The following is a 70,765-nucleotide window of genomic DNA, read 5'->3' on the forward strand; positions in this document are numbered from 1 at the left end:
CCCCCTCCACATTGTTCTGCTTGTATTAATTGTTTAGTTTTTCAACCTCAACATCATTCACAAAACTCTCTTGAGCTTCTTAACCATTTGGGCACAGAGCTTCCTTAAAACTAGACACGGTCGTCCTGGCACTCAAGCATCTCGGTAGCACAGGAAGACAAATGATTGAGGGCCCTGCTGACAGTCCCTTTGCAAACACCTCCTCTTCCCTTGGAGTATCTTGTGCACAGCAGGTGACATATGTCCACCTGAGACATGACCCGAAGTTGGGTACCAGCCTCGAGCTATACCTGAAATACTAGTAAAGCTACATTTTAAATTGTATAAATTAAGTTAAAATATGAATGAAAGTTTTGTTATTTTCTTGTCTCACCCCAAAGGATTTTTTTGCGAACTGAATAGAGACTAGTTTGAATGGAGAAGGACTAGATGTAGTAAGTGCAGCGCTAGCGGCAGGTATGGGAAAGCTAATTTCCATTCAATAAGCATGGTAGTTTCAAAACAGGGGGGCAAACCTTTTTACACCTCTTCCACTGAGGGGCAGAATTTACCTCCCGTCCCCTGGAACCTGGGTGGGCCTCAGATGACCTCCACAAATAGGATACCATGGCAGGGGCATTATGTGACTTCCAGGGGGTCATAAAAGGCCATGCGGCTTTCACCTTCATCCCCGGAATACTCATTTCTGGAGCGCTGAGCTTTCGTGCAAGAAGCCCAGTTTCCGTGGGGCCACGTGCTGGAGCACACAGGGAGGTTCTAGTGGACAGACCTGACGCAGCCGTCCAGCCATCCTGCCAAGGAGTCAGACATGCAAGAGCAGCTGCCCTGGACCCCCCAGACCTGCCCGTCAGCCAGCTAAAAGCCCCCACAGGACCTCTGACAATGCCACATGGAGCAGAAGAATCAACCAGGCAAGTGACTGCTGAGTTCCTGACATACAAGCTGGTGAAACAGAAGGAGACAGTTGTTGTTTGAAGTCACTAAATTTGGGGGTAGTTGTTACGCAGCAGAGGATAACCAGACAATGAGGAAAGGATTTCCCACAAATCAGAGCTCCCAAACAGTGGAACAGACTGCCTTGGGAGGGAGCGGTTGTGGGCAGTACTCGGTAAGGGGTACAAGCCGGACAAACGTGGCCAAGGGTGAACGGGAGAAGCTGTGTTGTCAGGGAAAAGTGCTGAGCCTAAAGTCAGATGGCACTAGTAGGTTCGGCCGCTGAGGATCTGTACATCCTTGGGCAAGTCCCTGCACCTACATCTCTCATGAGGTTTAGTCAGCTTTGAAAGAGCTGTGAATACCATCTGCAACCTGGAAAGGGACTCAGCTTCCATCCGGTTGTCAAAGTGCAAACATGCGTTGGGTGAGCAGCTGACTTAGGTGAATTAACTCTGAGAATCTATGAAGGGAGAGGAGTCTGACTTCAAAGTAAGGCATAAACGTGTGTAAAAATGTGTGCTCCCGCGTAGGACTTCTTGGTCAGGGTTGCATCTTTCCAAAGACTGCTCAGAGTTCAACCCAGGGCGTGTTCTCCTTGCTGCTCCCCCAGCCTCTGAGACGTGAGGGTGTCAGCCAGGCAAGCGGTCTCATTATTGGGTTAAAAATACAAGTAGATTTTGGAAGCTCTACATCTGGATGGCAGATCTCTCTACAATGAGACCTGTAGACAAGACAAGGGTGTGTCTGGGGAAAAGCCCCAGAATTTGAGGGTGTTGGAGCACATAGGGATGACTTGCCCAAATTCCTCCTGAGGGCTCCAGGAGGTCTAAGACAATAGCTATTATTGACACGTTTGTTTATGGAGCTCAGATAAAGAATCAGAAATGCTGCGGGAACTGGGAGGAGAGTGATATGGAGAGGGTTAGTTGGAGGTAGTTTGCTATCCTAAGGGATATCAAAGCCCCAAATACTGAGAAGGGGAGTCCCAGGTGGAGACTTTCATTCCTGGTCTGCAAACTCTAAGCAAACTTCCCTGGCGGTGGAGGCGCCGAAGATTAAGTTATGGTGCCACCTGCTGGAGAAATGTAGGCTTAATTCCCTTTGCTTGCAGGTTCTGTTCCTCCCTGTATTTCACCCTTAAAGCTCAGCCCTACAGAGACCCAAGACCTCCAAGGGAGCCACATCCCAACCAGGTGAAAAGCTACTGTTCTGCTTATCAGTACGCCTTCAGCTTTTCAAAGCGTATGCTCATGGGGCTGGAGAATTGGGATCCACTCCTTCCCTAAGGAGATGGGGAGGGATGGACATGCCCACGTCCCTTAAAAAGGTAGGGCTGGAGGAGAGATGGGTCCCCTGAGGTTGCCCCAGCCGCAGATCGGCAGCCCTCCCTGCCAGCCCACCACAGCAAGGGCCCTCTTCCCAGAGTTTGCAGGAAGGGTGCCACCGTGGCTCTGAGGGAAGAGACACCAGCTGGTGAGAGATGAAATGCCTTTACCAGCACAGGATCCAAAACCAGTGTTACCAACACTGACAAATTCGCAAGTGCCCCGTTCTGTGTGGACTGAGTCTAAAAGGCTTCATAATGACCCAGTAATGGCCAGGAGATGCCTTGAAAACGTCTCCCTCCTCCAGGGATGATGAGAAAGCTATTGAGGGTGTCTGATTATTTCCTAGTGCTAATAAAAGTGCTAAGAAGCCAAGCAAGTGTTCTCACTTTTACGGAGGTAATTAGAAGGCCGATTATTTTTTACACACATAAAGAAGTGACACCTTAGGCGCTGTCCCTGCAGCTGTATTTTATCCTGCACTTGTGACAGAAGCTGCTTTGTAGCACTGCATTATGCATTCACAAGAATCCTGGGGGTTTAAACTCCACACCACCAGTCCCCCTCAGGTTAAGGGTTGGTCTGGAGGAAGCAGAGAGAGAACACAGAGGGTGACTGATCATGGCTTAGGGGCCACTGGCCCTGCAGTCCACTTCAGAAATTGTGTCTCACCTTGCTCAAAGACAGGAGTTCTCAAACTTGAGCACACAGCAGAACCACCTGAAGGCTGGCTCCAACTCAGACTGACGGACGCCACCCCGGAGTTTCTGATTCACTAAATGTTCAGGGGGGCAGGGTGGGGGGACTTACATCTCCAATAGGTCCCCAGATGAAAAGCACTGATCTAAAATGAGCGTTTCAAGCTTGGAATCCACAGATACCCACACTCCCTCCCTCCTTCCCCACCAAGAGATTAAGGGGTCTTTGACTTTGGGGGGAAAAAAATGACATCTTTATCTTCATTAACTTCTAACTGAAATTTAGCTTTTTCTTCAATTAGGAAAATAGGCACCCAACCGCAGGAGAGCCAGCAATGATAGCTGATACCTTCAACCCCATCACAGGCGGAGCAAGTATCATCCGTGCACATCCCTGCCTCAAACGCCAGTAGTTGTTAGTCCTGCCAGTAGATCTTATTATTTAATCCATTAATGGAGACGTACATATATTACTACATTGCTACTTTTTAAAAAATATTTTGATAACTGTATTTCAAGATGATTGGTTTCCTTTGCAGTCCCCTGTATTTTCTTTTGGGCATTTGAAACGTTGTTCCGGCTGCTGAGGGAGGAGGGGGGAAGGGAGGTGAGATGTATAGCGCGCGCGCACACACACACACACACACACACAGTGAAAACCTTGTTCTTAGGGGGCGAAATTCATTCTCAAGAATTCAGAGCTTCCTTCCAGGGGAAAGTCTGAGAGGAGTGAGGTCAGTGCTTGGAAGGGCAAGGAGGCAGGCGGACCGGGAGGCAGCGTTCAGACAGGATGGCCAGGTTGTTTGCACCACGGTACTGAGGGCAGAGCTGGAAAAGTCCATTTGTGCTATGCTGTTCACACTCCGGTTAGATCGGGCCTCTTAGCACATCACCAGCTCAGGGTGGAACAAGCAGTGGCAGTAGCAGTAATGATGTAAATCATCATCTATCAGGAGCCATATGGTTTCTTAAGGACTTAAATGTGTGATATATGTGCTTTCTCTGGGAGATATGACAGTGGTCATAATCTGATGAAGTGCACAGATGGGGAGGCCATCCACTCAGTAACTGGAGGAGATGAAGCTGGTGTCCGACTCCAGTCCTGCACTTTGTAGCCAGTTGCAGGAACAGGCCTAAGTGTGTGTGTTTACAGAGGTGGCAGTTGGGGAATTTATCCTCATTGTGAAATAACTTCTTTATCCCTCCTGTCACTGTGGTCCCCAGATCCAGACCCAAAGTTTCTCTGTATGTGGCATCAAGGAAGGAACCTGGGGTCTTGAGTCACATAGACTTGAGTTCCATGCTGATTATGTCACTGTGAACTTCGGTGGGTGATTCACTTGGCCTCTCTGACCCTCAGTCTCTTCATCTGTGAAATGAGTATATCTACTTCGCATGGCTGTTGGCACACACTAGGTGCTTAAAAAACACCAGCCTTCATCGCTATTTACACCTACCCCTGCTCCAGTGGCCACACACCATCCCCCTCCCGCGGCTCCCCTGTCAATCCTTGTCATTTCTGCCTGGTCACGCCTCTTCCCTCCTCTTCCTCTTCACCCCAGCCTGCTCAGTCTCCTTCCGTGCAAAGCCCAGTTCTGTGCATTTGTGAGCAGCTTTGCAAAAGAGGGCCTGGCTGTGCCTCCTTTGAAGCTCATGAGGGGCAGAGTGGTTGCTACGGTTGCCTGAGCAGAGGAGTCAGTGCCTCGTCAGAGGAAAGAGAAGGTTTCATACCGTCTTCCCCAGAATAGTTCTTTCCAGCATATTTCTTAGCCAAAAATGGCCTGGGAATTGCTTTGATTTCATTTTTTCCCCTCTTCTGTGTGTGTTGAGACAAGTTTTCCAAACCCATGGCTTTGAGTACAGCCCCTCCACCTCCACGTCACCCCCTCCTCAACCCACCCACTCTTGTCGGCTCCAGAGAAACACACTGAAGCTTTGTTGAAGAACTGGGAGGAACTGGCAACATCAAGCCCTCAATGTCCTGCATTCCAACGTTTTAATCCTCTTACTTGCTCTCTGTCCTTAGGCAAGTCCCCTGTCCTTTCTGGGCCTGGAATCAACCCATCCCATGGAGGCGAGAGACGGCCGCTCCATTTCCCTGAGTGCTCTAGAGGGGTGATGGAGGGCTGAGTTAAAGTTTAGAGAGAAAGAAGGCTCCATTGCTAAACTCAAGGGTCACAGTGCTTTCCCACAGCCTCTTTCCCATCCATCCAACCACACTCGACGCCTGCCCTAGAAAGAAACGGAGGACGTGACCCTTAGGTCCTTGGTACGGGAGAGACAGACTTATGAACAGAAATTACAGCACGTTGTGCTAGGACTTACCTGTCCAGGATTCATGTCAAAACACTCCAGGTGCTGGGGGGAGGGTATAGCTCAGTGGTAGAGCACATGCTTAGCATGCACAAGGTCCTGGGTTCAACCCCTAGTACCGCCATTAAATAAATAAACAAATAAACTTAATTATGCCCCCCTCCCCCACAAAAAAAAATTTTTTAAATAAAACCCTGGAGTGGGGTAGCTGGGCTGAGAAGTGGGTCGCACGCTGGCTGAACATGGTGGGTGGAGAGAAAGGGAAACCATGGGGCTGACTCCACATATTGGGGGATAATGTGCCACTTACCAAACTGGCAGATTTGGGAGGAGAAGCAGGTTTGCAACAAAAGAAGAGGGAAAAAATCCACGTGGAGGTAGATGCGCCAGGTATTAGGAGTAGGAAGTTAGAGCTAGAAGCCTGTAACACAAGTGCACCGGAACCCAGGGCCTCCCAAGGCCTTCCTGAGGGAAGAATGTGCCTGAGGATAATTATAGACAAGGCAAAGGTAATAGCTGGAAGAATCATAATAATCACCGTTTATTGAGCATCTGCTAAGCTCTGAGAACTTGCTCAGGATTTCGCTTTGTTATTTAATCCTTGTAACAAACCCACAAGGTGGGAAGGAAGAGCTCTTCAGGAGGGAGTCCAGAGGCGCTGCGGGCTGGCTTTGGTGGTGGTTGCTCCTCAGGCATCGGGGGTGTTCAGACAGAGACTGGTAAGGTCAAGAGGATTTGGGACTGGAAGAGGGAATGGAGAAAATGACCTTATACCTCCTCTAATCTGGAGCTTCTGATTCTGTCAAATGGGTGTCAAAATAAGAGACATGATTTGAGAAAGACACGTCACCCCAAATCTCTCCTGTCCATTGCTAGTGCCTGAAATTCTTTCATTGCAGGGTCGTTGCTTTGGGTTAAGGCACTGTCCCTTGCAAAATGCCGGATGCCCTAGTTGGTGTTTCACAGAGTCATCAGAGCCCTTGTGAAGGTTCTGATGGCAGAAGGTAGGAAGATGAGGATGGGGCCATTTGCATTACGTCACCACTTTCTAGGGAGTGAAAAAGCCCTAATGTGTTTTTAAAGAAAGCCAAGTATACGCTCAGTACTGGAGTGGATATACAAATTGCATGTTTGGGGTTTTTTTTTCCATTTTAGTCATTTTTATTGATTTGTTCTTTCAGTTCTCACTCAGTTAAAAACAAGACACATCAAATATATCCTCTTACTGTTCTATGAAGGCACGCAGCTCAGCTCGTATATCAAAAGTAATGAATACGGTGATAAAATACCAAGACGATTTTAAATGTGACAGCCCAGCCTCAAACACAGTACGTAACAGTCCCATCTAGGACAATAACCCACCGCAATGCATAAAGTTGCCTCATATGACAACAGGTTGCACGTATATCCACTCCGGCACCGGGCTTGTGCTTGATATTCTTTAAAAACACTGTAGAGCTTTTTAATTCCCTAAAAAGAATTGACATAATGCAAAACAGTGCAAGTTATAGTGTCAGTGAAGAACGAGGTTCCCGCCCTGCCCAATTCTCCACTTGAGAGGAACATAGTGTGTATTATAGGGGAAGCGGGAAGAGCCCTTTGGACAGCATGTAAAATACGCACTCTGGACTCGAACAGATACATGTTCGAGGAATGTTCGTAGCAGCATTATTCATAAAAACCAAAAGGTGGAAACAACCCAGGTGTCGGTCAATGGATGAATGGGTCAACAAAATGTGATGTATCCATGCAATGGAGACAATGAATGTTGTAATCCAGACTTAAGGAGGAATGAAATTCTGATACACGTTACAACATAGATGGCCTTGAGACATGATGCTAAGCGAAATAAGCCAGTCACAAAAGCACAAATACTGTATGATCCCACTTATAGGAAGGACCTACAGTATTCAAATTCACAGAGACACAAAGTAGAATCGTGGTTGCCAGGGAATGCACTGAAGGAGGAATGGGGAGTTATTGTTTAATGGATACAGAGATTCAGTTGGGGAAGATGACAAAGCTCTGGAGATGGATGGCAGTGATGGCTAACACAACATTGTGAGTGTACTTACTGTCCCTGAACTGTACACCTAAAAATGATTAAAATGGTGAAGTTTATGTTATGCATATTTTACCACAATAAAAAATACGCACTCTGCAGTTTGGGGTTCAGACAGGCTCAGTGAGGAAAGCTGTGGGTTCTGTTTCCAAGACACAGCCTCCTAACCCTTTGCCATGGACACCTGTCCACTGCCCGCTCAATGGCTGGGCTGGGGGCTGGGACCCAGGACTTGCATTGATGAGAAAAGAGGTAATAGGGCTTAGGGGAACCCAGCAAGGAGTTCCAGGACAAGCACTTGGTGGGTGAGAGGTTCCAAGTGCCAGGGGCTGGGAGGAGACCCCTGGAAGCCTCGCTCAGCTCTGTGCACAAGGCCTGGGGTGATATCAACCTGGCCGGAGTGTGGCTGAATGGAACATGGAGTTGACAGGTGCCTGAGGGAGCAGCAGGGCCCGCTGGAGGAGGGGCAGGAAGCTCACTGAGGACAACAGTCCTGAATCTCTCGTTAGGGAGGGTGGTATCCTGTGGACAGCAGGAGTTCCAGAGTTCCTGTGGAGGAGGGGCTTGGAGCAAGCGCTCTTTTGGTACCTTGATAGTAGCATTATTCAGTGCCCTGCTGTCACTGGACGGGGCCGCAGGCTTTGGCCCATGACCCACGGAGGAGACAGCAGGGAGACCGCTTCTGAGCCAGTGCAAGGAAGCGCTGTCTAGGACAACTAGAGATTGATTCGGCTACCTTGGGAGGTGGTGAGTTCCCCGTCACCAGGGCTGTTCTCAGATAAGCTGTCCTCTGCAGGCTGAGGCCCGAATTCCTTGTACACTGGGCTGCTTGGTTAGGGGAGGGGGCCAGAGATCCCCAAAAGAGGAGGTATTGTCTAAGAGAGTGACTGCGGCTTTTTCAGAGGAAGCCACTAATCCTCACAGGGAGCCTTTCTGGCCCAGGGCACTAGATAATCCCAACTGCCATCCTGGGGTTTCCTTTCATCCCAGTGACTGGCGCAAGGGGCAGGGCGGCAGAGCTGTTCCTGACACTTCCTGGCAACAGTGCTGGGCGGGGGCAGACAGTCTGGCTCCCTGGGCCTTTGCCCTAAATCCTGGGTCGGGAGAGACTGGCAGGAGGATGGCGGAGAGAGAGAGAGGAAATGTCACCCTGGCCCTCTCGAAGGACCGCCTCAGAACGTAAGAGCCAGTGGCCCCAGGCTGGCCTGTGGGGGAGGAGAGGACCCGGCTCCCGGGATGTGGCTGGGACGGGGGTGCAGCCTATTTCACGGGCAGTATGGGTCTTGAACCAAATGAAATTAAATGGTTTTGCTTTCAGCAGCTTCCAACCTTTGGACTCTACAGAAAGAGCCGCATTTTTAGGAGTTTTTGGTGAAAACATGTTGTCCAAAGACTTAGATGCTACTCCGTGGTGGAGCTGGCTGGTTCAGCAAGGGAAGCCTTTGGGTCAGAGGGAAGTTTCTGGCACTTTTCCACCTCTTCCCTCTGCCTGTCCCACCTGGGAGCCCATTTGGCCTACAGAACAGACACTGGACTGCCAGCCAGCACTTCCCAGGGAGGAAGGTGTGTGTACACTTGAGGGTCCCAAATTGAGCTGTGCATCAACTCCGAGGTGGGTTCAAAATACTGACTCTTGTCTGTCGAGATCCCTTGTCTCTGAGGCTCACCTCTAGTAAAAACACAGCGTTCCACAGCGAATGGGTAGACCTAGGAACCAGAGCTGGGAAGGCTGATCACCTTCCCTGCTGGAGATTTTGCTCTGCAGGGTTAAGGATCAGGTGGTCCTCAGAGGACCTGAGAGTGCCTGGGCTCTCGAGCATCCCACACTGACAGTTACGTGCGCTGTGCCAGCTCCTGAGGGTGTGGAGATGGGAGAGACAGAGCACACGGCTTCATGGGGCAGCCAGCGAACTGTCTGATGACTTACCCAATTGAGCCACCACTCCTGGGCCCAGCATACAACCACACACCAGCCAAGCTCCAGGGCAGTCTCAGTGGGGAATCAGTGACTCTTCAGCGACCCTCCTCCATCCTCCCCCAGAAACTTCGCCCTGCGTTCTTTCAGCAGCTCCTCTGGGTCTGCAACAGTCTGAGCCTCTGTGGTTGGGTCACCTTCCAAACTAATGAGTGTTTAGAGAACTCAGAAGGAGCTGTTTTCTCCAAGTAGCAGAAAGACATCGAGGATACACAGGTCTGCCTCATTCATAACTCTGGTGGGCATGCCAGAGGACTTGCTCCCCAGGTCAGAGGTGAAGGTCAAAGGTGGCCCATTTTGAGAGCCTTAGCATGACTAGGGTTGCGTCCTGACTGCATGTTCCCCACAGTAGGGAAGGGCAGGGAGTTAGAAAGGATCAAAGGGCCCCCGTCCCTAAACTTGGGCCCATTTCTTGGGGCTGATGAGAAGGGCAGCATTGCTTGAATCTGGTGGTTGCAAATCAAAGATCTGTCTCCATCAAATTCTGATTGATTACAGATTCTTATTAATGGTGATTTGATTCACCAAGAGCCCATTTCCCAACGTGGTCTTCCACCTCCCTCCTCTCCCGGAATGCTGACCTAATGCCGCTCATACCACGATCCAGATAGCTACCATTTGCTGAGTTCTTCACATGTGCCAAGCTCTGCAAAACCCTGCACCCACAATGCTTGGTGTTCATCACAGCAGTCTCCTTCTTTGGTGCACTTCTTTGATTTCCAGGACAAGTCTCTCTTGGTTTTGCTTTCCGATGTCTCCAGTCACTCCTTCTCAGTCTGTCTTTCTTTCTTTCTTTCTTTCTTTCTTTCTTTCTTTCTTTCTTTCTTTCTTTCTTTCTTTCTTTCTTTCTTTCTTTCTTTCTTTCTTTCTTTCTTTCTTTTGCTGGTTCTCTCTTCTCCCTGACCCATAAGAATTGGAGTGTTCAGGACATCTTACTCCTTTCTTTCCTTCCATCGACTCTTTTCCTTGATGAGGTCGTCCCACCCTATAGCTTTAAACACCATCTATATATAATATGCCAACAACTCCAACCCCACCCCCACCCCAGCTTCCCTTGAACTACTCATATATCCAACTGCCTGCTCCACTTCTTTACCTGGAAGGTTCATAGACCCTCCAACTCAGCGTGTCCAAACTGAACTCCTGATTGCCCCCCTCTCCACCCCAAACAGGCTCCACCTGCAGCCTTCCCAGTCCCTGTGAATGGCACCTTTCACCCTCCAGGTATTCGGGAACTTCCTAGGGTTCCCATTTCCCTCGAGCACAAGCCAAGTCTTCACAGTGGCTGTACGGCCTCACCCAGCATCACTTCTCTCCACATGCTCCCCCCTCGAGTCCCACTGGCCTCCTGGCTGTCCCTTCAACACAGCAGGCAGGCCTTTCAGCCTCAACATAGCTGTGCTCTCTTCTTGGAACTCATTTCTTCCCCATGATGACTTGGCTCCCCTCCTTCAAGTTGGCTCACACCTCACTTTATCACTGAGGCTTAAGCTGACAACCCTGCTTTTTGGCCACAACTTGCCCCCACCCCACCCTTTCTGGTTTCCTTCCTTTCTCCTACATTTTGTTGTTCCGATAGCCTTTGTTACCTTCAAACACACTATATGTTTTTCTTATTTGTTATATTTCCTTTTTATTGTCCATCTCCCCCGACCTGAGGACATAGATCCTTGACTCTTTTGTGCACAGATACAGCCCAAGCTCCTGGAACAATGCCTGGTGCGCAGGAGACGCGCAGTGAGCACTGTTGAAGAGCCAACACAAGCTGAATCTCCTTCAGGCCAATGTGAAGAACTTCATAAGCTGCATATCAAACAAATGAAAATGTTACTGTACCCACATTAAAGTCCTGCTTAAGATTTTAGGTCTGAAGAATCTTTGCACATTTAATTAATGATTGGCTTGGGGGTCATGTCTCAGTCCTGGAGCATGCTTGGGAAATCTGGGGATGTGGGAGACTCTAAATGTGGTTTCAAGCTTTTATGACTATTAAATGAATGAACTTTGAATCTATTAATAAAATCTGTGTTTGTGACTTTTGCAGTTTTCTTTTCATATTTCGAAGCCAGCAGGTTTTTCCTAAGATCTGAAACACTGTCACAGGTGCCAGACTGTGCAACCCTGGTGCCTACAGAAAAAAATGGTCTGGTGATGGTGATGGAGCTGAAGAGTGGACCAGTCCTGCTGCTGAGGTGGCAGTCATATAACTGATTGGTGAGATGCCTGCCATCCTGAGGAGCCTTCTGATTTCTGAATAACTCACTCTCAAGCCTCCAGGAGGCCCTCCAGGCAGCTTTCCCCAGGTTCTCAGAAGTCCAGCCTCATAATCAAGCCTCTTCTCACATTTATTTCCACATGCGTCTATACTGGGAATGCTGGTTTCTTTGTTTGTTTGTTTGTTTGTTTGTTTTTGGAAGGGGAGGTAATTGGGTTTATTTATTTATTTATTTATTTACTCATTTATTTATTTTAACGGAGATACTGGGGATTGAACCGAGGACCTCGTGCACACTAAGCACGCACTCTGCCACTGTGAATGCTGGTTTCTGATGAGCGCTCCCTACTCTAAGCCCAAGAACCCCCACCAACCCTTTCTCCAAATCCCAGTTCCTATTTTCTCTGTCATTTCTGCAGCCAGGGTTGCTGGGTGAACACTGAACTTCCTTCTTAACTTCGGGGGACCTGCGATCCTTCAGTCCTAGGACAGACACAGGATGGGCAGAGAGCACAAAAATGGGTTCTCCTACAGCCGTTCCGAGGCTCCGCAAAGTCACAGGTTAAAGAATCTTTGTGCTTGTTCAGTCTCCTGGCAGTAAACAGCTTGGCACCTAACAGCCTTAGCCTGTCTCCTGAAGTAAGGAAACAGCTTCCCCCGCCCTCATCACGTGTTCTCATCCCGTCAGTGCCACCTACACACACTCACGCTGAACTCCAGCAGTGCCAGCTGCCTGCTTGTCCCCCATCTGGGTTCTGTATGGTGGTCTTTTGGTTTGGGCTCTGAGCTTGCACCTCTAATGTCAGAATGACCTGCACCCACTCTGTAGTTGTCCTCACCCTCTTGGGAATGCCCTGTTTTCTGGCCATTTCTTCTGCACATCCAGACTCACAAGGCTGTGGACCAACTACATCTCAGTAACCCTGCAAGCACACTTTTCCTCCACCACGATGCCCCCTTCCTTCTGGCCTCTGGGGAGCCCCATCTTGCCTTCTGTCTGCTCCCTTTCCCCACCCCTAGCCCTTGACACTGGAGCCACATGCAACATGTAGTATAAAAAGAACATGAGCCTTGCAGGTGTACAAATTTGGATTCCAATTCCAAATGTGCCACTTGCTGTCTCAGTGACCTTGAATGTGTCATTTGGCATGTCACTTAATCTCTCTGACCTTTGGGGTTTTTTTTTTTTGTTAGTGAAAGAGATTTAATCATATGTATATCTCTAAGACTCTGTGAGAAATAATTCAAAGGTAAAAGTACCTTAAACAGTGCCCAGAGCAAAGTAAGTGCTCACTTAAGCACTCTCCCTGGCCTGTCCTTTCCGTACTCAGTCTAATATTTGCAAGTGCTGTTTTTGAGAGGGTGGGTATTAGCTTCAATTTTTTTTTTGGGGGGGGGGCTAAACTTCCCTTTATCGTTCCAATTTTAGAATGTATGCTGCCGAATCGAGGACTTGGCGTCAATCTTATTTCATGCTATTTTCCAACTGAGGCTCATATATGTCATCTGCAACCAGTGCGCCGATTCCCTCTGCTTTCTCTTTTACTAGTCCTTCTTGGAGTTCTGCCTAGTTCCTTAGTGGGACAATGTGTATGGGGATGCTGGGTTGGCCCCTCCTAGACCAGGGCTCACTGTGGCCCTGTTTTGGGCTTGTTTCACAAGTCTTCCAAAGTGCCTTCTTTTCGCTCCCCCTTACTGGCCACATCTATGATCAAGGGAAGGAGAGGTTTAGAGGCTGTGTCTTTCCAACATTTTTTAATATTAAAACAGCTTTCTTTAATTGAGATAACATACACACAATAAAACATATTCAGTGTGCTACTTAAAGCACAGCTCAGTAATTTTGACATCCATGATTTATGTGTCCATATATGACACTGCGTGTGTATAAATTTGTATCTCGTATCTATGTAACTGCAACTGAGATTAAGACAGAAGAATTCTTGTATTCCATAAAGGCCCCTCTCCCATCCCCGTTCCCCTTCTCAGCCTAGTATTACACGGCAATTAAAAAGAAGCTGAATTTAACAGAGAAAATACTTTGACGATTACTCACATGAGGAACTGCATTTAACCATGAGGAACAGAGCCCATAAAACAGTGCTTTAAACAAATTGTTGCTTCTCTCTTCTCTCCTGTGAAAAATGCATCCAGGTAGTAGGGAGGCTTCACAAAGAAGCTAGCTTTCTCCCCTCTGTTCAGCTACCCTTCTCCAACATTTTGACATTAATCCTGACTCTTAAGAGACAGTGAGGTTAAAAAGCACTCTTCCTTGTTAGAAGTAACCACATTACATTTTTGAATTTACAAATAGGTCCTCATTTTTACATCACTTGGGCAACCTCCCTAGATTCCTGTGGGGCTGGGCACCCTGTTGCTTCCTCGCCAGCCTCACCCCAGCACAAATGCCTGCAAAGAGCTTTCTCCTCCAGGAGCATCAGCAGCGGCCTTGACCTGTGATTTACTGGGTGTCAGACCACAGAGATGACCGTGTATGGTGGCACGTAGCACTTGCGTATGTGGGCAGATGCTATCAGCTATCTCTCCTCCTCTGCCCCCCGTCCTGACCGAGGAAGAGGACCGATTTCTGAAGATGTTGGAAGCCACCCTTTCTCCAGCTAGCTGGGGACGTGGGCGGCCTTCTCTGCAAGCAGAGGAATGAATGAAACCAGTGAGAGTCTGGCTTTTGCAGCCCATAATCTCCTATGACAGACATGGGCCTTCATTCTCGGCTGCTGCTGCCACAGTGGAAGCCCCTTTCCCACCAGGCAAGTTGCCACCAGCCTGGCTACCAGCATGGGAGCCAGGGAGAATTAAATACTGAGACAAAAGTATATACCACAAGCCCTAAGTTGTGAGACCAGCCCACAGCCCATCATTAGCAGAGTGAGTCCTGGGGGCTGCAGGCTCTGGACCCACCTCTTGCCACATGTCCTTCCCCAGCCCATTCCTACTTCTCTGTAAATGAATACAACTAAACAGAACAGCCTGAAAGGGAAGATGCTTTAAAGAGATTGTCAGAGGGAAAAAAGGAGGAAGCAGTCCCTCATTCTGCTTTAGCACTGGGGACAAAAAGAGAGAGGGTTCTGTATTCATTGAATCCTGTGAATCTCAGGCCTCTTGGGGGCCCAGCTGGTTGGAGCTACCCCAGAGGTTCTCTCTAGAGGGAACATTAAGTCATCTGAGATGTCCCGGTCTCAGGGCCCATGACAGCCACCCCTGCTTTCCACACCCTAGGAGCTTCTCAGATCCTTCAAGACAATTGAACATCGATATTTCTCAAGGTTCTTTCCTGCCAGTAAATTTCATTTTATTCCAGGGAAAATGGGAGTAAAATAAAAAGGCTTTATTTGTGTCCAGTGTTTATGCAAGGTTATGCACCTGCTTATGGTCTGCACATTCCTTTTCTTTTCATTTTTTTTTGATGGAGGTACTGAGGACTGAACCCAGGATCCTGTGCGTGCTAAGCATGTGCTCTACCACTGAGCTATACCCTCCCCCCAGTGCATTCCTTTTCATATCTAACTACCCATCCTTGGGACAAGATGGACACTCTGCAGGCACAGAACCAGGCCAGTGCAATGGGTGGAGATGGTGTCCCCTGATCCCAGAGGGGGCAGATTACATTGGACCCCACTTTTCCCTGTTGCTGGATGGGTGAGGCACATTTTAACAAGAGGGGGATCGCTCTCGGATTCTTTGCAGTGACACCATCCCTGTTCTTCCAACAAACCCAACATCAAGCTCCTTAAACTTTGTCCCAAAGGTATGAACGCTGGGGACCAAGTGAGAAGGGAGGTGAAGGAGAAACTGAGGAGGGGCAGAGGCCGGGCCAGTGGGTATCAGTGCTTCCCAGGCAGCTGGGGAGGAGGTATTCCATTTCCTGAGCTGTGCTTGTCCCCTTTCAGCTTGAACAGATGGAAATATAGTTCAATGTTTCAACATCATTTGCCTTTCTCGTGCTAAAATATTGATAAGTGCTGGCCAGGCGGACGCCCCTGCGGTTCCGAGCAGTAACTGGAGCATGATGTGTACTGAAGTGAGACACGGCAAAGCCTTTAACGAGTGTTTAAAATTCCTGGAATAATGCTCATTGCTGGCTTAGCTCATTCGGCTCCTGAACACCCCCCGCCCCCCGGCCGCCTCCTAAGCGGCAGGAGGAGTGTGAGAGCGGCCCCGGACCCCCTGCTGGTGGCAATTAGTGCGGCAGCTGCTCGTCTTCAGGATGGGAAACAAAGCAGGAGGTGCCCGCATCTGCGCTGCGCGGGCAGGGAGGCAAACGCGCTCAGGGGGCGGAGGCAAACGCGCTCAGGGGGCGGAGGGCGCGGGGCGCCGGTTCTCCTGCCTGCAGGGGCCTGGCACTGGGAACTCGGGCCCCAGAAAGAGGGGGCCCTGGGCAGGGGAGGGGAGGGCCAGAAAAGAAGGGAGAGGAAGTGGGAGAGGGTGGGGATTTGGGAGAGGAAAGAGGAAGAAGCAAAGGAAAAGAGGATTTTGCCAGGATCAGCAAATCCCCTGGGACGAGCTTGCCAGGCCCGAATGGAGTATCCAACTAGGATGGCCTCTAGGAAATGAGAAAGCCCCTTATGAGGAAGCTGAGGACCCTGGGCCTCAGCCAGTGGTGCCTCAATCGCAGGACACCCCTCTTCAAATTCCAGCCATGACAAAGGACCCCGGACTAGGGCGTAAAGGACAGCCACAAATGCACCTGGGATGTCACCCCAAGGCTTGGAACAGTACAGGTTGCTGAGGGAGGGATCTCTCTGGAGCTCAGTATCCCCACGTGGAGATCGGCTGGTTGAACTGGGGAGGTCCCTGCCATGTTAACGTTCTCACACTTCAAGATTCTGGGCTTCAGATTCAAGACTTTTTAAAACTCCTAATAGATCTTTGTGGAGTTGTTCAGAAGAATGTTCTCCAAGAGGCCTTCTTGAATCAGATCCCCGGAGAAGATGTCTGCCTTTTCCAGGAGTGACCCTGTTCAAAAACCCACATGGGAGAAAGCAAGTCTGTGTCCCAGAAAGCTGAGAGTGTCCCCCAGGAAGGAATTCTGAACTGGTGGGTTGGATGTGACTTAAAACAGTATAACTTGATGCCACTGGCTGAAGACTTACAGAGCTAATGATTGTCTCCCGAATAACATTTGCAGTTGGAGAGACAGAATAGGAAATCTACAGAGAGCTGGGATACAGGGTCTGATAATTATGGCCTTCCTATGCCTTCTATAAAATCAAACTCAATGAAGTCATCTTATTTTCTGAGACAAAAACAGTTTACAGGGGGACACGTGAGCTGACACACAGGAGGACATTTGTGGGACAAAAACAGATGGACTATAAAATTAAAAGTGAGGAGACAGGAAAATCTAAGACACATAGCTATCATGAATAGAGGGGGCAGACCAAGGGGCCCCAGGACCCACCTGGGGCAACTATGTTGGAAAAATCTTAACAGAGGAGGAATTCTCTGGAGGCAACGAATGCTGTGGGCCCTGGGGAGGCTGGCAGCAGCCTCGTCTTCTCCATCAAAAGTCTGTCCAGCTGAGTAAGGAAGACCTTGCCTGGTGGCACAACCATACTTCTCGTCACACACATCTTCTATTCCATCTTCTGTTCCAGGCACCTTTCCTCACTCCTGTGTTGTTCCAGCTGCTGGCCCCAGTCCAGCCACCCTCCAGCCCCAAGCATCCTCAAAACTCCTGCCCGTCACCCAAAACAGTTTCTATGTGGACTGTTGCTGAGACCAGCCCGGTCATTTTGGGCTGAGGCCCTGGCAGTGGGTCTGTCCCTCTGGCAATGGGGCTCTGTCTGTGGTCATTCTCCCAGTTCTCCTGTTAAGGAGTCTGTCCATTGAGTGATGGGGACATCTGGTTTCCATGGCCAGATGTGGGAGGGGGAGGGAGGGGATGGTGGGTGTGGCCCAGGTGATGACCCACCTGATGCTGACCACCTCCTCTAGCAGTTTATGTGCAGGAGGTGAGGAGCACAGCCTTCGGGGGGTCAGCCTGGGCACTGCAGCACTGGGGGGAAGCCCAGCCCCTGGGAGAAAACAGATGATGGGGAGTCCAGTGGGGGCCAGGGTGAAAGGAGCAACAGCAAGGGCCGGGGCCAGATGGCAGGAACTGTCATTGTTTCTAAAGTTTGTGAAATATTTCCAGCTTGGCATCCAATCTGATCATCTCAGCCCTGGCAGGCATTATTACCACCGATTTCTAAAGGAGAAAGGCAAGAGCTCAGGCTGGTGAAATGACGTGACTAATTGGCCTGATTTTTCCCCCTACACAATGTCACCTCCTGCAGGAACTGCAAACCCAGGGAGGCCCCTGTACATGGAAATCACCTGGGGGGTCTTGTTAAATGCTTATCAGGGTGGGACCTAAGAGTCTGCATGCCAAGGCATCCCAAGGTGATGTCAATGCTGCTGGGACCGCCCCTTCACACACACACACACACACACACACACACACACACACACACTGACTGTGAAGGAGCTACAGCAGTGTCTTGCATCTCCTTGTTCACAAGTCACCTGGAGCACCTGGAGATTCCAATTCAATAAGGACTCAGGATTGTGATTGTTTGACAAGAGCTGCAAGTGCCCCCACGGAAATTGGGGAAATCCTGCCCAATCCTGCCCAAGGGGGGGGGGGATGTGGCCGCAGCTGGGAGGCTGCAGCAGGGACCCAGAGGCTGGTCCTCCTTCATTGGTCTCCTGGGTTTACCAGGCGCCCTTTCCTCCAGCAGGAGAATGCAGGCCTCAGCCCTGACATTTCTTTGGTGTTCAGCCTTGGGCAGCCATCCTCTCACATTTGTCCCTCCCCTTTCTCATCTGTAATATGGGAACTAACAGCCAAACCCCAGGGCATGCAGAGGACACAATGGAGTGTGGCTCTAGAGAAAGGGTGCTGGAGAAGCAGCCAGTGATGAGTCAGAGTCCATCCTGCAGGCAGGAGGAAGAGGAAAGGCAGCAAAAAGCAGGGAAGGAGAGAAAGCCATGATCGTGCTGGGGTGCCAAAGAGCAAAGGTGGTGCGGTGGGCGTGGGGAGGTACCACCCCCTGCCCCAACCCGTGGCGTTAGCAAACATGGAGCCGAAAGACCAAAGAGACTTAAAAAAGCAGGGATGAGGGGATTTTGGAGACCTGGACCATGTTCCAGCACGAGGTTGCAAAGCCTATCACTTTGGTCCTCCACATCACAGAGGAGCAGAGAAAACAGAGCTAGGGGGCATTGGGATGGGGGTGGAGGAGAAGAGAGCAGAATTGGCCCAGAATCAGGAGAAGCCCATGGGCTGGACACAGACCCTCCCAGCTTCCCACTCAGTGGCTCAACCCCAGTCCCAGGCACCATCACACCCTTCCATAGCTGCCACCACCACATCTGGGTCCTCTCTGTAGGCAGATCCTGAGCACTCACTGTATACCAGTTGCTGGAAATGTACATTATCTCATTAATATTCCATCCACTCTGCTATTGTACCCATTTTACAGATGAAGAAAGCAGACAGAATGCTCAAGTTTGCAGAGTTATTACATGGAAGCACTGAGGTTCAAAGCCAGGCCTCTGGCTCTAACATTTCTGACTTCTGCAGTTCAGCATCTTTCTGAAAAGGGGGTTTGCACATGAGCTCAGGGAGCCGGGGGTATCCTAATCCTACCCCTCAAATCAAATTAAATGCCTATTAGAGTGGAGATGTGGGCTTTGGCACATCTGTGGGGACCTTTTGCAGAGAGATATTGACCTACAAAAACTACTGGTGCCAATTCTAGTTTCCTTTGTTGAGAATGGGCTTGCTGAGCGTGTGGGCATGTAGTGGTTTTGCCCTAATGCATACCAAACACAGCTAGTTCTTCTTTTTCTTGTTTTCATGAAGCCCAGGCCCCCACCTGGTATTTGGGCACACTCATTGACTAGAAATTACCGTGCAAAGGCAGCTCAGCTCACACATCCACATGGAAAAGATGGGGATGTCCATTCGAGCATACAGGCGTTTCCTATTTTTACAGTAAGATAAACTGGCATGAAGATTTGTGTCTAAATGGATGACTTTCTTTTATTATTGACATATAGTCAGTTTACAATGTTGGGTCAATTTCTGGTGTACAGCATAATGTTTCAGTCATACATACATACATACATACATTCGTTTTCATATTCTTTCTCATTATAGGTTACTACAAGATATTGAATATAGTTCCTTGTGCTACACAGTAGGACCTTGTTTTTTACCTATTTTATATATAGTAGTTAGTATCTACAAGTCTCCAACCTGTGGGGTAAGGTGTGTTTGGGAATCCAGACATTAGAAGATTTCAGGAAGGTACATATAATGGTGTCTGTATTACAGAGTCCATAGAGGGTACAGAGCTATACCTGTACCCAGACACATTAATATTCCCACAGTGAAACATCTGATATCCGTGTCAAGTGGGATAAATAAAGACTATTAAATAACTTCTCATCAATTTAGGTCAAATTTTGCTGCCAAATATTTTGGCAGCAAACATACCAAACAAACAAAGCAGAAACAAAGCCTTCTGAGTTAGAGATTTTGTAGAGAAGAGATTGAGGGTCAGTATGTCCTTTTTTTTAATTTATTTTTTATTTTTTAATTGAAGTTTAGTCAATTTACAATGTTGTGTTAATTTCTGATGTACAGCATATTCATTTATACATATATGTATTCCTTTTCATATTCTTTTTAAAAAAATTTTTTTGATGGAGGCAAACTGGGTATTGAACCCAGGACTTTATGTGTGCTAAGCAAGTACTCTACCGCTGAGCGATATCCACCCCCTTCTTTTTCATATTCTTTTTCGTTATTTCTGCTGCTTAAGAGAGAACCAGGCAAACAAAACCACCCTTGTAAAAGGAGAAGAGCCTATGATGGCTCCTCCAGCCTCCTCCCTACCAGCAGCCTCCCCTCTGAGATCCCAGCACTGGAGCCCAGCCCTCCAAAGCACGGTTTGGGACTCTACAGAGTTATGGGTCACCTTACTGTGTGCTTAGGGCCAAAGACTGAGCCATCCTGTCTCCTGATCTCTTTAAACAAGGAAGGAAGTCATTCCACAGACTCCCTTGACCACTGACTTTTTATGATCTTACTTCATACATTAGCCAAAGCTGGCTGCACAGGTCAGAGGATGCAGCGTCTTCACTATGAGATGGAGGAGCACCCCAAGAAAACATCTGCCCGTCTCTGCACTCAATGACCCTTCCCAGACGATGTGTCTTTGGATGTGCCTCTGGATGTGCTTCCCAGTCCCTGGATGGTTCTTTTCTCCTCATCAGCCTGGAAAACTTGTACTTAAGGATAAGATCTTCAGATGCCCTCCTCTGGGATCCCTCTTCATTCACGGTTCCAAATGGGCGTTTAAATTATAATTTGTGTGGCATTTCTCTGCTTCTGGTAAACTGACTTTGCAGCCAGGGTCTGCATGGTCGTCGCTGTTCCCGACGTGTAACGTAGCGCCTGGCACAGGGCAAGCGCTCAGCAAGCGGTTGTGGAGGGGATGAGTGGGTGTCAGGTCCCTGTGGCTTCTAGCCAGATGGACCAGCATGGTGGATGCAGAGCCTAGGCTCCATCTGAATGAGAGGAGGAGAGGAGGAGGCATCTGCGGGATAGGAAGTGAATATACAGAAGAAAGGAAGACTTGCCATGAGACAGGTATATCCAAGTCCAGGTAGGCAGTTCCAGGATCAAAGAGTAAAGAAGGGGAAGGAGCTGGAAAGGTGGTCCCACATCCTACAGGCCAAGGTGGAGGGTCCTGCAGACGCAACACTGTGGACTTTGATATAAGACGGAATATGGCCCAACGCAGACCCCTTTAAGAATAGAAAGAGGCGAACCTGAGGAAGAGATCCTGGGAAACACCAAGCGGAAAAGGAAAGACCGAAGGGCCAGGCCCTCTGCGACCCACCTGCACAGCCAAAGCCCGCTGCACCGAGAACTGGGGCGCTGCGCGCCGCCGCCGCGAGGTGGCAGCAAAAACCCGTCAATAGCCCAGAAAGCGCGCCGCCTTGCTACCTCGGACCTGTTTTGCTTTTGGCCTGGGCGCTCTCAGCCAGAAAGGAAGGGCATCCCGCCACGTTAACGCGGGGACGAGGCTGATCACCCCGGCCAGATTCTCCGGGTCCCCGGAGGCGGAAGAGGAGTCTTCCTCGGGTGTCCAGCTCATTAAAGGTCCTAAACTGGTGTCTTGATGCTGCTCGAGGGACTCATGGAAACTAGATACCCTGTCCCGCTCCTCTCTTCTGTAACCGCCCCCCACCCCGGTGGAATGGATTCCTTCTCCTTCCTCCCCGATCGCTCCGCAGGCAGACTCACGTCCTGGACTCTTCTGCGGATCAGAGTTGTGGTCCGCATTCATCCTTTCGCGTTCCCACTCACAGCTAAGGTTAGGACCCGAGAGAGAGTCTGGAGACTGCAACGTCCCTGTCCTGCTCCCTGGGACCTGTCACACCCACGCACACTCCGTAGACATATGCGAGCGCATAGTCACACAAAGGCCACACACCAGATACCCACTCGCGCAGGATCGCCAGGGTCACCCATACACGCCGGCTGGCACGAGGCAGATGCGAGAGGCTGCGAGGATCGCAGGACTCAGGGCCCAGACACTTGAGTTTGACTATGACTCACTCCTTTTCTCTGGTCGCTGAACCCCCGTTCCTCCAATAACGAGATGGCCAAGCTGCCTGGCGGCTCAGAAGCTGACACCTTCGCGTCGAAGTGCTTGCTGCAGCCTGGGAAGCCTTCTTTAGTGTCCCAATGACTCAGACGGCAGATTCCTGCCCTGGGCCGTCTGGGTCTCCGGAGCCCACGACCCGGACGATGCGCGGAAACGGTTTTCATAAGACGGGAGCGCCCAGAAGTTGCGCGGAGCCTGGCGCTCTAAGACGAAGACTCTCCAGGGGCGCGTGTCTTCGGTCCCCTGCTCCATTTCTGATCCTTGGGACCCTTGGCGCAGGCCACACTCCCATTCACCTAGTGTGCTGACCTCCTCGGGTCACTCCAGCTACTCCTCGTGAACCCGCCAGGCCTCAGGCCTGAGGCTCAAACTTTGGCTATCCTCCCTCACCCAAGTGCCCTCGGAGAGAATATTGCTGCGCGTGGAACTAAAGTGGACAGTGGTGGACATGGGAGGAGACATGGCCACTAACATCTTGGGTAGGGGAAGGGCTTCCGAAAAAGGTGCCCCGGTCTGACTGGCTCGCGGGATCCACCGACAGAGCCCTCGAAGGAGCACGTGTGAGCCCCTTGAGAGGCTGAAGGGCATGATGCTTCTGGAGGAACCGAGGTCAGAGGGTGAGATCTGAGACCAAATCACAGATCCATGAAAAGGGGACAAAGATTGAAATCACGACATCAGGGATCCCATAGGTCTCCAACTGGTCCTCATTCCTCCTCAGGAAGGTCTTTAACCAGCCCTGCAGCCTTAGCTTATGTCCCCTTCACTTCCTGCCTGCCTATGGGAATAACCTCCTAACCCACCTTCCTGTCTACAGCCTCACTTCCTCAGAGTCTTGAAGCAGAGCTATAGGTATGGTCACCAAAGCTCTCCATAAAACATTATGTAGCTCCCCAGTGCCCATGGGTCAAGGCCGCACAACTTACCTGAACTTATAGCTGGACCCAGACTCCCTCTTCTCTCAGATTCAATTACCAGCTTCCTTAAGCACTGGGGCACCAGCCACACCACACAGCTCTGTGGGGGAACCCAATCTCCTCCATGCCTTTGCTTCTGCCATTCCTACCTGGAATCTCCTCCATAAAATCCAGTTCATCTTTCTAGTCAAAGCCATCTCTTCTGTTCCTCTCCTTTTTCCACCCCGAAAGTTGTAATTAACCTCCAAGTTGCCACTCCCCAAAACACTCTGTCCACAACTTCCTGGGGTTCACTTGCTTGTTTTGTAGTGATGACCTCAACTGTCCACTGAACTGTGAGTAACGTGAAGGCAAGGCTTAACTGTGCTTGTCCCTCCCCACTCAGTTATTTTTGGACTAAGTTGGTTGCATTAGTACCACAAGCATACATCACTCTCGACACTGTCCCCTCCCCCTCAGGGAGGAAGAAACGTCACAAGGGCATGAGATGAATATTTGTCTTGCGTCTCATGGGAATGTGCATAGTCTCACTGCACACTCAACAAGGCTCACATGCACATACACACTTCACACTTAGACACACACCATGGACTCCTATGCCACTGACAGCGCTGGTGGTTCTAGTGAGCCCAGTCCAATCTGGGAGAGGGGCCGGCTGAAACCCCCACTCATCTAAGCTTCATAGGGATGCGGTAGCCCTTTGCCCCACACCTGTCTTCCATCCCGTCCCTGTAGGAGGCACGTTTTGGTTGGGGCTACCTCCCTGCAAGGGCCAAGTTCAGGAGTATGAGAGAAGGTGCCTCTAGACCAGCAGTTTGGGGTTGCTGCTCGCAGCACTTTCCCACTTCCTTCTCTCCCATTTTCCAAATCTTTTGTGCTCAAATAAGGCTCTTAGGAAAGTATTTCTTCAACTAAGGGAGGGCACGGACAAGGAAGAAGAGACTAGGGCAGGGCACCCGATGCACAGATGTGGGGGGTATGAAGGTACAGGGTGGCTGTGTGACAGTAGCCAAGTCAAGACCCTCCCTGAGTTTCAGTTTCCTCTTCCCGTGTAATCAGAGCCACTTCCAGCTCAGAGACGTCAGGAAAAGGCCGTGGTGGCCGGGGCCTGGATTTCAAACGCCCGCAGGTGTACGTTGGTCCACTCTTACCCCCGGTCGGGCAGGTCCCAGACCAAGGAAGGCAGGCAGGCAGGAGGCAGCGGCGGCGGCGGTCCCGTGTTGCGGAGCCAGAGGCGCGCACGCCCCGCCCGTAATTAGCAGCGCGTTCAGTCATTAAGGGGCCCTGAGAAGAATTTCTGTTTAATAAAGGTGGCGAATTAGTTATGATGATAAATAGTCATCTCAAAATCCAACAAACTAAAGCCATTGCCGGCCTGGCAGGGCTCCAGGCCGCCCCCAGTCACGGGCCCGACCATCGCTCAGGGCGGCCCAGCGCCGCGGGGATCCCAGGGTCAGTGGGAGAGGCGGCGTGGCGGGAGGAGCAGGTAGTCTGGCCCCAAGAGGCTGGGGCTTCGGCCACAGCGCCTCTCAGCGGCCTGAAAGGAGAAAGACGGAGTCCCAGCCAGAGAAGCGGGGACAAAAGCCGAGCGCCAGAGAGCGCCGCGGAGGCCCGGAGGCGGAGCGGGCCGAGGGGAGCGGAGCGCACACCCGTGGAGCCCAGGCGGCGTCCTCCCAGACCCCGGGGGACTGTCTCCCCAGCGCACGGCCGGACTCCCCCTCACCTCTGTGCCTTGCCTCGTCCCCTAGACCTTCTGCGTAGGTTCCTGGGCCGAACACACTCTCCTGCCGTCACCTCCTGGGGTCCAAGAATTCATCCCAGGCCCCAAGCCCCACCCATTCCAAGGGGAGGGAAACCCCTGCGCTTTCCTGGGCCATTTGCATTCTTCCGCAGAGAAGTTCTCCCCGCTGGGCCCGGCAGTCAGCAGCCTGAGGAGATACAGCCACGTGTATGTGACTTTTCCTGTGCCTTCCTTTTTTGCCAGCACATTCTGTAAAGTCCCCAGCGTCTGAAGGGTTAGACTCTTGCAGGTTAAGGCCCTTCCCTTTTCCGAAAATGGTGTGCATATAAATCTGGGAGAGTCAGGGGCTTCTTTGTAAAAAGTGAGGAGTTAGTGCTGGGAGTGGAGATGTGCTTCTGTTCTGGGCAGGAGGCAGTGTATGGATGTGTGTGTGCTCTCATGCGGGCAGGGGGTGCGGATGGCTATGAGTGCCGCTGGAATGAAGTCATAGGTGGGGGTCTCTGAGACTGCGGTGTGAGGGCGGAGGCTGCTGCTGAGTGAGGGGAGGAGTGGCATGTGAGGAGAGCGCTTTCGTGGGCGGGCCTCTCCTGAGCTGACGAAGCTTCCTGAACTCCCAGCCCACAGGGGAATGGGCACTCCAGGGCCCCAGGCCGCCTTGCACACTTGCAGCACTCAGTTCACTTCCCAGGCCCAACCAGCCACACGTCAGTGTGCACCTCCAGGCGCTTGATCAGAGTTGGAATTGTTCCGGGGCTGACAGTGGCACACTCTCCCCTAGGGCTTGACCTGCCCCACCCGAGCCCGGGAAATATCCACTCCCCACTTCCCTCGGGTCTGCCTGTTCCTGTCCCACCCCAACTTTAGTCTCAATTCCCCCCTCCTTTCTCTCCCTTCCTCCCCCTTTTGCTTTTACTCCCTCCCTAGAATTATCTCCCTCTTCTTTATTCTCCCTTCCCTTCTTGCTCTGGACTAAAATGGAGACCCCTGTTCACTTGACCACTCCCAAGATTAGGCGTATTTCTCTGCATGTGCTTATCTAGTTCTCTGCCTAGCCTGGTACGTGTGTGTATGCACATGTGTGTGTGTGCTGGGAGCGGTTGAGGTTTGGTAAATGGGTGATGTATGAGTGCCTGGAGCTGGGCTATGTGATTGGGGGTTGAAGTGCCTCTGGGTGGCATTTCTATTATGTCTTTGGTTTGGCTCATATGTATGTTGTGTGACTGAAGGCTTCTTCTGCGCGCTTGTTTTGGTGGATGTGTGGTGTCTGTGTTGTTCCCTGACTGTCTTTATTGCTCATCTGCTCCTTCTCCTGTGTGGGAACTTTTGGTGAGCCCCGGCTCCCTGTATATCAGGCGATGCACAAAACATTTGTGGTGCTAAAGCTGCTGTATACAGATGTGTGTTTCTTTTGCAGTGCAAATAGCTCTGGATAGCACAATAGGAGGGTGAGGCTGTGAGATTGGGCATGTTTGTGTGTGCATCTGTGCGGTTTGGAGTGTGTGCGCCCTGGAGAGTGTGCCTGCAGGGGAGAATGAGAAGGAAAGATTCTTGTGTTTGTATCTGAGGACTGTTGTGGAATCTGTAAAGAGGAAATCAGAAAGGCAGGCCCTATGTTGTGTTGGGACGGACATCTACAGATGCTGGGAAACTGCTCTAGGGGCAGGTGGGTGTCTGCGGGAAAGGGCTCTACTGGGTTTGTGATGACATGGCTTGGGGTTGAGGTGTGTGCATAACATGGGGAGTATATTTATGTCGATAATTGAGTGTGTGTGTGTGTGTGTGTGTGTGTGTGGTGTAGCCTCTGTCAGCCTGGCTGTGCCTGCCCGCTCCTATGGAGCCCCACCCGACACAGCAGAGTTCAATCAGCCACTGCATGAATACACTCGAATGGAAAGTTGTGCTCAGCTGACCGGAGAAATCGGAGCCCAGCTAGCACTGCTCCCCTCCTCCCTGGCTCCCTCCTGCCCTCCCTCAGGCCAGACGCCTGCTCCAGCCCACGCACTGGGGCAAAGGAGGCTCAACTCAGCTGGGGCCGGAAGGGGCCCGGTGGTGGGAAGTTGAGTGGGCCTAGCCCAAGGACTCGGGAGCCGTGCATCCTGTTAGGCTGGGCATCTCAGCCCCAGCCCTTAGGGGTGGAGGGTAAGGGAGGACGCAGGAAAGTCCCTGAGGTGGCAGCCCATGCTTCAGGTGACAGCCACACAAAGACCTAGGCGGGGACAGAGATGGCCACAGAGGCAAAGAAAGACAGGGAGCAGGGGAAGAGGCCAAGCACACCCAGCGCGCCCCAGGCCTGGGACTAGGCTGAGGCTCCAGCGACCTGTGACGAGCTGGCCTGTTCTCCTTTCAGAAGAAGCTGAGGGAGCCACTCCACTGCAACAGCCCACACTAGGGTTTCAATTCCACCCCTACTCCGCCAGCCTAGGCAAGGGGCCTGGCCCTCCCAGCCCCTCACTGGAGCCCTCTCTGCATCCAAAACCCAACCATCCCTTGTTGGTCTCAGGGTCCGAAGTCCTGGTGCCTGCAACCCCAGTCCCAGACAGGCCAGGCTCCTGTGCCTCCAGTCCCACTATTGATCAGCATCCCCACCCTGCGCTGTGGCAGCTTCCAGGCCATTTCATTTTAATCAGCTGTACGTCTTGCCAGGGGTAATCAACTGTGCTGGCGCTGGGCAGTGGATTCTGCAGGATTCGGGCAGGGCCAGAAGAGAGGCCTGGTCGGGGCTCGGACCGGAGCTGGGGTGGGGGCTAAGGAGGCATAGGTGAGCAGGCCGGAAAAGGGGTAGATTGACATATCTTCCCTCGGGCAGGCGGCTTCTAGGGGTCAATGACTTTGATACAGATTTTCCCGGTTTTGCATCCCATTCTGTCAGTTCAGGTTTCCGGTGCAAATCCCGGATCGCCATTGTTTTTCGTTGAGGGAGGCAGGAATGAAGAAAATATTCCTAAATTGGCTGTTCCTCTTCAAGCCCCTTACACCCTAGAGTTGGCGACCCAGGTACAAGTACAGAGAGGTCTACGCACACAGGGAAGGTTCTGAGCCCAAGGGCGCCAGCTGGGGCGCCAGGCAGAAGTGCGCAGCGCACAGGCAGGGATGCGCCACAGCTCTAACACGCCAGGAGAGGGGCTGGCCCATGGATTGTCGCGGGGCCCGACGGAGGGGGCGAATGAACGTTGAGGTCTGCGTACCCAGTCTGACAAGGCCCACTCAAGAGCACACATCAGTGCACACACTTCCCCTCTCTGAGGCACAATCAGCAACAGTGCCAGGTGGTGGGGCTGAGTACAGCGACAGCAATGGCTCCCCCCCCCGCCCCCCCCCCCCCGCCGCAGGGCTTCAGTCAGGCCTTGCCCTAGAGCTCTGCCCTGGTGGCTCCTGGGACATTGACTGCCTTGGCCGTGGCTTTGAGGGATCCAAAAAGAGAATGGGCAGGCAGCCTATTAAAGGAGAGATCTGGCCAGAAAGGGGCCTCTTTCCCCTTGCTCTGATGTTTAAAGGGGCAGGGGCCAAATCCAGTGTAACATGCGCAGTGTATCAAGGTAAAGAGTGGACTAGGGAAGAAGCCAAAGAGCCCAGCTCCTCTCTGCCCTCTGGTCAAAGAAGACTCATTGTGACTGAGCATTCCTTAAAGGTGGACGAAGGTGGGTTAGGGGTTGGTAGCCTGGCGGACATGTCTCTGTGGACTAACTAGAAAAAGGGAACCTACACATGTCTACACGAAATTCCAGACCCACAAGACACATGTCCACTGCACAGAAAATCCTGCACAGACAGCACCCTGTGGGTGTACTGAAGTTACTCCTTGCAGAACTGGGTACACAAAAACTGCCCATGCCACCCACAAATACCTACACTATAGGTGACAGACATGAAAACACACACTGGGCACACGCTGACACAATGTACACACTTTTATGTCAAATACACACACACACACACACACACACACACACACACACACACAAAAACACACACCCCTTTATATGCAGACCCTGAATGCATGGTGGAAGTCAGCATTCAGAATTGCACACATCCACACCACTTGTAATCTGGACTCATGCCTCTCCTGCAGGTGATCTGTAGGTAAGTCAGAAAGTGGATCACTGGTATTTGCACAGACCTGGGTAGAACTATAGGAGATGAGAGTGGCAGATGAGAGATAGGAGGATGGAAAGACAGCTGACTGGTGACATCCAACAGGGCCTAGGCCCCTGAAGCCAAAGTGGAGAAGGAGGAATGGGCACCGGATGCCCCAGACACACTTTCTCTGTTGGTTATGTTGAGAGAAGGAAGCATTTTAATTCCACTGGTTTGTCCCCTGTCCCTAGACAAAAAGGCATCTGCTGCCTAGTGTCTGTCACCAGTCAAGGCCCTTCCAGGGGTCACCCTCCAGCAGTGCCATGCCTTTTCTTCCACCTATCAGTTCTGGTCAGTCAGTTGGGTAGGGTCTATCCAGACCCTCCACGCTGTCTGAGGCAGCCACTTCTTGGGTTTCCAGGCCCAAGGTCTGGGTCAAATATGTGACAGGCCATTTGAAAACAAGGGTAGGAGACAGCCCCTCACCCCAGACATCATTCTGTGCACCAGAACAGAGGCCCAAGCTGAGTGGAACCCAGAAGGCCCCTTCCCCACTATTGCCTGAAATGTGGCTCCCTGAGGATCGTTTCCCCAGCAGTGAACACACCCAGAGATTCTGACACTGCGTGCCGGGCCACAGAACTTGGGAGCTCTGGAGATGGTCTGAATGCCCTGATTCTAAGTAAGCACCCGCGCGGGAACCTTCCCCTCCACGCAAGTGCGTGCCCTGGGCGCGCCAGGCCACACACGCGCCCAGGGCGCCTCCCCGTCGTGGCGTCCTTTCTGCCCAGCCTGGCCTGCGTAAACCTCATGGTGCTGCTGGAGATGCGGACAAAAGGAAATAATCGGAAATCAAAATTAGTTTGGAAACGGGCGCGAAATTCCAAGCACGTTTCTCCTTAATCCTCCTCGCTTTGGAAATTGGACTTTCAAGTGAAGGCAAGTTTTCTGAAATTACCTCTCTGGCTCGTCCTCGGGCACAGGCCGGCCTGGCCTAGAGCGGCGGAGGCACCGCCAGTCACTCCAGCACAGGGAACAGTGCCCCCCCAACCCCCGCGCAGGGCAGGGAAGCCTAGGGCCAGCGGGATCCCGATTGGCAAAAGGCAGTGATTTGAGGGGTTTCGTTTTAAAGTATAACCTAACTGTAAAATGTCTTAGGGGCTCGAGAGACCCCAGTTGATATCAAAAGATGGAAAGAAATTTCAAGGAGACAGATCGAGAGCCATAAGGCAAGTCATAATCACACAGAAGCACACATGCAGGTGGTGAGGAGGGGGTCTATCCTGATTCTAGGCCCTAAACTCCTCAAACTACCTCCTCCCTCTCTCTCTATCCTCCCCACCCGGCCTACAGTTGTCCCCCTCCAACCAACTCCACCCAAAGAAGACAAAACCTGTCTGCTCCGCTCTAGATTTATGCTTGCATTTGGCGACCCCCGTGTGTTTCCCCTTTAAAAAAAAAAAAAAAGGGCAGTAACAACCGAAAGACGCCAAAGACCCACCAGAGCCGAACCAGCTACAGTTCCTGGAGATCTGGGCCTGGCCTCTCCCGCTGAAGAAACTGGCCGCAGTCCCCTCTCTCTGCGCCCTCTCTGCCTTTTTGCAGGGGATTCGGCTTTGGTTCTTTTCTGAAGGGCCTGTTCCCAACCACCACCACCACCACCATTCCCCCTTCTCCTGGAAAAAGCTCAGACCCAGCCTGAAAATTCTGCCCCAGCTTGGGTGGCGCAGCTGGAGAGGAAACGAAGGGCGGGCCACTGCACCCCGGGGCTGCGGCACAGGGACGGACAAAAACACCAGTCTCTGGGAGTGATAAGAAAATGGAGAATACTGTATTTGCTTTAGAAAGTCTTTACATATAGATAAACACGCAGTTAAGATAACAGTAAAAGCGCCCTACGGGGAGTGAGAGATATCTCCAAAGCAGCTAAGAAATACTTGAAATAGCTTTTGCATAAGAATACTACGGTCTCACTCTCCGCTCTCGCTAGCGACGGGGTCCCTCTTCCTAACCCAGCCCGCCACGCTGCGCCTTGACTGCCAAGTCGACGCCTGGAACACCGAGTGGGACGGGAACCCCGAAAAGGAAACAGAGAGGTGAGCGGGGAGGGAGGAATAAGATGGGAGAGAAAGAAAGAGAAAGGGAGACGAGAAAAAGCAATATCATATACAAGCAATTTCTACACATATATTACAAACTGGGAAAATGACCGATCATTAAGATATACATAATTCATATAAAATTTTGAAATAAAAATAAAAATCTGTTACAGTCATAACTATTCTTTTTCCACATTTATAACCAGTACCCACACAGGCAGTGACAGAGTGGAGAGAAAAAGGTGCTTAACAAGAAAATGATTGTCTGCTGAACAAAAAACAGAAGATTGCATCTTGTTTGACCAATACTTGGACTTAAAAACAGAGAGAAAGAGAGTGAGAGAGAAAAAAAGAAAGAGCAACAAAAGGCGAGAAACATTTGCTATTTCCCTCCCAAAGAGTTCTTTTTTTTTTTTTTAACAAATTCTGAACGGAGATGGCGGGTTTTTTTTTTTTTTCCTTTTTGTCTGTTTTGCTTTTGTTATCTTGTCATCGTGGTGGTGGTCGGTTTTTGTATAGTCGACTCTTTTTTAACCATTTTAAACTAGAGAGAATATTTTCCCAGATACAAATAAATCGTCATGCAGGTGGGGTGCCGGGTCCATGGGAACTGAAAGGAGAAGCCGTGCTTGTCCTAGAAAGTATACAATTGTCACCTGTTTTATGTTTTCTGCCCACAGCATCAGCGTCTGTGACTGTCTGTTGGCGTTGCAGTCCTTTGGGGTGGCCGTGGTGGTAGATGGTGGTTGGGAGTTGTTGGTTTGCGTTTCATTTGTTATTTTTCTTTTTTATATTTTTTGGCTGGAGTGGATGTGTGTGTGTACTTGGGTGTGTGGATGATTGTGTATCCTGATTTCGGTTTATTCTGGGGATGGAAGAGGAAGAGGAGGAGGGCGAGGAGGAGGAGGGGAAGAAAGAGGGAGAGGAGGGGCAGGAGGGCGGCCTTGGGTATCATACATCACATTCCGAGTCGCTGGAGGTTACCGAGAGGATGGAGGTGCCGGTGTCCGCGCGCTCCGTCAGGCTGGACACGCTGGTGGTGGGGCTGGCCGCCGTGGACGGCGACTCTGCCGAGCCGTGCGTGGGGCATCCGGGCTCGGCCAGCGAGCGCATGCCGCTCGGTCCGATGGCCTGGTGCTGGAGCCTGCGGGAGACAGAGAGCAGCGCCCGCCGTGACACAGCAGCCCCGCTACCCGGCTCCGCCAAGCCTCCTCCCTGAGCCCGCGCCTCCGGGAGTCGGGTCTGCCGCCGCCCGTGCTCCTCGGCCTCCCGAACCCCGCGCCCTTCACCGTCAACCCCGACTCTACTCTCTACACTCATCTCCCTCCTCCAGGCACCCGGGGGCTCTCTGAGCGCCGCAGAGCCTCCCCAGCGCGGTCTTGGCTCTCATCCCCGCCTCCCCGGGGCTCTCTGGAGCCTCCTAAAGCTTCCCAGGTCGGGGCGGGCCTCAGGGGAGAGGTAGAACCCAAGGCCGGCCGGCTGGGGAGGCCCGGGTGCATGCTGCGAAGGACGCCGAGCCCCGAAGGAGCAGAAGTCTGGGAGAGGCAGAGTATTTCTTCTTCCCCTGCCCCTGGGACTCTTCAGACTCTGCCAGCTGCTCCTGAAGCAGACCGGTCCCCTCAAGGCCTCCTGCCTCAGCTCCCCCAAACACAAATCCAGAGCTGCGGGTTGTTCACCCGCTGCTTCTCCCGGATAGGACCGTTTGGCTTTGCTCTCTGGATCCCTGAGCAGAGGGCTGGATGGGGGAAGAGAAAATGGGGAAGATGGGAGCAGAAAAGTGAGGGAAGAGGAGGGAGAGACAAGGGGGATATGGAAAAGACAGGAAGGGAGCGCAAAGCAGTCTCCCGCTGCCGGTTTCCCATGCCTGGCAGAGGCTGCCTGAACCTAGTGTCTTGAGTTCTCCCCACAAGGAGGCTTTCTCCTGGACCTCAGCGCTCCCCCCATTGGGCGAAAAGTTGGCCCCACAGGCAAGAGTGAGAGGGTCAAATGCTCAGGCCTGGGCCACCTACACCTTAACACACTCACTCCCTCCAGGAACTCACACCCAGCCCCCAGCCCGGGCAGCTGTCAGTAGCTGGGGCCCTGACACCAGGCCCAGTGTCTTTCCAAGCAGGGCTGGGACACAGGCTGCCCATCGGGGCTTTCACTCAACTTCCTCTCTTCCCCTTTCCCTCCCCTCTTCTTTCTTCTTTCCCTGATTCCCCTCTAGTTATTTTCCTCCCTACTTCCCCCAGGCCTAGCTCTGCTGACAGGTCAAGCCCAGTACAATTTTGTGACTTTTTGGCCAACTTCCGGCAGCAAGGTAGCTTCTACTTCTGCCCACTTCCCGATTTAGTGGACCAAAGAGATGCTCCTTGGTTGGATCAGGAGAGCTATCGGGATCTTGCGAGCGAGCGCGCGCGCGCCACACACACACACACACACACACACACACACACAGCCTCTCCACTCCCAGCCCTGCTCATCTGCTCCTGGTCAGACAACTTGCAATGCTTTGGGGAGGAGGCCCGCTGCATGATAGCCACTGGCCGCTCCCCTTTGTGGCAGGGACCCGGTTCAGTTTCCTCTCCCAGAAGTTCGTGGATTCCTCCCTGGATTTTTGCAATACATGGAAATAAGAACCAGGTGGCAAGGAGCACTTTCCTTCCTTTCCTGTCTATAGACTCCAGAGGAGCCCGACACTGCATCCTGGAATGAGGAGGCGGGCGCCAGTGCAGTGCAGAGCTAAGGCTCCCAGGGCCCTGGCCCGGGGACTATGGGCCCTCAGTGCCTCACACACTCTCTCCACCTGACGAAAGCCCCTTTCAGGCAAAGTAATCAATACACCCACCACCCGCCCCTCTTCCCCGCGCCTGGGCAAGCGGAAACTTTCTCCAACTGACCAGGAGGTCTTGGCTTCTCGAGAGCAGCCACTCGCCTCTTGTCCGCTCGCCCTCTTTTCAACCCCTCTTTCCCTCCTCGGCCACGGAGACCGCAGCCCAGGCCGCGGGTCCCGCCACTGACCTGTTCTTGGCCGCCGCGGCCCGGTCGCGCTGCCTCCGGTTCTTAAACCAGTTGCCTACTTGTGTGGGAGTGAGGCCGGTGGCCTGCGCCAGTTCGCGTTTCTTGCTGGGGTTGGGATAGGGGTCCTGCAGGTACCACTCCCGCAGCAGGCTCCGAGTCCGCTCCTTGAAGCAATGCGTCTTCTGCTCGCCGTCCCAGATGGTGCGCGGCAGCGGGAACTTCTTGCGCACGCGGTACTTGTCCACAGGGCCGAGTGGGCGGCCGCGCAGCTTCTCGGCCTCCTGGTAGTGAGCCTCCAGCCACATGGCCTGCAGCTTGCCGTGAGACTCCTTGGTGAACTTGTGGTTCTCCAGGATGTGGTAGAGGTCGCGGAAGTTGCCCGTGTGGAAGGCGACCACGGCGCGCGCGCGCAGGATCGACTCGTGCTTGTTGATGGCCTCGCACGCCCCGGGGGCCACGGGCAGCGACCAGAGGAAGCGGCCCAGCCGCTCGATGTCGCCCGTCTCCTCCAGCGTCTCGCAGACGCTGGCCACCTGCTCCGGCGAGAAGTTGAGGGTGGGCAGCTGGAACATGGACAACTCTTCCGGGGGGGCCCTGGAGCCGCCGCCGCTGCCGCCGCCGCCTGCTCCGCCAGCACCGCCGCCTCCCGCACAGTTCCCGCCGCCGCCGCCTCCTCCCGCGCCGCCGCCGCCTCCCGCACCGTTCCCGCTGCCGCTACTCGCCAGAAGTAGGGAGCGGTGGTGAGAATCGGCGAAGTTTGGCAACAAGAAGTGGGAGGAATAGAGGTCTAGGGGGGAGCGGAATACCATGGACTGACCTGAGAGGAGAGGAGAAAATTCAGGGAGAGGAAGAGAGAGGGGAGGAAGAGGAGGAGAGGGGCGATGAGGACCAGGAGGAGGGAGAGGAGAGGGGGGAGGAGGAGAAGGAAAGGAGGGGGGAGCAGGAGGAGGAGGAGGGGGAGGAGGAAGGGCGTAAGGGACACCCACACCCCACACACATCCACACACACACACACCCGCGCAGCCACATAGAGAGGGAGGAAGGAGAGCGGCCCGGTGCGCGCGCGCAGAGAGAGAACCCGAGACAGAGAGAGCGAGAGGGAGAGCGAGCGAGCGAGAGCCAACCACCGCCGAGTCAAGATTCAGCGATTCCACAGCAATCGCCCTAATGACAACAGCCTCATAATATCTCCCCTAAATCCACAGTGAGTGCAGCATTGAAACATTTTGTTTCGCTTTTCTATTGGTCTGCGGAGTGTCGTTGTGGCGTTGCCACGGCAACCACTGCCAATCACTGTCAGCCCTGCCAATCAATACCGAGAACGTAAGGACGGTTTTACCACTTAGCCAGAGTGGGAGGGGGGAGGGGGAGAGGAGGGAAAGAGGGAGAAGGGGGAGAAAAAGAATTTTTAAAAAATCTTTGCAACTCTTAATCTCACTAGTTTCTCTCTGTCTCTCCTTTCTCCCCCCACCCTTCTTTTTTCCTCGCTGTCTCTGAGCTCTCTCTTCTCCAAAGAAGTTGATCCAGAAATTCAAAAAGCCATGGGCATAAGTTGTTGAATGGGATGAGCAATTAAAGGGGGGATTTTGTTGGGAAGTGAGAGGCTCCCCACGCTGCATGAAGGCCGAGGGCCAGCCCCCTAGGAGAGGCCTAGGGCCGGAGAAGCCGGCAAGGTTTGCACATGGTGTGCACGTCGGGCCGTCTCTTTCTGCCTATGTGAGCACTAATAGTGGCGAGGAAGAAAGGAGAGTGAGATCATGGGGCCCACCAGGCGCCGACCCTGGCCTGGCAGGCCGCTGCGCCCCAGATCTCGGATTTGGGGGGCAGCTGGAGCCTGGGAGCCAGAGTCCAGGACCCAGGGTGCTGGAAGTCTCTATGGCCTCCCTGGTCTACAATCCTCCACCACATTTACCCTAACATCCTCTGCATTGGATCCAGCTTCTCTTTAACTCTGCCCCCAGTCAAGGAGCCTTGATTTCCCTTATAGCCTTCTATTTTTAAATAGCAGTAGAAATACAGTACATTTTCCAACTTAAAAAGCAATCCGCCTCTTTGTTTCCACCCAGATTTCACCTGCCTACCTAGGAGCTGTGGAGAAGGTTCAGCTGGGAAGCCTGGAAGCCCCCTGCCCCTCTCCCAAGATGCCGGCTACCCTGTCACCCTCCAAGGAGCTTGGGTCTGCCTACTAGCCCTGGAAGGGCACTCAAACTTCGGAGGCTGCCCTAAAGAAGTGGATAGGCCTGAATATTGCTTGTTCGCTCATATTGTAAAGAAAAAAATAATAAAACTTACTCCTCTAAGGAAAGTAATATCACAAACCTAAAACAAACCCCAAAAAGGCCCATAGCATGGAGAGAGCCCTCCCTCCCTCCAGCCACTGCAGCCCCCAGGTCAGGCATGGGTATTTATTTCTAAGGTATGTTGCTTTTAAGAAGATGTAATCAGCATCTTGAGCCAGGCCTCCCTTTGTGAGGCTTCTGTAACTATGGAAGTGTGATTTGCGCAGATTTGTCAGGGTCAGAGACGTCTTCCCCCTGAGCACTGTGTATATTTAGACAGGATTCGGTTTGGTGTTAAAAAGTGTATATTTTGAATGAGTTCACACACAGTAGCCAACAATGCCCACATTGTCGGCCCATGTACAACGTGTATTGAAACGCAGCGTCCAGACTTCAACTAATCTGCCCTCAATAAAGCTGAAATAATTATCCTAAGCTGCCTTTCCAGAAGAAAAATCATTGAGGAATTCAAAACTTTTTTTTTTTCAAAAAAGATCTTTTCTACATTCCGATGCAGATCTGGGGGTGAGGCGCCCAGTCCACACCACTGTGGAGATCTCAAAGAGGGAGGCGAGAAAGAGATGTGAGAGAATTTAAGTGGGAAAGCTAACACGACTGGGGCTGCAAGTGTCCCATCCACTAAACCTCAAGTTCTGGCCCTCCTTAGGCCTTGACTCCCCCAAAGCCAGATCTCCTGGGCAGAGAAATGAAGCTGTTTCAGAAGTTCCACTGCAGCGAAGAGGCTGTGACACCGGCCCACTCAGCCCCAGGGAGCCAGGGTTGCTGGTCCTAAACCCGCTGACTGAGGCAGAAAAATATTTGCCCAAAGGGAAGACTGGCCAAGACCCACTTCGTAGGGATCCGTATCTCTCTCCCCTCGGTGTATCTTCCTCCCGGCCGTGGGCCTTTTCTGCTCATCTGCGAAGCTCTGGGCGGTCGTTTACTGCGGGACCAGAAAGAGCCCTAAGATTGGGACACAAAAACAGACACTTCATCTTTTCTTCCCGATCCCTTTCTCTCGTAGGGGAAGGATTATAGGCTGAAGGGTGGGAGGGGGAAGGGGCAGGAGGAGGAAGCGGGGGAGGAAGGAATGAAAAAGGGGAGGGGAGTGGGTATTGTGCCGCGTGTGGGGGGAGAATTCCTACGGGTGGGTTTCCGAATATTGTGTTCAACTTTTTGAAAACAGCTCGTGACCCCGAAACTGCATCCCTTGGAGCCGAGGACCCAAGGCGCCGGGCGGGCGGGTGAACCCAGCCAGTCCCCTCCCAGTCCCCGCAACCCCCGCCTCCGGGTTGGGGCGACCCGGCCTCTCCCCGCCGCTACGGGGCCAGCCCCGGAGGGAGGCTGGACAGGTGCTGCGGGCTCTGCCGAGAGCGCTGAAATAGAAAACCGTCGCCACTCATGGAGAATTGAGGCAAGTGGGACTGAGGCTCAATTCGGCGACACCCTCCTGCCCCCGGCGCGGCCCGGGCTCCTGCCGACCCGCCGCACCCCTCCAGCTTGGGCGGCGGCGGTGGCTTGGGGGTGCACGGCCGGGCGGAGGGCGGCGGCGGCAAGGCGCGCAGCTTTGTGCGCCGGGCCAGGGCCGGGGCCGGGGACGGGCGCAGCGGGGCGGGCGCCCAGTCCCGGGCTGTCAGAGCCTCCCCGCAGAGCTGAGCTCCGCGCCGCCCACCGAGCCCACCTCGCAGCCCCGCAGCTGCTAGCGCCTCTCCGCTTCGGCCCGAAGCACCACGCCCGCCTCCCGGAGCCGGTAAGTTGAGAGTCCAGAGGGCTGGAGAGGGAGGCGGGGCGGCCTGTCCGCGGCGCGGATGGCTGGACTGGCTCTGGGCCGAGCTGGGAGAGCAGACTCCTCAGGGTGTCGGTCTAGCGGTGCTGATGGGGGGCGAGGGGGCTATGGGGCACCAGAGATTCCCCTCTTAAATTCCCAGGCGCTGGGAGTTGGGGAGAAGGTTTGGGAGCAGCAGGACCTTGGGTTCTGGGGCCCAGGCCGCCTTCCCTACTGCTCTGGGGACCCGAACTGTTGGGCAGCAAGAGGGCCGAGGGCCCGGAGGTGAGTCTGGAATGGGTGGCGCTCAGGGGGGTCCTGCACCCTGGGTCTCTCAGAGAAGGGAGATCTGGATGGATAGATCAGCCCGAGGGGCATCTAAATCTCTCCTGCCCTCTGGCCGCTCAGACTCTGGGATCTGGGATTTGGCGCTCATACAGGCCAAGGTCACAAAATTGCTACCATCGTCCCTGCTTTAATTCTGGCCCAGGCGACAGGAAGGACAGCAGTACAGGTGATGGGGGGAGAAAGGGCATTTGGGCTGGAAGATGTCCTCTTACCAGGACCTGCTAGACATTTGTTTACAAATGCCAGCCCGAACCCCAGCAGTCTCAGCTCCACCAGGAGAGGTACCTAAGAGAGTCCTACTCCTTGTCTGGGGTTCCAGGAAATCCAAGAGGTCTGCAAGCCTCCAAGAGAGGAAGACCCGAGGGCTGGGGCACATGCACCCACTCGGCCTTGCTCAACTCCATAAGGCCAGTTTGTCCTGGGGGGCAACGCCCTTCCGGTCCCCAAGACATCGGGAGGCGGGAGCTGGCGCGGTGGCCCGCGGTCTGGGCCTCCCCGCAAGCTACAAAGCGAGGCGCTTGGCGCCGGCGGCCAAGGAGGGCGCAGGGGAGCGCAGTACGCAGGCGGGGGAGGCCGCGAAGCCCTTCAAGGACCCCGATTACTTTCCTTTGAATGAAAAACAACAACAACAACAACAACTGCTCCCTTCCCGCGCCCCCGCCCCCCTTAGCCTCCGGGGACCCGCGCTCTGAGCAATTGTCGACCGGGACAGTAAACACAGCTCAGTTGCCTCAACTTTCTCCGCACATAAAAGTTCCCGGCGTGCGGGGAAATTTGAATATTTGATCAGCCCCTTTGAGTGACCCTCATTAGCCTGGCGCCCTGCTAAGGCCTCGGCATTGCAAAAAAAAAGCTGCTGGGCCCGGCATTTGTATGCCTTGTTAGCGCTGCTTAATGAAGCCGCCCCGACCGCTCAAAGGCGGCCTCCGAGCCGGCAGCGCGCACCTCTCGGCACCCCGCTCTGCCTAATGAGCCCCACCGCCCGCCGAAGGCCCCTCTGCCTCCCACATCCTCAAACAAGAGAAGCTTGGCTCTGTCTTAGGCCACCGCACCTCCCACTGCCAGACCCAGGAGAGTGGGCACAAATCCGGCCTAGCTGGCTGTGGTGACCCAGCCCTAAGAGAGAGCAGTGGCAGACTTAGGGGATGTGAGCCATATGGGCTGGGGGGGGGGGTGGCCTCAGGTTGTAGCCCAGGAAGCACACTGTCAACCTTTCCCATGAAGGCCAATTTCAAATCAGTCACCCCAGTTCCTTAAAGAACTGCACCTGGACTCATGTTGGGGTGGCAGAGGGCAGACGCCCAGGGGAGGGTCAGCTTTTCATCTTCCCCCCTCTCAGATTTCCTTTGGTCTCCACTGCCCAGGAGGCTGCCTGCTTTTTTATGGATCCCCTTATGATATCCAGAACTGGTGTGTTAGGGCTGGGATTTGAGGAGCAGGCACACTCGGTCTCTCAAACTATCACTGGCCCCACCATCCACAGACCTCAAGCACAGTCCAATGTTATGACAGTTGGCACTAGAGAAGGCAAGGTACCAAGGTATCACAGCCTACCCTGTGCCTGCTCCCACCCCCAGTCATGCCCTCTTGGTCTCTCTTTAATCTCTCTTTAATCACTCATCCAGTCTTCAGGAGGCCAGAAGAAAGTGCTCTAGGCAAGGGGCCACTTCGTATAGCAAAAACTGGCTGCGAGGATGAGACTGAGACTAAAACAGGCCTGAAGGAGAGAAAGAGAGGGCTTGCTCTGGAAGGAAGGGGATCCAAAACCACCATCTACTTCCTCTTGGCTGGACAGGTGACATTGTAGACCAGCAAATGTCAGAAATCCCATTAGCAGTTGCACTTCAGTCCTCTGAAAGAGTAGACTTCTCCTCCCTCTCCTCTGATGCCCTTTTCCCTGGACAGTTGTCACTCAAGGTCCCTCATTGCTCACCCAGCCTTTGGGTTTTTAAGGGTTACTTGGGGGGGGGGGTTAATACAGTGAGCTTGGGAAGTAGGATGCTCTCAAATCTATACTCTGGGCCTTCTGGAGGTGCCCCCCCCCCACAGGGCCCACAATCCCTCAGACACACCTAGGCTGGCCAGGTTGGCAACCTCCAAACCCCATTCCAGGGTGGCCACCTCTAGGAATGAATGGCACCTAGCCAACCCTCATCCTTTGCCAAAAGGCTATGTAGGCCCTGGGGTAGCAGAGCCTGATAAGTTCAACTGGTCTGCTCCTCTTCTCTTTCTCTCCCCCAATTCAACTGCATGCCCCACCCCATTTTCGTCCCACAACCCCGGAACTCAACCCCAGACTGATCATTTTTAGGAATCATCTCTGCTCTGGGCAAGGCAGTGCCCAGGCCTTGATCCATGCAAAGGACAAAGGTAGGAGCCGGGAAGTGAGGAGTGGACGCTGTTGGAGAGAAAGGGGACCTGAGGCGGAGGGTACAACTCAGCTCTGTGGCCCCGAGGCCAGGCCCACCAACTGCTCGGGGGAGGAGGCAAGAGGAGGGGGCTAAGAGTCCGCGGGCATCGGTCGGGGCAGGAGGGACCTAAGGCGATGGCGTGGGGGGCTAGATCCAGAGGAGAGGGGCGGGGAGGCGGGGGTCGGGGGAGCGCGCAGGGTGGAGGAGGGGGGTGCGCTCTTTAAGAGCCACACGGCTGGCAGAAGCGCGCGGCCCGGTGCTGGTAGCGCATTGACCCCGAAGGGGATTTAGCGGGAAGGGAGCGGCCGGGCTTCGGGGGCTTTGTGCGGGGGCGACCAGAGAGGCCGAGGCACAAGAATAAGGAGCGACTGCATCTTGAAAGGCCGCGCTGAGGCAGCGGCGCTGCCGCTCTTGACTTCTTAGCACAGCTTAGAAAGCCTGTCCCGGCTTAAGCCGAACTGCCGGTACTGGGCCCTGAGCGCCTAGTCCCAGGACTAGGAGCTCCTGGCCTCGGGATAAGGGGGGCACAAGGGGCGGCGTGGGACCTGGCAAAGTTGCTTTTGGCTCTGCAGCCGCCAGACCCTAGCGCAGGACTGCGAGCCTGACAGGCCACGCTGGGCATGGCCAAAGAAAAATTTTCTTTCTCCAACTTCGGCGTTTGGTTTTGCGTGTTCACCTTGCGCAGCTGCGGAGCCGACCGACCCCAGTGGACTCTCAACAGGTGGCCAAGTAAGTCCATTTAAGAATTCTGGTTATATCATCAGCCCCTTCCCGGCCTCCTTCCCCTTCCCTTCCCAGCTGCCCCCCTGGCCGCTCCGAGTTCCCCGTGCTTTCCCGTGGGCGAAGGCGAGAGGAGGAAGTAGGGGAAAGGGGTGGCGGCGCTCTCTCCCTGGGGGTCCTCGGGCTCCCAGCTGCAGCCCAGGACAGCTCCACCCAATACCCCCGTGGCCCGATCACCCTTAGCTCCGTTGTGGGCCCTGGTGCCCCAAGGTATGTCTGCTGCGGGTGGGGACCGCGCCGCAGCACCTCAAGAGCAAAGCGGTCAGGAAGGGGGTCGGGGGAACCGGTGGCCGCGAGGCTTTTTTGTGGGGGCTTGTGACAGAGACTCAACTACACACCCTCTTTTATGAGAGACTGGGATCCGGCCCGGGGAGCCCGCGCCAGCTGTACAATAGCTCGCAGAAGAGCGGCTCAGTTGTTGGGTTGGGGAGGTGGGAGAGGTAGATAGAGCAGAAGAGGGAGGAGGGGGAAGCAGAGAAAGGCAAAGGCAAGAAATCCCGGGCGTCCGAGTGAAAAGTCGGAAAATGTCCTCAGAGCGCGCGGGAAACAGAGGCGCGCGCTCTCACGGGCGCACATCCTCTCCCTCTCACACACACACTCTTCCACAGCACTCACACCCACTCCACACACGCGGCCTTGCCAGTGCGGGGTCTTCAGCCCCGACGCCCAATCCCAGTCGGGACAAAGTCTCCCTCCTACTCTCCCTCCCCTGCTGCCAAAAGCCCTTCCACCCTGCCACCGTTGCCCCGAGAATGACTGGAGGGGCTGGGAGGACCCTCCAGGGCTGGGGCGCTGGGAGGATCTTACCTGCGGAAAGGTAAGGGAAGCCGGGAGCAGGAAGCAGCGGCGGATAAATATTCATTAGGAAGTGTAAGTGTCTCCTTTTAAACCGCGCGGTGCGCGCTCTGGCTCCTAGCTCTCTCTCCCTCCCTCTGTCCTCTTGTGAGGCTCTCTCCCCCTCTCGCTCAGTCTCCCCCCACCCCCCACCCTTTCCTGCGAAATGCCGGGTGGATCCCTGTCTAGCTAACCTGTTGGGAAGCCTGAGCCTCGGGCAGCGCCTCCACAGCTGTTTGCCTTCGCTCTTGGGGAGCGCGTTCCCCATCCTTCCTCCCTCCTTTCGCCCAGCCCCTTACCCCCTCCTAAATTACTACATCATTAGCTTTATTTTCCGGTGGAGGGGGGGTGTGGTAACGGCGCAGCCGTTAAAGCATCTCCCCAAAGCAGAGCTAAAAGCTGGCGCTATCAGAAGCTGCCCCAACTCCATCTCCACCTCCACATCCCCAGTCTAGTTTCTATTCTCCCCTCTTTCCATCCCCACTTCCATCCTGTACCAGCACAACTCCACCATCCCTCCCTCCCCCGCCGTCAATCCGGATCCCCGGCTGGGTCCGCAGTGAGATGTCAGGTCTGCAGGTCCAGGGAGCCGAGGTTTGGACTTCACCCTGCACTCGGTGTGGGGGTAGCTCTCCGAGTCCGCCTTTCCCACGTAGGTTTTCTAGGCTGACCCTGAGTGGGCACCTGGGCAGCTTGGACCTTACGGTCAGAACACCAGAGGCTCATATCAAGGGCCTCACCTCGCAAGGCCTCAGGGCCCCCGGGCCTTGGCCCTTTGGCCGGGCCTGGGAGGTTGCATAGAGGGCGGGGGAGAAGTGGCCTCACTTTGTGCGAATGCGCAGGACAGACCGACGGACTGACTACCGCCTTATACGAACTGACCTGAAGTTAGCCGCGAGTACGCGTCTTTCTCTCTCTCACTCACGAGGAAACACATCTACAGAGTTCCAGGAAAGCACCGGTTCCCTCACGATCCATGCGAGAACCGCTTCCAGTTGCAGGCGAGCCACCCCATCCCCATCCCCGCATGCCGGAGGCCAGCACTCCCGCCGCCGGCTTCGGAGACTAGAAGACGGGCGGGCTCGCAAGGCGGCTCCCGGCGGAGGGATACATCGCAAGATGGCCGCAGCACGACCCCGACCACTCTCCTTGGTACCCTTCCTTCCCGCTCGAGGCCCCTAGGCCTCTCCAAGGGCTCTAAGGGATGGCGTGGCCCCAAGGTGCTTAGGGGTGGCCGGGGCGCACGCTCCGGCAGCGGGCTGAGCTCGGCGCGCCGAGGTGGGGGCGGTAGGAGGGGCTGAGGGGGCGGGCCCAGGACAGTTCCCAGTTACAAATACAGCAGCTCCCGGGAGGCCACAGAGGAGAGTTTCGCCCCCAAACACGTAGTTCACTCACCCCGAGGCGCCTTGACTTCCACTGTTGGGTCCTGCAACTTCTCCCGGATCCCAGGGCGCCCTGCGCCAGTTGGTGGCCTGCGTGGAGAGTACGGTCGTGAGACTCAAGGCGACCTCGTGGATCCCCCCTCCCATTTGCCCCGGCCTGGCCAAAATCCACCAGCAGAGATGCTAAAAGCTGCTTCGACCCTTCTGGAAGGGAGCGAGGCGCAGGATCTTCGGAGGATCTCCCTATTCCTGGAAAGTTAGGAAGATGGGGAGATGAAGGATGAAGATGAAAGATGAAGATGGGAGAGAGGTCTGAAAGCCTTATTAACCTTGCGCCCCACCTAAATTCCTGAGTTTACACTCGCACACTTCTTCCTCCCCATACAGACTCAGGAGGTTGTATACATCCAAGCTCAGGCTTAAACTGAGTCACCTGACTGTACACGGAACATACATGCAGTTGTACCCTAGTGCACACGGGAGAATTAGAGGAAAGCCAACAGCAGAATTTGAGGGAAAAAGAATTGTCCCCAGATAATTATTCGAATGCATGGGTGCACATCTAGTTGTGCAGATGCAGACAAAAGCCACAGTGCCCGCGCGGAGTGACCCCAGCCACAGGCAGATTTGCAGGAAGCCACACACAAGGAGAGTGGCCCCAGCGAGGATGCAGAACTCGAGGCCAAGGGCTTCCAGGTAGAGGGACCTTGGCTCCCAAGGAACTTTGTTGAGCCGACTTGGTGAAAGGTTTCAGGTCAGGTCGTGAAGACTAGAAAGCGCACCACATCCACCCCAAAGCGGACTCTCGGCCTTCCGCTAAGCTGGGCTGGAGACACACAGAGGAGGGCAGTCCAGGAAAGATTCATTTTGACTCAGATTACTTATCATTCTTGGTTTAGGAGATTGTGTTCTGAAGAAAGATAGGGTGGAGAGCATAGATGCCCTCACTCAATGCTGGGAGATTCCTAATTCTTAATGGGGCTGGTCAGCTCTAATTAGGGCCTGAATGAAGTTGGAGAGCCCTTATTTTGCCCCTTTCTTTCCCTTTTATGCTAAGTTTAGTAGTTAAAAAGAAACAGCTCAGCTCCACACCTTCCTGCTCTCACTTCCACCCCAATCTCCTTTACATCAAGTAAGTCCACAAAAGAACACTCCAAAGCAGACTGAATTATTTGGTTTATTAAACTATTTGTGTGTGTGAGAGAGATATTGGGATGTTCTCACTCTTCTGCTCAGTTCCAAACAGAGCCCACTGTCCTGGTCCTGGTCGAGCTACAGGGTTTGGAAGAGGGATTCCTAGAGTGGCTCTCCCCAAAGGCTCGCGCAAGTAGGCAGGCTTGATTCCAGTTTCAGCTCCTTTTGCCTGCCCAATCCCAGCAGACCTTCCAGAAAGTCACCACCATGGTCTTCTTGCAGAAGAGGCAGGCACCCTGGATGCAATGATGCTCTCCTTCCTCTTCACTTCCCTCCCCACTCTCTAAAAGTAGAGGGTAAGTTTGGAAAGATTCTTTTAGATGGGGGCGGGGAGGCGAAGGGGATGACTTTCTGGGCTAGCAAGTGGATGGCCACCCTCCAAGGGTCAGAGGAAGGTCCCTCCCGTGAAGAAGAGATGAACCACCCAGAAAACACGGCAAGAGGACACGTTGAGGCAGATGGAGTTGCCCTAGAAATGTAGGGCATGGGGTTTAGGGTATGAGTATAGAAGAATTTCTTCCCTTTTGGGGACAAACACTGCTTTTCCTCCCCTTCCCTACTTTTAAGTTCTGGAAATTTTAACAAGTTGTTCTCATAGATGTTTTGAACAATAAAGAGTGGAAATCACTTTAGAGTCAATGTTCCTCAGTAGGACAGTTTCTTCCAAGACGTTTCTCTTTCCTCAGGTCTGTTTTTTTTTTTTAAATTCTCTAATAAGAGTCCACCTGCCGTCACACCTCAGAAAAGAGAGAGAGAGACAAATAAGGAGACCATTACTCCCCAAGCTGAAGTGTAACTTCCATTCCCTGTAGCTGAGATTCAGGATGCATGGAGGCAAACTCATTTCCCTTGGGGCATTTCTCCCCTCTTTTGGCAGTTACAGAATTTCTAATAAATAGCAATCGGCATTTTAGAGGTGGAAATGTTGGCTATTACCACTGAATTCTACAAGATTCTTCAAATTCTGCTGGTCTGATTTATAAAACTGCAAGTACATAGCTAAGCTCATTGCAATATTTATCACTCAAGCAGAAAAGCAGCTCGTTTTCTCTTGGCCCCAAATGCCCCATGTACAGTCACTAGAGAGAGTTTATTTTTCTGTCTCCTAAACGCCCTTGTCACCTCTGCCCGAGCCACTAGGCTCGGGGTAGAACTACTACGGAGGTTTGTGACCTCTAGAATGGGGTGCTCTGTGGTGGTAGCTTTCTGTTGTAATGAATTCTTAGTGATTGTGAGTTCTCGCTCTTTTTCCACCCCAAATGAGCTTTCTAGAGTTGCCTGAGTCTTCCCCGCCAGAAACCGGCCGCCCAGATAGAAGCTATCCATTTCCGCTGCCCAGGGCAAAGGGCTGAACTTTGATGTCAGGTCCAGGGCTAGGGCGGGAAAGTGAGGGGGCTATGCGGGTGGGGGAGAGGGTAAGCGTAGCTTTCAACAGTAAACTTAAAATAACCAGATACCCCTCTAATCCCTTCCATTAACAGTGTCAATGCACTAGAGAGGCCGTCTCACCTCCAAAGGCGTCTTCACCCCCGGAGGGCCCAGGCTTCCAGCCACAGCCCAACACCACTGGGCCCGCGCGCCCGAGAGGAGGTGTTCCGACGGCAAAAATCCCATACATTTTTAACTACAGTGATTACTAAATTAATAGCAGGCAGTAAGACAGATGTCAAAACGTCTTGAAAATGTTTATCTGTGAATAATTGAGAAGGTGGTGGGACGCATTATCTGATTGTGTAATGAAATATGTATGAGGAACAGCTGTTTGCAACAGTCCCCTCCCGCCGCCTCCTCAGCCGGGTCCTTCTCTTGGAAGCAGGATTCGGCGAAGTTGGTCGGCCGCTTCTGTCCACTTGGGAGCCCGCTTGGCCCCTCCGGGGCTGCTGGCAGAGCTGTGGTTCTAGAGCGCCCCGGGGTCACCCCCATTTCCTGGCGGAGGACATCATCGTGGAGTCACGCCTCCGCCTCGCTCTTCTGGCTTTGGTGGTGGGTGAGACTGCACCACCGGCGGAGCTGGCCTTCGCGCCTTCGGGCCGGGCCCCGGGCTTGGCCTGTGCAGCCCAAGGAAAGCACGGGCTCGGGCGGCGGCGGAGGCCCTGGCTCCCTGGCGTGCGCCACCCCCCCCCCCCCAGTGGAGCGGCCTGCTCTGAGTAGAGGGCCCGGGGTCACCGTGGGGTGACAGAGCTCCCGAGGGGGCTTTGTTCTGCTCTGAGGCCACACTGAGCACTTCCTTCCAGCCCAGGGCGGGTCCCCACCCCAGGCCTGTGCGCCGGCCCTGTTTGTTTTACCAGCCCCCCCCCCCGCCCTCCAGATGGACACGCAAACGGCCATCGGGGCGGTGTCAGCTTGCCCGAGACCGTGGCCCGAGGCAAGTCCGAGGCCCGCTGGGCCCGGAGCGGTGAGCTCTGGCCCCGCAGGAAGCGAAATGCGGGAAGAAAGAGTGCTGGGCTTTTCTGGATTTCTGGGGCAGGGGTCAACCGGGCCGAGGAGGTGGCCAAATGGGGCGCATGGCCTCGGCGGGTGGCCAAGTCCCAAGTCCCGGTCTCCGAAGTGGGTGGGCGGCCTGTGCCGCCTTCCACCCCACTGCCGCCGGCCCTGGTCCCCCGGCCCCCGCCTGGCAGAGTGGCTGCGGCGCGGGTACTTCACGAGGACCAGCCCCCACTTAGGCCTGGACCTTGAATTTGGTGTCAGCCACACCGCTAGACCCGGTGACCCCCGTGTGTCCTCTTCGCCGCGTTCCGGGCGCCGCTCACAGCGGTGGAACCGAGACCCGGGCGCGGCGCTACTCGCGGCCCCCGGCCGGGCCATAGGCCTCTGCCTCTGCGGCCTCCCGGGCCCTCGCCCTCCCCAGCTCGCAGCCTCGGGTGCCGGGGGCTCCTGGCCACGCCGGGGCCGAGAGCAGAGGAGCCTGGTCCAGCTCACCGAGGAGCCGTAGCGCCGGGACAGCGAGCGTCTACGCGGCTTCCACCGGCTGCCTAGCAATCGAGATGCGCTCGGGCGTTATTTCTCGAGCGTCCCTCCTTTTACCTAATCCCTTATGCTTTTATTCTAATCCCACACATTACAGTTAATCTGTAATGATACCGCTTCGGAGGAACCTGTTGCATAGGAGGCCCGGTAATTTGTAACCTTGGAAACAGTTTGAAATAAAAATTATAACAGTGATGTCAACTGTGTTTATTCCTGGCGCGGGGGGTAGGCTGGGGGCCCGGCAGGCCCTGGGTGGAGAGGACGGAGTCTGGGAGAGAAGGGAGTCAGGCGCGTGCGGCTGAGGCGAACGGGCAGGGGTCCGGGAGGCCGAAGAGCATCAGACCTGCTCCAGTTGCTCCCGTCCGGCGCCTGGTATCTTTTGAGTTTCTCCCTTTGGGAAATCGCGTGATCTTAAACCGCGAGGCTCGGAGAGACAGGAACGGTTGGCAAAATTGAGGAAAACTTGGTGAACTTGAACCACTGAGTATTGCGAATTAGCATTCAGCCCGGCCCTGCGCCCCTGAGAGGGACGCCGAAGCTGCTGAGAGCAGAGAAAGGGCGGCTTGCAGGACCCTTCGGCTGCGGGAAGGCAGAGCCGCGTCTGTACCGATCGCTCTGCGCTCCGAGCTTCCTCCTCTAATAAACACACCAGCAATTTCAGCAACAACAACCGAAAACTGTTCACACACCGAAAGCAAAATTAAACATAATTGCTTTTATTTATCTATTGCTTTTATATCATTAAAATATTTTTAGGTACATTGTATCAAATAGCATCCACTCTGATTATTACCTGCCATATCTGTTGATCCGCTTTTTGAGTAGTCAGCCCAGAAATATTAACAATTAAGAAAAAAAGCACATCTTATATATTGTATCTGTCAAGATATGTTACAATTTCCATTAACAAAAAAACATTATTCTTGCTGAAGAAGCTATGAAGCATATCTTTCATGAACACTTTATTAATAATCATAGTTGTCAAAAAGAATTAGATATGCACAGATTGTAGATGCAAAGGAAATATTAGATGCACAGAATAAAATATACAGTGGGATTGAGGCATAACTATTTTTCTTTTTAAAATAAATTTTTACCCAGGTGGAAAAAAAAAACTGAGCTATTAAGCTTACTTAAAAGATGGCTTTGTTGGTTTAATTATACTGTAGTTATTTTATAAATATGTTTCAAAGGAAGCTTGCCATATTGCATGTCAATGAGGACTGTAAAGAAAAGCTCACAAAAGCTAATGCATACCAAATACCAAATTTTAGTCATTAGCATTCCTATTTATTACAAACTAAAGAAACCTATTAACAGACAAGAATTTCTATTTAGCTAGCATTACAATGTTTGGCCATTAAAATAAAAAGGGCAAAGTATATACGTATTTTTTCCCCTTGGAACTATATGTTCTTTTTGCCTAGAAGCTCCGGAGAGATTGGAAGATGTTTTTCATTGGGGAAACACTGTTCTACTGTGGGGATGGACCAGAGGACCCAAAACCACTATTTTTAGTTACCGAGCTTAATGCTATTCATTTGGAAGCAGCAACGGTGCAGGGCCGGGCTGTGCAGCTTGCTGAGGGCTGCGTAGTAACCACAGTCTGTAAGGGGCCCTTTGTCTTTAATTTGTATCAGGAGCATATGCAAATTATTAATTGTTTTTCCTCTGGGGGAGGGAGTGCATAGCAATGGTAATACTGCTTTTGTTTGGATATTAAAATTTCCTTAAATGCTCCCTGGGTAGGGTACTTCTCCCAATGCGATTCCCCTAGTTGGAAAGCCCACCACCTCAGTGAATACAAGCATATTAATTCTAGAAATGAGCACGTGTAGATTTGTCATTTCAAAAACCTTTTCCTTTGAGCAAAAGGGGCAATTCTGCTCTCACACCGGAAGTAAGTGAATATAGAAAATACATTTTTTTTCTGAATGCCGACAGTGGGGGGGGGACCTTTTCAATCATTCTTATATTTAGAAACTGTAAAGATATTTCTTCTTAAAATCGAGGCAGATTTTTTTCCCCTTAACTGGACAGGGAAGGAAGTAAATAATACAGGAACTGAAATGAAGCATTTGGGATGATAAGGGATATTTTGAATTATGTTAGGTGAGATTCTTTTAAGTGCACAACAGGAAAAAAAAAGGTACATGAATTTGTTAAACCAAGTGTCTCCAAGCATAGTTTCTTCTGGCCTGACATTGGACTCAGACACGATGGGTTCTGCCTGCTTTGGTGGACTTTTTGCATTAAAAAGATTGTGAAATTGTAAGAAAGGTGCTTCTCTGAAAGGCCTGTATGAAAACAACAGGTATCAGAAGGGAGGGAATTCCTGCATTCCTGATTTATGAAAGAAAATCCGCCAAAAGTCATTAACATTTGCAAACCCCACGAAAAGTCTTAATTTTCAACAGTAAAATTCTCTGTATTATGTTGGTGACGGGGAAGTATTTTCTCTCATCATTATTTGGGCAGAGGTAAAGGAGGGAAAATGTAATGATTCCTACAAGGCAAACTTTTCTTGTGGGGAAATAACAAATGTCAGTATGTTAAGAAGGAAACTCAGGTGCCTCAGTACTGGCAGTTCCCGGGGAAAGAAGTGATCTCTCTCCATTTCTGTTCCATTATACCTGGACAAAATGCCAACTCCAAAGTTTTCTAAAGCGTATTTGATACAGAGGTGGGGGAAATTGCTTTAAATACCTAAGTGTATCAAAAATGGTGACACTTGCCACAAAGGCCAGATCCACAAAATTATTTGGATGATTTAGCTCCTCTTACTCACCCCAGATGAACCAGCCTGATTTTGCCTGGACTGCTGAGAGTGCCTATATTATTACCTGGATGGGCCACCCACTTGCCTCTCTCTCATCTGCATCTTTCCCTTTCATTGAATGCTGAGTACCACAGATAGCCAAGGAAGAGAAGGCTGTTTCCCATCTATTTAAACCAAAGTGGTTTAAATCTCAACGTGGGTGAAAGATAACCCTGCTTCCAGTTGCCTTTAATCCCATTCCAAAGAGCATATTAGCAGAGACTATCTCAGTGATGCAGAGATAAGTAAGATGGAGACCGCTTTCTCAGGGAGCTGATACGCATTGGGGGAGAACAATGTAGACAGGTCAGGACAGCAAAAACCATGCTGTTCTCATGGGTGTCCTGGCTGGGAGCACACAGGAGGGAAGCATGGGAAAAATCTTAGAAGGCTTCCTGGAAGAGGTGGGGTTTGAGCTAAGCCTTGAAGTTTGAGTACAATTTGAGATAGTGAGGAGGATGACATATAAGCAAAACTGGTATTCAGTTAAGATAAAGTGAGAGGTTGACATATGTAGGCATTTTAAAGTGCTTATTTAAATGAATGAATGAAATTATTTAGAAGCCTGGTGATAAATTCCTCTAAACATTTCTCCTTAGAGTGGCCTGCCTGCTACGTTAACCTGAAGCTCTCTTCTCTCCCCACTTAACGTTGTATTTTTCCTTCCTTCAGGCTGAGGGAGCTCAGTTTGGGGTTACTGACGATGTTTAGGGCTGACAGAATGATGCCCGTTAGCGCCAGGAAGTGAGTGAAGGTTCTTACTCAGAGGAGACTTCTCCACAGGCACAGGTTCCCTGTATTGATGTTCTGTTTACATTTTTGCAAGAATGAGGGGATTCTTGCAATTCTAAGGATTTTTTTTTTTAAACACACCTTCCTCTTATGGTACCAATTTAATGTTTTGTTTGAAACATTCTGGAATGCAAAATGGTGAAAGGGGGCTTTTCAGATTTTTATACACAGAGCAGAGTCCACTGAAAATGGCCTCTGGATTAGAAATGAAGAAACTAATTAGTGGGTGCCACTAATTAGTGGGCAAATAATGTGGTTCACTCAACCCAGCTTCACTTTTTCTCCCTGAGAGACAGAGCCAATATTGGCTACCTTTGTCTACCAGGCAAGACTTTGTTTTGGTTCTTTAAAGATGAAACAATAGGAAGGTAGGTTTTTACATAGCTCTGGCCTCCAGCAGTTGCAGGATTTGGGTGATATTAATCAATTATGAACCGTTTTTTTTTTTTTCTCTCTCTCTCTCCTGGAAACAGACACTTATAAGTTTGAGCTTTAAGATACAAATTTTAAAATTATAACAACCAGAAAAATTAACAATCTTGGCCAGTTGAGAAATCTACACCCATATAGTCTTTTCTTCCGAATGCGTTTCTATGCTTTGGTAGGTCTTTGTGCCCAGGACACGCAACACACATCAGGACACAGCAGAGATTCGCTCTTAAGAAAGTGCCTTAGCCGAGGAAAGCAGTGCCAGGCTGTACTGTGGGTCCGGCTCCGGATCTCACATCTCCATTCTCCCAGCCAGATCTCCTCTCCTCTGCCCTCTCCTCCACCTCTGCTCCAGAAATCTGGCTTTCTTTTGCTTCTTTTTTTTCCCCTAAACAAGCCACTGTTTCTTCCTAAACTAAGCATGAAAGTCAACAAGTTTAAGGCAATTCAATTTCAATAATAAACAGATGTCTTTTGCATTCCTGAAACCCAAGTAAAGGTCCTTCCCCGGGAAGCACCTCATTCAAAAGGAGGAAACACCAAGGATGCTGAAGGATTTGGCAATAAGGGTAGTTGAAGAGAAGCCAGCCTCCCCTGCCCCTGACCCCCTGGCGTCCATGTACGGTCCCTCTGAGTTCATCCAAGAGAAGCTTGCTTTCCCAAGAGCCCAACCTTTCCTGGTCATAAAATGTGTTCAGCTCCACCGTGCGCAGGCTAGACATAGTAGAATGGTGTGAAGAGGGACATCTGTCCATTAGCACATTTAGGGGCAGACTGGGGGATGTATGTACAATAAAGGGCTTCTTGTATGGGAGCCCTGTACCACAGCATCTCGCCAATGAAAGCCGAACTGACCTCAGTTTGTGTGGGCCACATGCTTGTGTGTATGTGTGTGTGTGTGTGTGTGTGTGTGTGTGTGTGTTATATTTACAAGGCCAGATGAACTCACATTACTCTCAAAGTCTCTTGGTATCAAGGAGGAAAACAGTATTGGATGACCTTGTGCATATGTGTCGAGAAGCAGGAGCCCTCAGAGATTAGAAAAGGAAGAGGGGCTGGAATTTTATTTTAATTAGTCTCACATTTCCCCAGAGAGCTTTTCTGAGAATGTGATCTTTCCCATTTACTTGTCTGCAGCAAAGCAAAGAGACTCATCAAGCTGGAGGAAGACTGGACCATTCTGACCCAAGCCGAATTAATTCTGAAGAAAACTTGGCCCTGGCTTCCAGAAAACCTATGCTACATGAAGGCAAAGTCTTGACCCGGTCACCAAGAATAAAATGGAAGCTGAATCCATGACTCAAATTTTCCCAGTAACCAGAGGACACCAGGAAAAAAAGCCTTTTTTTGAAAAGCCTTTTCTTGAGTGAGAGACTGGAAATCCTGCCTTAAGGGTGGTCCACTGGGTCTTCTCTTGATATGGGAAGCGAGGGCTGCACCCTCCAGTCCTGGTACTCAGGTCACATCTTCAACCACTGCCTATCACACCGTGAGGGAGGGTAGACTCAGAGCAGGAGAGGGGTCTGCAGCATCAGCAAAAGCAGCTAGAGGAAGGGGCAGGAAGAACCCAGAAAGCACACCTTGGAGACAGCAAGTCCCTCCACCCACAAAAGGAAGGCACCCACCTGGGACAGAGGGGGTTATTAAGTCCTTCCTTGAGTCACAGCACTTATGTCTCCAGAAGATCTCCAACCCTCTGTGGTAATCTATAGAATACGTCAGGATGGGTGAAAAAGCTTTTTCTATCAAGTTTAACAACTTTCTGGTGTAACTTCTGAGAGGGCTGATTGCTTATTCATGCGGAAGCAAGACGCCCAGTTCATTTTGCCTGTTTTTGCTACTCTTTGTTGGGGTTGGGAGGCTGTTATGGTAGCTGCAAATGGCTTCTCAAGTGACATTTGCTGACATTCAATGAAGTACATTTATCAGTATTCGCCAGCTCACCTCTACACATGCAGTCCATTTTGTTTTGTTCTTCATAGCAACCTCCTTTCCGAAACCCGTGCCCTGCAAATGATAAATGGCAAGGTGGCATATTTCTCAAGCTGCACTCAAATGTCACTGTGAAAAATCTTTAATGGACTAAGTGTAGCTCTTCACGTTACAACTTGTCAGGTACTGAGAAATTCTAGAGTTTCTCCTTAATCCACAAGTCTTTGGAACCACACATCAGCAAGCAGAGACTAATTATAAGCTACACCTGTCAGACCTGGGCAAGCAGAAACCAAGGAGAAAACATCTGATATCTGAATTCGTTTTTATTGTTATTCTCATTCCATTTTTGCTACTTCCCTTCCTACTCAGAGAATATGCCAGGTATGAGTAATCTGTTACTCTAATTAAGTGGGTGACAGCCCCCAGCCACCCCCACCCCATGCAGGCCTGTTACCCAGTTGTGCACTCAGCCCTCTCCGTAATAGCTTCACTCTTCTCATCCAAGACTCCAAATCACTAGGACCTCTCCCCTCCCAAATAACCCTGATTCTGAATCATAAGTCCTGGCCATCAAATGTTGGCCGTAATGGAGTAGTTCAGCGGCATCTAAGATGTCTGCCTAGAAAAGTCCTTTCTCCTGTCTCCCTAGGCATCTCCTTCAGGCCATCCTTCGAGACAGTTGAGAATTTCACATCACCACCCCAAAGGCCTGTTCTTTTCCTCTCCCCGCCCTGTCTGCATGCCTGTCCGCCACCACCACCATGCTGTGCTCAGGGGAGCAGCCTGCAGGACTCACTCACCTCTGCACATGGCTTGCTCACTCGGGTTCCACCTTCTCAAGTGGTCTCTCTTCCCTGGAGTGTGCTCCAGCGTGGAATCAGCCCTTGCCCACCGTAGTCAGGGGACACTTTGCTGATGTGCCTGTGTTTGAGATGTGTTCCAACGAGAGAACCATTATCAATTAATATTGATTTTACAGTCAATGTTTGAAGGTCAGTGCAGCTGACCTAAAGCTAAGGGGAAGAATCAGTGCTGCTCAAAACTGTGCCAGCAAGTTCATCTTTGGCCAGATGCTAAAGATTTCCCTTTTATTCCTGGCTCTTTAATTCCCACCCAAGCTCTAATCTTGGTATCTGCTTCTTAGACCCCTTGGTCTGGGCACCTCCTGGGCGCTCCTGTTCTTTCCCTACCATCATTCTTAGCTTTTCACCTCCCTTAGACGTGGCTTCCTGTCTCTTGGGTGAGTAACTATCCCTTCTGGCTCCTAGACCTCAGGGACCGCTCCAATAAGTACAGGTCTTTGGTCATATACAGCTTCAAGCATCTACTAGTCTAACCATCTAAAATCTGTAAACACCTCCATGTCTCCATTTTGGTGTTTAGTGTGTCTCCATTTTCAGTTCGTTTTGAAATCGAGTTATGCCAGAACTGGGCTAAGAATTTCCCATTTCTCACATCTTAGGATAAGGAAGAGAAATCAGTTGTGCCCCCAGCGGCCAGGCGTGGTAGGGCAGAAAGAGTATAGACACCTAAAAGCCTGCCCGGTGAAGGCGGGGCGGGGGTGGGCGGGCAGAGGATCCCAGGCAACTGCCTGGGGCTGGCATGGATACCGGACTGAGTCAGGCCCTGGTACGACTGGACCGATCATGCTTAGCAGGCCAAGACATATCCCAGGAGAAGAGAAGATGTGTCATTTGTCCAAGTAATTTGAGCAGAGCTCACAATCAAACCAGAAATCGGAGAGGGAAAGTGTGTCTCAGTTTTGGAGCCCATTAAAAAAATCAAGTACAGGGTTGGGGGTTTTGAAGGCAATAGTTATATCTTTAAAAAAAATTATTGAAGTGTACTTGATTTACAATATTAGTTTCAGGTGTACAGCAAAGTGATTCAGTTATATATATACATACATACATATATTTTCTTTTCAGATTCTTTTCCATTATATGTTATTACAAGAAATTGAATATAGTTCCCTGAGCTATATAGTAGGTCCTTGTTGTTTATCTATTTTATATACAGTAACGTGTGTCTCTTTATCCCCAACCCCTAATTTCACCCTCCCTGCCCTTTCCCCTTTGGTAACCCAGTGGTTAGATCTTTATTTGTATGGCTGTCTTGTGCGTTTCTGTAAGTTATTTTGGATCCAGAAGGCAAAAGATAGGAGATAGCCACTCCTGTTTTCATTGTTGGTATTGGCTATTCAATTGTTCCATTATTTTCCCCAAAAAAGAAAGAAAGAGAAAAGAAATGCTTGAATAGTTCTTTCCAAAATCAGTGGAGATTCCATTGTCTCTCATTTGATGATTGAAACAATACCTGGCTTGGGTGTTGCACCTTGGAGGATATCTGTGACTACCGGGTACCTGGGGATAAGTGTCTGTGTGTATGTGCGTACACGTGTGGAGCTGGGCTCTGGAAGGGTTGGGGAGTGGAGGTGAGGGGGGCACCTTTCAGAGTGCAAGAAACTGTAAGGATGCCTGACAAATAAAATAACCTTCATTTCAATCCATAATTACAGTCTGCATGTAATAATTAACACAAGGTTGCTTTTCTAGACAATCTCATAAATTCTAGATATTCTTCCTTTTACTTAACCATTTCAGAGCACAGGTTAGGAAGAGCTGCACTGAAGTCCCTTTGGTTGGGTACGTTCTCTGCAGGCGAAACCATGTCCACTGTGAATGGAGCTGCTTTCCTGCCTCTTGTCACCTCCCATGGTATGTCCTAGGCTAAGGCTGGGGTCTGCATCCTCCATCCGGGACCTCTCTCTCGGTCCTCCGTTGCACTGTCATGTGGAGTGGGCTGTCAAATACCTTCTCTGGACATCTGCACACCTCCTGGCCTTCGCTTGTGCTGTTCTCTGTGCCAGAGACTTTCTATACTTTTGCCTCTGACCCCACCCTTCTGGCCCCTTGTCCTTTAAGCTCCCTCAGGCATTGACTCCTGCAGGAATTCCTTCCTTATCCCCACACCTGCAGCACCTCCTCTATCAAGTACTTAGTCAATGTTCTGCAACTTCTGTGTCACCAGGTGGCAAGCTCCTTGTGGCCCGGGCCACATCGTAGCTGTGGTCGTGCAGTAGGCTCACCAGCACTTACTGAGCAAATCCGCCACACCTCCTGAGCAGAAGGACAGGCAAAGGTGCAGAGGGCTTGTTTGGAAATGACAGGGACAGAGAGGGCAGACAGAGCCCGGGTGTGTTCAGTACACAGACGTGAGTTTAGTCTGGATCTATTTGTCCTAATCCCAGGCCCTTTCTGGCCAGGTCCTTTTCTCCTGAGCTTTCCAGGAAAACTGTGGTTTTCCTGCATTTCCCCCATACCACCCTTCTTCTGCCACCACCCAGGGGACACATGCTCCTGGTCAGCAACCTGGTCCCATGTCTGATTCAGGTCACAGAGCATCTTGCACATTCTTCAGCTGTGTCTCTCTCCCATGGCTCCATCTTCTAGACTCTTCTTTACTCTGACTATCATCCTCTTTGGTTCATCCTTTACACTCTCTTTTCTGCCTCCTGCCTTGTATCTGAAGTCCCATCACAGTTTGTTGAGAGAGAGCAGACTGCTGCTTACCCGTAAGAGGCTACGCACTGCTCCTGATCAGGCAAACTGTGGCAACCAGCCAGATCCGTGTACACCTGTTTTTGTAAATAAAGCCTTATCAGAGTCCCAGCCTACCTGTTCGTTTCCACGTTGTCTTCGGCTGCTTTCCTGCCGCAACAGCCAAGCTCAGGGGTCGTGACAGAGACCACATGGCCCCAGAGCCTAAAATATTTACTGCCTGGCCCTTTACAGAAAGAGTGTGCTGATCCCTGTTCTAGATTCTGGAGGGTGTTTGTATGTGGATGAGAACGCTGCAGTAAAGATGAGGAACTGAGGCTACTAGAGCAAAGGGGTGGAGGGATCCTAGGGGCAAAATCCTTGAGAAGGAAACAGGAAACAGGTTCCAGAGCCCAAGTTAAGGATGGGGTTTTGATAGGAACGAAGACACGTCATCCATTGGCACAGGCAGGAAGGCAGTATGCAGATGCAGGCAGGTGGGACGATGAGGGCGCTCCCACCAATTGCTTCTATTAGCTCTGTCTTAATGAAGTGTGAAGCGAGGTTCTGAGCTGGAAGTCTGAGGGGTGGGCAGTGATGGAGGTTGAGGGACAAAGGAGAAATTGTAGAAAGTGGGGACATGAGCCTATGAGGACATTTTACTCGGATACCTGCTCAGTGTTGTGGCCCCAAGTTTAAATGAAGGCAGTGAGCACAGCGGTGTGGTACTCTCCATCAGCGCTCGTCGGCTCCAGTGCAAGCAGGGGTGGCTGGCTTTAATCAGGGTTGGGGATTTGCCAGGCAAGTGCAATGGACATAGAAAGGGGCAATAGACTTCAGTGCAATGGGAACAACCGATGATAATGGCAGTTCGGGAATCTAAATTGGCGAGGAGTGGGTAAGGAGTGAGAAAGGTGAAGGCAGTAGAATAGCGGGGGGGGGGGGCTGTCAATCAATAGATTGGAGGTCATGATGAGGTTAAAGCATTTTTGGAGAATATGAGAGCTGGAAGGATAAGAGGTCAAAGAATGGGGAGCTTGATGGGCAGATTCCAGAGGTGGAGCCGTTTCATCTAGAGCGTGGCCATGGGAGTGAGAGGCTGAGGTAAGTGAAGGAGTCAGGGAGGTCAGAACACTGAGTGGCCACCCACACTTAGCTGAACTGGGGACAGGCAATGATGTGGAGAGGAAGTGAGTGAGTGAGGGCCAGAATCTTCAGTGGAGTTGGGGCAGGGAGGTGACTAAGAGAACAGCAATAAGGGGGGAGAAACGGAAGATAAAGGGTAATGGCCACATTGTCATAGTGGCAGGGGCTTTGGAAGGAGAGTGGGGAGTGATCTGGAAGTAGCAATGGGAACAGGACAGATTCCATCTCACCTCTGACTCAGTGATGTACGGCATGTGGGAGGTGAAAACAACTTCTACCTAAGAGGGCTGCCAATTAAGGCCCCAGGGAGGATGAGATGCAGTAACACCAAACAGAAAAACAGTCCGGAAAGTTACTGAAGAGATAGGAGCTGTGCGGGTTTCCAGAGCGCCTCGATGGAAGGACTTGGGACGGAGGTGGGGATAGAAGGCAGGGAGCCTGGGTCAGATTAGGGTGGACAGAGCCGTACCGAGTGAGGTCTGGGAGGTGAACTGGCAGACTTGAACTTCTGGGAAGGACCAAATTGGCAAGGATGGGTAGACATAACAGGATTCAGTTATGAAAGTCTCCCTGAGGAGGGTGGGTGGGAAGGACTGGGGCTCCGGATTATCTCAGTATCTACTGCAGCTCAAGGTGGTGTGCAGTGTGAGGGTGGCGGGGGTCTCCCTGAGGCTCTGTCATCTTAGGCAACATGCAGGGGGAGGGGGCTGGGGGGCCACAGCACCGAGAGCAGTAAACACCATGATTGCCTGACCCTGGTGTAGCAGAGGGAGGAGGGGGGACAGGGCGCTCCCACAGGAGTGCTGATCATCCCATCCACATGCTTCAGTAAAGACACCCCACCAGACACCACCATCACAGGTTCCTCCCTCGAATCTAATGACCCCTCATTACCGCCCCATTTACCTGCTTCTCTTCAACATGAAACAATCCCAAAGAGCTAAGGATGTTGTCAGGTCAGCCTCCTGCTCCCACCCCTCCACTAAGACAGCTTTTCTCAAGGACATGCATGTGGCAGCCACGCAGGCCTTCTGAGTGTTTTTGAACATGCCAAGTCCCCCACCCGATCCTCCCACCTAACACCTTTCTTTGTATCACCTCCTCTCTGCCTGGAGTGCGTTCCCCTCACCTTTTCATTGTTGGCTGTGCCTGTTGAATCAGTTCCAGTGCTCCTTCTGAGAGACTTCCCCTGAGGGACACTTAACTTGGCTCCTGTGGTCACTCAGTCTCATCATCCCATTTTACTGTCTTCATGGCACATCTCACCCTCAGAAATGATCTTCCTGGGGGTGGGGGAAGGGTATAGCTCAGTGGCAGAGTGTGTGTTTAGCATGCATGAGGTCCTGGGTTCAGTCCCCAGCACCTCAACTAAAATAAATAAGTAAATAAATAAACCTAATTACCTCCCACCTAAACAAAATTTTTAAAGAAATGATCTTCATTTAATTGTTGATTTCTTTATTTTCCATTTCCTCGGTCTAGAATGTAAGCCCATGGAAGCAGGGACCTCCTCTGTCTCCTTCACTGCTATATCCTCAGCATCTAAAACATTGACTTGCTCCTAGTAGGTGCCAATAGTTATTTGTTAATAAAATTAGCGTTTACAATAGAACTCTTTAACTCGAGAACACATAAGGTAAGATTTGTCTACAGGGATAACTAAGAACCCTTCAGGCCTCTGCCAGGACACCCTAGGGAGCATCATAAAGTTACAAATCCACAGGGCCCAACCACAGATGAAATTAGAATGTCCATGGGTGGGTCTGGACTCTGTACACTGCACCAGCACCCCAGGCAATTCATTTGTAGTCAGCAGGTGTGGTGAGAGGGCTGGTGTCTGGGAACCAGGGAAATGAGTGTCACTCCTTTGTTTCCACAAAAAATCATTGGACACCTCTGTGGTACCCAGCTCTGCGAGGGTCTCAAAGAATGTCCCGGTTAGAAGTAAGAGAATCCTGGTCAAACCAGCATCGTTAAAATGATGCAGGACTTTTGGTTAAAGATACAAGAGTATCTCAGGCAGCCAAGCAGCAGGAGTAGCTGCCTCAGGACAGTCTGGACCAGTCTGTGAAGAGGCACAGGAGGGAGGTGGCCACTCTCACCCTCACTCACTCTTGCCTCCGCTTCGTTCATGCCTCTCTGCTGACTGACATCTCTGCTTCTTTGTGTGCATGGTGGACCAAGGCCCCCTCAGCTCTAGGACTTGCATCTCCTCACTTCGGGAGATCAGCAGACCATACTCACTTTTTTATCGGCCAACTCCAAAATGCCTGACCTAATGGGTCAGAACTTGATCCAGAGGGCTGATCCCATATGTGAATGGGGACCTGTTCTCAGGAGAGAAGGTCATGGGTTAAACAGTCTTCAACAAATTAGGAACTAACAGCTAGCACACTGGAATCTTCGATTAATCTTCTATGGGGCAGAAGAGGCAGCTCTTACACGTTGCTACCACGAGTTAAATGAATGAGTTTATCAAGTTCTTTCCTGAGGACAGGTCTCAGGGAGGTTTGGAAGTAACTGTGAAGGCATGGGATGCCCAAGGGAGGGTAAGGATGATGCTATGAGGGTTGAAAGGTCTGCACTATTCTTCTGAGGGCTCCGTGAGGCACGTAGACGAGGAGAGGTGAGGGACTTGGGCAGGTGTATGTCGTGAGAGCCATTTGAACTTGAGTTTAGAAGCACATAAGCTCCTTGAATGACTGAATCCACGTGGCTGGGTACTTATAGTTGCTCGCGGAGTTCACAGAAGAATTTAAGAGGATTGAGGACCCAGGCATGTTCTCTAGGATCCTGTTCTTCATGGCCTTGGGAGATTTCCATGATTGTTTGACTTATGGGCACTGTTTGCCTTCCCTTTCTTCCCATTTCCTAGAAGGTCAGCAGGCCAGTCCTGGGGGATCAAAGGAACAGAGGGTACTTCATTCAGATCTAGGTGTCAGGGTTCCACAGATCTGCAATCAGAAGCTTGGAGGACCAGGACTCCTCTGGCTTCACAGGATCCAGTAACTTACTCTGAAGGACTCACCTTCCTAACATCCTCTCCTTAGAAACCCCTTTTCCGTGAATCAGATCTTGGCTTCATTCTCCCCAGGCACTAACTGAGGTTATTGGTCAAGAAATCAACACCCAGCCAGGGGGCCGGGCCCTGCCTCACACAATGTTAGGGTCTCTGAAAGCAACAGAAACAATTCCTGGTGGGGTTGGGGCCTGCTCCATCCCCTGGGCTAGGGATGGGCGACCCAGGTTGTCCCATGACTTGGGAGCAAGTCTGTGGGAGTAGGGCCACCGTCCCTCTAAGGGCCAGGCCACAGGATACCTTTCAAGTCCCAATTGTTGCCTGTCTCACAAAGCAAGAGCCAAGAAGTAGTCCTTCCTCTCATTCTCCCTCCTTTCTCAGAGCAAGAGAAAGCACAGATGGAGTGAAGTACAACGAAGAGACTTTGTTTCTAGTTCCAGCTCGTTCATTCAGTTATTCAGCAGATATTCCCTGAGTGCTCATCCCAAGCACTGGGCTCAACTTGGGGAATGTGCCATGAGTGAAACAGATCCAGTCCTTGCTGAGACCAGAACAGGCTCTTCCTGGGCCTCAGTTTTCTCATCTGTAAAATGAGACAGTTGGACTAGATTCTCAAATTTTAGCATGCACTCCAATCACCCAGAGGACTTGTTAAAACACGGTTTGCTTGGCTTTACCCCCAGAATCTCTGATCCTCTGGGTTTGAGAATGTATCTTTCTAACAAGTTCCCAGGTGTTGCTGATGCTGTGGGCCGGGGCCGCACTTTGAGAACCACCAGGCTGCATGAGCTCTCAGGCCCCTTCCAGCTGTGACAGTCGGTGATGTGGATGGTTTGGTGGTCGCTGGAGTGGCCTAAGCAGAAAGGGATTGTGCAAAGTCAGCCTGGAAATGGAAAAGTCCCATAAGTTCCCTAAGCTTAGGGGTAAATGGATCAGAGATAAACCTCAACAGAGCCACTAAAGCATTTGCCTCATTATTTTTTCAAAAAAATGATTAAAAAGTAATTTCCTAACATGAAAGTTCAATCAGATGCTAGAGAAATTATTTCAACTTTCCACTGGGGGAAAAAAGGCTCCACTAAAAAGCTACAAGGGTATTGATGTCTATTAAATATTTGCTTTTCTCTCTAGACCACACTAGACTGAGTAATTTGTATTTGGCAGAAACCAGCTGCAATTACATTAGTCAATCCAAAAGCCCAACTTGCTCATACAAAATGCAAACAAATTAGTTAAAATGGCCTAATTAGTGGACTGTAAAAATACAAACTGAGGCTGGCAGCCTGATGTGTGTTAGTCAAGGGCACCATTTCCCCACATGGGGAGCCTGGAGCAGGGGACCACGGGACTCGGCTCCCAGCTGATGGAGGGTCTCCTCCTGGGACCACTAACAGCCAATGACCCAGAGGATCCCAGCGCTTCTGCCTTAGGTAACCCCGTCCTCTCCTGGCCTGGGGAATGGCCTCATCTTTGGCCAAGTAGGTGCAACAGTAGGAACATGGGGTTTGGATCCAAATGAATTCAAGCCTGAACCCCAGCCCCACCAACTCACCAGCTATCACTTTAGATGCTTTAGGAAAGTCTCTTCACTTCCTGAGCCTCTTGTTTCCCTTCTAAAATGGAAAGAATGCATCCTGTACTGAAAGGTGGCTGTGAGGATTAGCAATTAGTTCTATCCGCCTGGTGTGTTGTAGTTGTTTTGTTATGAGTGTAGGTCTGGGTTTCTTGGGCCTTCATGTACTGGAACCAGGATTCTGGTTCCCATTTAGGGTACCAGCAGGCAGTTTTGTAGAGATTGGATGAGTCTGAGGTAATGACCCTCAGGGCATTGAGCAAGGTCAAGGACTGTGTTCAGAGGATTGTGGTGTGACTCAGCAGCTCATCTGGGCTGCATCCCAGGGGGCTACAGGCTGCAGCTGTATGGATGCACGGGTCACAGAATCAGAGAGCTGGCAAGGACCACAGCCACCTTCCAGGCTGAGGATTCAAGCCCTCACTGTGTCTCAGGGCCCCTCAGGGAGCTTCCACAGAAGGCTGGAGCCAGGACCCCACTCCCAGAGAGTCTGATTCAAGCAGACTTGGAGGGCCCCAGACGTCAGTGTTTTGATGCCTCTCCAGGGGACTCTAAATGAAGTCAAGGTTAAGAATCATTCCTCTAATCAAACCCTTTATTTTGTAGGGAAAAATAAAAACAAGCAGTTATGCAATGAAAATCTAAAAAACAAAACAAATCTGCAAAGCAGTGACAACAACTCAGAGACTCAGAGAGAGGTGAAGGTCACCCAGATTTAAATTTTCCTTAATTGTTGGATCAGACCGTTGGCTCTGATAGGAAGGAATGTCTGCAGGCTGCCCATAGACTACTGGGGCTTTCTCCCAGGCCCCTAAAGGAGGCCAGACTTTGGTGACAATCAACATCTTGTATTTTATAACACCTTCTCGCCAACGCACATTTCCAGCTCAATTATAGTCACAACATAAGCTGGCCTGAGACTTGGGAATCTCAGGGAAGTGCCACAGTTTGTTTCAAGATCACACAACCAATCAATGTCAGATGCAAGACTGAGATACCCAGGAGGTGGGTGTTAGACAAACAGAATCTCTATCAATTCTGGCCACCAGACTTTGTGATTCATATCAGGATGGTTCCCATCCACTAGTGGATTCCACTCCGAGGCAGACAGCAGTACACACTTATGTAGAGAGGACCAGAGATATAAGATTTCCTAAGCAGAGAGGTGTTTTGTTTCCTTACTGGGCGACCCTTACCTCGAAAATAGAATCTAACTGATCAGGGACTCTGTCTCATTTATTTTTATATCCTGCATTTAGTGAGTGTTCTTCTGAATCTTTCTGCCTCTGTTCTCATGGGCATCTGCTTGCTCCAGCAGAGCCAGACACCTGGACCCAAAGAGACCGGACACAGGCAGAATCTGAGAACTTCTCAACCTGAGGGAAGGGCCAGAGGGACTGGTTCTGCCCTTGCCCCCCTTCTCCAGCTCCAAGCTCCCCTCATGTCCATCCTCACCACCCCAATTCCCAGAACCAAAATCTCAGGGAACATAAAGATACAGTGTCATTTCTGACTGTGGCCTTCAGTAATTCCGTCACTGCTTATGTTGGGACCTGACTAAGTGCTCTGAGATGTAGTTCACTCTTCGACATAATTATCTCAGGTTGTAACAAGGCTTCAGGCTGAGATGGGATCCCGAGCTTTACCCACCTCCTTAAGCCAGATTTTTAGCTCATTAGTACTTGGCTTCTATTTCCTCAGTTCAATCTCATTTAAGGGTAAGCATATCCTTGTAAGAACTGCGTTAGCTGCTTCCCACAACTGTGGGAAATGCTGTGTTCTATTTTATTTTCTAATTTTCCTTAGTGAAGGTCTGTTGGTAGAAAAGTCAATTTGTCTGAAAATACTTTGAAATGTATGTGTTCTAAGTACAGACTTCTTTTAGGTTGCTAAGTATTTCCTTTCAACACACTGAAGATATTTTTTCCCCACTATTTTCTGTTGCCATTGGGAAGCCAGCTGCTACTTCAATGATCATTCCTCTAAAAATAATGTTTTCCCTCTCTGGCTGCTTTTAAGATTTCTCGCTTTGTCTTTTGTGTTCTGTGATTGCAGTGGGATGCGCCAGGGTATCTGCATTGCCACCGTATTGAACTGTATAGATAAATATCAATTGTAGGTTTGGGTTGATAGAAAATGCAGACATGGACCTGGATAATTCAGATGAGGTTGCTTATGTATAAAATACAGATGGAAGTCCGCCCCATGAAAATACACAGCAGAGGGAGACAGCAATTTAAGCTCCTGGACCCCAAATTTCCTAAAGGAAGACACCGCTGTAGATGGCAATTTATAAGTGAACGAGGATCACATCACACTTTCTGGAAAAGTATCTTCCTCTTCCAAGCTCAGTTTCATGAACAACCTTGGTGCTGTAGGATATACAGTATGACCACAAAGTGTAGCACAGTACAATGCAGTGTGTTTTACATGAATGCAATTGCCATTAATCACTCCCAGCTTGGTCTTGAACCTGTGGTATGAAATTAGAACAAAGGGCAGGGACCCAAATATTTGTAAAGGTCCTAGGTATGATTTATAGGGCTTACTCTGCCATATAATTTTATCTTTTATTTATCTTCTTGACTTTTTTTTTTTTTTTTTTTTTTGCTCAGAATCTGTGGAAAATTCCTATCTTTCAAATATTGCTTCTGCCCGATTCTTCCTTTCATCTCTGTAATTTTCTTGAGATGTGTGTGAAACGTGTTCCCCAGATCCTGCATGTCTCTTCACATTTCTTTGATGTTATCCTTCTCTTTGTCTTTCTGAGCTGCATTCTGGGTAATTTTTTTCATTCTCTTTTCAGAATGTCTAGTCTTCTGTTGAAGCTATCTATTGAGTTTTTAATTTCACGAATTTAATATTTTTTTATTGCTTAAAGATCTATTTTAATTCTTTTCTAATCTGGGCATTTCTATTGCCTCTTACCGCTAGTCATAATTTTAATCCTTGCCTTTACTTTTTAAACAGTATTAAACATAGTAATTTATATTTACATCTGATCATTTCAATATCTGATGACTTTGTGGGTTCAGTTCTGCTATTTGCTCGTTCTTGCTTATGGTACTTTGTTTCTTTGAATACTTTGTGATTTTTGACTGTGAGTTTGTATCTTTGAAATTTTACCCAGGGGGATTCTTGAGGTTTGAATTGAAGTTCCTTCAGAGAGGTAGCGTCTTATTCCCTAGGTGCCTGGGACCACTACTAATTTAGACTCACCTCTTCAACTTCTTAACTGGAGGCTTCTTGGACCACTAGGGAGTATGAATTTGATGTATAAACCCATGGGAGAGCTGGCACATGGTTATAAATTCTCAGAAATATTCTCCCCTTCTGTTTAGGGTCAAAGTTGTATATATATAAAATTTTCCTTGTAGTCCCTTTGGTAGGAATACAGTCTAGCTTATTTCTCAGTCTTTCCAATAATGGGGTAGAAATTTGCAGTCCCAGTTTAATTCATAGGGGGTCTCTACTATATTCTCCCACCTCAGGTAAGCACTAGGTTTTTTCTTCTTTCCCCTCTTGTCCTGTAAGGCTGTGAAAACTGAAACCAAAGTTTACACGATTCGGCAAATGCCCTCACGGCCAAAGCCAACTTCAGGGTCCACTTATTTCTGTATAGTTTCACTTCCACCTAGTTTTTATCTAGGAATGTGCCTTAGCTCTTCTCCAACTCATTAGTATATTAAAGTGTGTTCCTTTTGTTTTATCCAGGATTTATATTTGTTTTCATTGGGAAAACTGATCAGTGTTTAGTCCACTGTCTTGTACGAAGTGGACATGGCTAACCTATTATCCTTCTGATCCTAAGCAAGCAATTGACCTCTTCAAACCTCAGTCTCCTCATCTATAAAACCATCTATTTCCTAGGGTTATTTGAAGATCAGTGGAGATATTGTACAAAAAAAGATTTTCTAAAACTGAGAAGTAAAGCAGTATATCGATATGAGAGCATTTTGTGACTCTGTATCTAATAATTTCTTTTTCATGAAGATGAGTGAAGAAAGTTGGCACAAGCTATTTATAATCCAGGTCAATATTCACCTAGTCATTCAACAAGCATGTGCCAAGCACCTTCAACACGGCACTCTCCTAGCCTAGCGGTTCCCTGATTCAGTTATTTCCTGAGGTGTGTTTTCCAAGACCAAATTGTGGTTTATTTAGAAATTTTTAAGAAATCCTCTGCCATTCACTTATATTTCCCTTTTCTTTCTTCTCAATGACAGACACAAAACTGAGGTGTCTTTCCTAGCACATCCTCATTTCCTCCGCCAGCCAAAAAAGTATTTGTTCCTTTATGGACAATTTAAAGTCCTGATACCTTCTGGGGATTTCTTTCAAGGACTGTTTTCAACTCAAGCTATTTGTGTCCAGCCAGGGCCAGTCCGGGGAGGGGCTAGGCTGTTGGTCCAGATGGTGAGTTAGAAAACCTGGGTTCTAATTTCCTTCTCCACTATTTGGCTATTTAGTTTGGGAAAATCATAGCCCCCAATTCTAAAGACCACACATCCCATCCTTAAAAAAAAGAACATTAATCCCAGGTTGTGAGGGTCCTCTGAGGGGAATGCACAGGAAAATACCCTGGATATTTTGAAGCTTTCTACAATTTAAGAGAAAAGAATGGTCACTGCCCAGCGGTAGAAATGATTCATTCTCATACTACCACCTCCCACTAATCATATCCCAGGCCAGAAAAAATTTGCAGGGCACACTCTCATGGAAGCCAGAATCTGAGAATGCTCACAACTGTATGCATGGCAGGACTCATCCCCCTGGCTCCAGGGAAGAGTCGCATTCCCGCTGCCTTTGGCTTTGCAGCACCTGTGTCCTTGCCTGTCCCCAGCTGCCTGCCTAGCTGGGGCAGCCCTCCCAGCCCGGCTGAGGGGACCCGCCTTCTCTGTGCTGGGTGCAGAGTGGCAGAACCAGCCGATCTGCCAAAGGCTGTGGTATCAGGGGTCAGTGTCAGGACGTGCTGACTGCGGAGGACACAGTGACAGGCTGAGCTGGGCCAGTAATTAGACAGTGAGAGCTTCCTCCAGCAAGCTGCAATCAATAGGTCTGCTTACCCAGGAAAAAAAGATTAAAGTAAAGCAGATGGTGGAAGATAATAATGTCTCCCTCTTAACTCGCATTTGCACTCGTCAAAACACCTTTGCCACCATTTTCTCATTTGGTCCCCTGCACCTCTCTTGGCAGATCCTCTGGTGGGTGTGGCTGTCCGTGTTTACACAGCAGCTGACCAGCCTGGCCGTAAGAGATGAGACATGTATTTCTCATCATTAGTCTCTCGGAGGGAATGCAAACATATTCACGGATGCAACACATTTTAACTTAGCACCTACTATGTACCAGTCACTGTTCCAGGCATAATGGATACAGCAGTGAATGAGACAAAGTCCTGTTCTCATGGAGGTGCCAATTTAATAGGAGAGGACAATACACAGATAAATGAACAAGATATTTGCGGACAGTAATATGTGCTATGAAGACAATAAAATGGAAAGATTTGAGAGAGAGGAACCAGCAAAGCTAATGGAGCCTGGATAGGGCTCTCTGAGCAGGTGACCTCTGGGCTGAGACCTGAATATCAAGAAGTAGCTTGAATGTCAAGAAGAGGTAGAATAATGAAGGGAGAGGGAGAAGCAGGTGCAGATGAACAGTGAATTAATAGTGCTCTGGAGCTCGCAGTCTCTCAGGATTGAAAAAGGAGGCTGAGAGTGAGGAAGTTCTCGAGTGAAGCACAGGGATGTTGGCCTGGAAACGGACAACTTCCCTCTGGGGCTCTCTTCTCTGGCTACCAACTTTTCTTTACCCTTGGTCTCAGATTGCCCATCTGTGAAATGGACACAGTGGTGTCAGTCACTGTTATAGACCCCACAACGAAGAGTTGTGAAGTGTTAGACACATGCTATCCAACCACATCAGCAAGGGGTTGCAAGTTCTTTAGACACATAGTGAATATTAAATATTTCCTGTTTTAAGAAATGTTACCAAGACAACTAAAAGGTAAGCCTCTCTAGACTCCTCGCTTGGATTAAATTCAACTGGTCTAGTTGAACATGACACCATCAGCTTCCTAAGGCTTCCTGTCAGTGACACCATGATCTCTTAACTTTATAGAGTACACGCCACTGTACAGAGCCTTTGACAGCTCTTGCTAGACATCTGCTAGATGGTAAGCCCCTTGAAGGCAAGGACCACTTACTTTCTAACTGTAAGGGTGCAATAAATGTTTGTGGGATTAATATGTGAAAGACACAGCTTTATCTCATCACAACCTGTCCCCTCACCCACCTCTTCCATGTGGGCAGGGTCATTATTAGCATCCTAATATATCAAGTGAGGAACCTGAGGCACAGAGAGTTGGAGAGACTAGCAGTTTCTACCCAAACTCACCAGCTTGACTGGAAAGTTTCTCAGGATCTATGTCTACAGCAGCAGCAGAAACAGTAATCAAGTGTTCAAATGCAGACACAAAGCAGAGATTTCTCTCTGCCTCAAAAGTCCGAGTCAGGGATCTCAAATCTTAGGATCTAAGCAGAATTGCCTAAAGAGAACTTCCAGACCCAGAACTCAGAAGTTCTGTGCAGAAGAGACTATGATTATTTAGATTTGGTTTGCAGGTTACCAGGCCAGAGAGTTACCTGGGCTCGTCAAGGTCACCTAGGTAGCAAAATACTTATTTTTGGTGCAGCTGTCACTTCCCTTTACAAAGGCCCCCTGTGGCAGGGCCTTGGGGTTTCATGTCATTTGCACTTGGATTGCCCAAGATGTCAATCAGTTCCAGGCACCTGCCAAAAAAGTTGCAAGCCTAGGACTTTCTTTAAGGAGGGGGAGGAAAGGGAGTGATGAGAGCAGTTTAGCTGTTTTAATGAGGCTGAAAAATTGCAGTCAGTAGATTTAGATGGAAACTCCACACATTTGGACATCATCCCTTTTGCCAAAACACAGACTGCTTTTGTGGCTTCTAAGATAGTTCAGGCTGCTGAACAGGCACAGCCAAAGGGCGCCCCATCTTCAGAGCTCCTTGAAATCTCTTCTATGCCCTGGCTCTCAGTCTTGGACACACACTGAAATCATCTGGAGAACTTTAAAGCACACCACTGCCAGGTCCTATCTCGAGACCTGGACGCAATTGTTCTGGGATGTGGCCTGGATACTGAGATGCTTTGAATCTCTGCAGATGATTGTAAGGGGCAGCTAAGGTTGAGAACAATAATCTGTCAGGGGCTTTTCCCCAAGAGCAAGGAAGACAGACACTAATTTAATGAGGAGGAAGAAGTGTCATTTCCTCAATAGCTTGCACTCTCTGGGACTGTGCTGGGACAGTCATGTCCTCGAAGGTGGCCAGGCATCCAGTTTGTCATCCCAGATTTAACACCGAAAGTCCTGCCCCCAAGAAAACCTCCCAGTTCCAGTCCAACCAGGACGGTTATTTACCCTATCACCTCCTAGCTCAATCCAGTTTGGCTCAGTTCTTTTGCATAATGGAAGGAGGGGAATTTAAGGAA

General features: G+C 50.9%; 1 protein-coding gene and 1 long non-coding RNA gene across 2 annotated transcripts; one reads left to right on the forward strand and one right to left on the reverse strand.

Annotated features, from left to right (window-relative positions):
• Positions 1–30,365: 30,365 nt before the first annotated feature.
• Positions 30,366–35,233, reverse strand: SIX3 (SIX homeobox 3). Its single transcript, XM_031466937.2, has 2 exons — positions 34,044–35,233; positions 30,366–32,184 (listed from the first exon to the last, which is right to left on the reverse strand). The coding sequence occupies exons 1-2, from the start codon at positions 34,850–34,852 to the stop codon at positions 31,992–31,994; spliced, it is 1,002 nt and encodes a 333-aa protein (XP_031322797.2). The 5' UTR covers positions 34,853–35,233; the 3' UTR covers positions 30,366–31,991.
• LOC116157368 (uncharacterized) lies at positions 35,168–36,757 on the forward strand. Its single transcript, XR_004141365.2, has 2 exons — positions 35,168–35,247; positions 36,110–36,757. It is a non-coding gene; the product is annotated as an uncharacterized LOC116157368 (long non-coding RNA).
• Positions 36,758–70,765: the final 34,008 nt, after the last annotated feature.

This window comes from Camelus dromedarius, chromosome 15 (assembly GCF_036321535.1).
Source record: "Camelus dromedarius isolate mCamDro1 chromosome 15, mCamDro1.pat, whole genome shotgun sequence".
In the NCBI taxonomy this organism is placed as follows: Eukaryota; Metazoa; Chordata; class Mammalia; order Artiodactyla; family Camelidae; genus Camelus; species Camelus dromedarius.

Bases quoted from the DNA above. Each gene is read 5' to 3' on its own strand.
- SIX3 (XM_031466937.2), bottom strand. From the start codon at position 34,852: ATGGTATTCCGCTCCCCCCTAGACCTCTATTCCTCCCACTTCTTGTTG. The intron at 32,185-34,043 runs GTCAGTGGCGGG...TGTCTCCCGCAG, and splicing joins GCCGCGGCGGCCAAGAACAG to GCTCCAGCACCAGGCCATCG.